This window comes from Urtica dioica, chromosome 11, assembly GCF_054948205.1.
Source record: "Urtica dioica subsp. dioica isolate 48M chromosome 11, U.dioica_male_clone48M_v1_H2, whole genome shotgun sequence".
Lineage (NCBI taxonomy): Eukaryota > Viridiplantae > Streptophyta > Magnoliopsida > Rosales > Urticaceae > Urtica > Urtica dioica.
In genome coordinates, this window is record NC_142766.1 from 4126640 (window position 1) to 4198728 (window position 72089).

Below are 72089 nucleotides of genomic sequence, written 5' to 3' on the forward strand. Positions count from 1 at the left end.
ACCCACTTGAATTTTGAATGACGTATCTGGGTTAGATTCAACGATTCAAGTTATATTTTGTATTTTTTAGAGAACAATTTAGGTAAGTATTTTTGTGTGGTGCTCAGTCAACACTATTTTAACTTCTTATCTCACTAACTGCAATTTGTCTCAATTATTTCTTGTTGATTTCTTACTCATTTATGAACTAATATCTTGTTGATCTCTTACTCTAGGTATTTCTTTTATATAGAAGAGTTGGGTATATTTTTTTTTCTTAATTTCCACGCAAACATGTTGCTGAATGCATTGATTATGCAGTTGATAACTTCACGAAGATACTAGAGTTCGGGCCAAATGAAGGGTTAGTTAACATTACAAAAGCTTTTTTTAATGTTATACACAAGGGACCCGTAATGAGGCTATTCCAGATATGAAAGTTTGATTCACTTGGTTGAAATTCATAAAAGAGAAAAACATGACACCTATTACAATATAAAATGGATGAATCAGCTGTCAACTATGATATATGGATCCTTATTAGTGATCAAGTCGATTTTAGTGGCCTGGAATTCCATCAACTTTGTAAGCATATATCTTAGTGAATTGGAATTCAATTATCTCCTTTTCAACTCTAATGGATTCCTTATCATTATGTTTATAGATTATATTGCATAAGATTTAAGGTTTTGGCAGACAAAGAATTTGTGAAAAAGATCATGATGGTGACGAAAGGCTTCAAATTGAAATTTTTGAGGAAGAACTAAATTTGATATTCTGTGTTTCAAGAGTACACTTTTTTATCTCTGAGTTTCCTTTTGTCTTGCTGTGTAAATTATAGATGCAATTGTTTTGTCAATCGTTATTGTGATGACAAATAGAAAAACCAACCCTCTTTGAACATTGTTCAACAGTTACATGCTCTTCCCATTTCACTGTCTGCTTGAGGATCGCTGCAGTAGAAAAGACACCATGAAAGATGCTAAATGATCTTTTGATGGTCGAAAAAAACCCTCTTAACTTAATTTTAAAGAACAATTTTGATATTTGACAGCTTTGTCTAGATTGAAACATTAGTATACTATTAATCAGGTTCATAAACTCGATCAACTCTTATGCATTCCCTGCATCATACAGAAGAAAATTCATCACAGCCTCACAGGAACTTTCAAAAATGACGGTAAAGAAAACTATAAGCATCAAACAAATGTGTGAAAATGTATTCTTGATTAGTGTAAAATCAATGCCACTGACAACTTTATATGAGCTGATGTAGTCAACGATATTTTTTTGGCTCTTTATTATTTATCTAATTTTGCTTTATATCACACTTTTATTTTATTTTATTGTGATGCTATAACTTGTGTCATTTTGTTTGGCTTTTTTTGACAAATTGTATAGCTCTTTTGATCGATATGTTTTTTCTTAAAATCATACTCGTTTGCAGTGAGGAACTCTAACTCTAATCTATTTTCGTTTAAATTAAAAAAAAACTAACTCAATGCATGTATTTTATCTATTTTGCAAAAAAACATATAGAATAATAATAATGTTATGAGTTTATGTAATCGTTAGATTATGTTTTCCAAGTGTTTTCTACTTACTATTATGGGGGTTTGCCAAGTACTCTGTATTCCAGTTTTGCCAATTAATTTGTAACTAATATTATACATTTGTCGAGTAATCTTTATCAAGCTTTAGATTATGTTTACTAATTAAATTTTAATTATTTACTTGCAAATCACTTGATGTAAGACCAACTCCACCCAAACGCATTCCCACTGAATAGCATAAGGGTGGAGTCCACCCGATCTGCATTTCCCACGCCATTTTGGCGTGGGTTCTTAATTGTGTTTGGTGTCTCGCCAAATATGGCGAGACACTATTCACTGTACTAAAAAAATTATCCCTGTAAAATTTATAATTTATACATTTGCACTGATTTATAAAATTATATCATATTTATCCTTAAATTATTTATATTTTATATTTTAAATTTATTTTCAAATACAACATTGACATTTGAAGTTTGGGAAAAATTAAAATGACATTAATATTAATACCGAAACGAAATAACATTATAACGACATCGAAATGAAAAAAAAGACATTAAAATAATAAAACACAAAATACAACAAAATAAAATTACAATACATAAACTAATACTCGAGAAGATTAGCGTTGGATCCTCCAAGACCGGTGAAATATTGTGAATATGAATCGGAATTGTTGTCGCACGAAAATGAACAACGATTAATTACCTCGGGCGATTCGATCCAAGGCCGGACCAAGTGATCGCACCCGGGCCAAAAATGTGAACTCGTGGACCGAGTTGCACCCTCCAGACCCTGAGGTGTGTTTTGAAGGGTGTGACCGTGCCAAAGGTTGGCTGCCTACGTACCCGTTTGTCAGGATCAGGTCAGAACGTAGTTCAATGTGAATGTGAGGGGCTATCTTGGGCTCGGAGGTTGAGAATCCAAGGCTTTAGAGAGGGACCCGGCTCGTAGCTTCTAGTGAAGACTTTAGAAGGGTCGCTTGTCTCGTAGCTCGGAGTTCTAAATCAAGGGCCAAGAAGCGGGAGTGCAGTTGGTGCACTGCAGAGGCTCGGGTCGCAGAAGATGAGCGCGCTCCCTCTCGTGGAGGAGGGTCCTTGGGTTTCTGAGCCGAGGGATGAGGAGCGCGTGCTCTCGGGATGTCACAAGAGGGCGGGCGGAGAGGAGAGCTCTTCAAAGGACGCAAGCTAGAGGTCCGAGTGAAGATGGGAGAGTGAGAGAGTTCTCGAGCAGAAGGAAGTGTTGTGTTGGGTTGATTTGGAATGCCTTTCCCTCCCCCAAGGGGGGGGGAGGTATTTATAGTTTTGGAAGAGGCCTTGGGCCGGCCCCCTTGAGGCCCGTCGGATGCCCGGACGTGGGGCGAGATGCCTGGACGGGCGCAGGACGCGCGGGGCGTGACGCCTGGACGGGCACGGGACGCGCGTGGCATGACGCTTGGCCGGGTTGGGGATGCTTGGCCAAGGCGACATGGGCGCCCGACCGGGGCAGTAGGGCACTCGGCCGAGGCGGTAGGAGCGCCCGACCGAGGCGGCAGGAGCACCCAACCGAGGCAGCATGGCACTCGACCGAGGCAGCAGGAGCACCCGGCCGAGGCAGCAAGGGCGCTCGGCCGAGGCAGCAGGGGCGCTCGGCCGAGGCAGCAGGACGCTCGACCGACGGAGCGCTGTGCGCGCTCGGGCTGGACGCCTGGGAGCACGCTGCGCGGGCCGGAGGGCCGGAGGCGTAGGAGCGCGCGCGGGCCGAAGCGACCGGGGGCGCAAGCGCCCGCGGGTGCGCGCGCGGGCCGGAGGGCCGGGGGCGCAGGTGCGCGCACGGGCTTGGGCGGCCGGGGCGCAGGTGCGCTAAGGCGTGCGCGGGTCGGGGCGCGGGTGTGCGCGCGGGCCGGGGCGGCAGGGCGGCGCAGGTGCGCGCGCAGGCCGGGGCGCAGGTGCGCTAGGGCGCGTGCGGGCCCATTGGGCCGGGGGGCGCGGGTGCGCTAGGGCGTGCGCGGGCCCTGAGGCCGGGGCTCGTTGGGTTATTTGGCCGGCGATGCCCGACCGGCTTGAATTGTTTTTAAATTTCCGATTTGCCGAAAACGACCGGTAACATTAGCCCACCAAGTTTACGGCTTGCGAGTCGCGAGTCGTGAACTTTAATTTCAGAGGGCATTGAGGTCTTTTTGCCTCTCTTGATCATGTGTGACCAAATTTTTTTTTAGTTTGGTCGGACCGGGCCGACTAGGCCGGCGGGCCAGGGCGCGCGCGTGGCCGGCGCATGGGCCGGTCCCATTATGCACGCGCGAGGGGGTGGGGAGGGAGGAAGGAGCAGGGTTTGGGGTGGGGAGGGAGGAAGGAGCAGGGTTTGCTCCTTCCTCTCCTATAAATAGAAGGGTCCCTCTCCCTTTTTCCTCAAAGTGGCAGCCTTTTGGAAATTGAGAAATTCCTTTTTGAGTTTGAAATTTCCTTTGGGCTGCCGATTTTTACCCATTAAATGGGGAGTGAACTTTTTTCCCACGTTGATAGTCCCGAGGTTGGCCCTCTCTGCCCGTCCCAAGATCTTGGGAGGGCGGCCAAGGGTCCCTTTGAGGAACTCGACAGGATTGCCATCTATGTCGAGGAAGACTCTCGCGCGGCCGATCAATGGCTCGCGGAGTTGGAGACTAACGTCGCGGCGGTAGCCGAGGTGGCGGAGCCCGAGAGCGGCCCACCCACTAAGTGTGGCTCCGAAAGGGGAGGACGAAGGGTCTAAAAACTCGCGTTCGTCGCGACTGGTAATTAATCTGGTCTCCCGCAAGGCGTCTTTTGATGCCCCCTCGCTCAAATAGCGAGGCGATGTGACCGAGTACGCAGGGCTTCCCCGGGCGTCTGACTTAGAGGCCTCGGGCGCCGAACTTGCGATAGTACCGTCCGAATCGTTCTTGGACGAGATTTACTCTGATGACCCCCTACGGTCGGGCTCGAAAGGTCTTGGAGAGGACCTGGAGGCTTCCCGTGCGATGGGTGAAGCGTAGCGGAAAAGTACTGGAGACGGTCAAGGCGGCCTTTGTATCAGTGGAGTCTTCGGGCTATACCTACGCGAAGTCTTTGGAGAGGACTCGCCTGTACGGAGTAGGCGATTCTGTTGCCCCCGACGACTTAGACTGCAAGGGGGTCGATGTTGCGAGCACGCTTACCATCCGAGTCTTTAGCACGCTCTGTGAGACGTACGACATCCCTTCCTCGGTGGGGCTGCTCAAGCCTGCCCCCGAGGACGGGCCCTCCCGCCCGAGGAACGGGTTTGCGGCCGTGACGATCGAGAGCCTTATATGTGGGCTGCGCCTCCCGTTCCCGCCGATCGCTCAGCGGATTCTGACCCGACTAGGGGTTCATGCCTGCCAAATAAGCCCGACATTCTATCACCTGTTGGCTACATGTTTCATGGAGTGGCACTGCCAGACACAGCGTGCCATAACCGTGGACGACTTTCGCAATCTGGTTACTGTCTTTCCGGCGCCGGGGTTGCCGGGCTTCCACATGGCCTGCGCTCGGGGCAATGTGAGGCTGGTTGACGACAGTGACCCGCCCAACCGTAGGTCGTGGGTGTGGGTCTTGACAGATGCCTTCGGTGACGCGCCTTTTCGCTTTGGTAATCTGGAAGACTTCTCGGCGGATGAAGGGGCGGCAGAGCTCCCTTTTGTGAAGGAGATATCGGGGATGTCGGAGGCCCACAAGGCAGGTGAGCGGTTCCGTTCCCCCGAGCTGATGGCGCTTATTGGGTGGTTCCCTCCAATCAGTCGCTCAGAAGGAGATGATTGTCTAACAGACTCATGAGTTTTTTGTTCGGACTTCGAAAAAGAATACGAACATCGAGATGTTCGTGTGGCACTTGAGGTTCCGTCTTGAAATTTTTCAAAATTCTTAATGATGTTGCACACATGATCAAACTTCCAACCTTTCTTGAATTTCTTATCATCTGCAAGAAACATTTTAGCTTGATCCATCGGCAAGTCAATATAACCAATTACAATTACGTAAAATTAAGAAAGAAGATAAAAATAACTAAAATACTCACAATATCTTCAGCTGAAGCACCACTCGGGTGTCTATTCTCAATTTTCCGAATGCATGCATGCATTTTCCTTGTAGCTTTCTCAATTAATTGGATTCGGGACTGGATTGATCGATTTGAACACATTTCCGAAGTTGGTTTTTTTTGCATTATTGTAGTTATCTTCAACACTACTCCAAGAACTATCAGATGATTGGTATATATCAAGGATAAGGTCTTGATAAATCTCCATGTAAACATGACAAAAAAGTCGGTCTTCATGAGAGTACCCAGAAGCTCGGCTAGTAATTTTCTTGTAATGTATCTTACTCATAAATTTTTTGGATGAAAACACAACTTCTGGAAGATACTATTTATAACAAATTTTCTCACTAAAAAACTCATCAAGAATCTCACGTTTCCCGACCCGGGTGTGACGTGATGTGACAACTCAATGCCATCACTCTTACAAGAATCTCACGCTTCCTGATCCGGGTTTGACGTGATGTGATCACTCCATGCCATCACTCTTACAAGATTCTTATGCTTCCCGACCTGGGTCTGACGTGATGTGACCACTTCACTCATCAATGCTCTCACGCTTCTCGAACGGGGTTTGACGTGATGTGACCACTCAATGCCATCACTCTTACAAGATTCTCACTCTTTCCGAACCGGGTCTGGCGTGATATGACCACTCAATACCATCACTCATCAAGACTCTCATGCTTCCCGAACCGGCTCTAACACTCAATACCTTATAAATAAAAAGTTCAAATGAATTTTAATTCACATTCTCTCAACACACTTAATCTCTCATCACTCATCTCTCAAAATGAATTTTAATTCATCTTCTTCCTCTGTTAACGATATTTCAAATGGCTCGAATTGATGAGCTCTTATGCTATATATCATCAAATTATCCAAAATAATCTCACGATCATGCAAATTCTTAATCAACATGCCGCCGACCAAATCATCGAGCGCAACGTAGGAGGCTCGATTCCAGGACATGCTTTCATCAATCGGGATCGAGAGAGTGCAAACCGATGACTGTTCAACGATTACTTCTCAGAAACCTTGTTGTACAATGAGACGATGTTCCGTCGGAGGTATCGAATGTCTCGCTCTTTATTCCTACGAATAGTGGATGCCATTAAAAGTCACGACAACTATTTTTTACAACGGGTGGATCGCGCTGGCAGACTTAGGTTGTCACCACTTTAAAAAATAACTGATGTATTTCGGATGTTGGCCTACGGTCTTCCAGCAGATGCCACAGATGAGTACTGCAAAATAGCAGAGTCGACGACAATTGAAAGCCTGAAGTGGTTTTGCCGAGCAATGGTGGAGGTATTTTCTGAACAATATTTAAGATCATCAACTCCTAATGACGTTGCTAGACTTCTCCATATAGGTCAACAACGTGGCTTTCCAGGAATGTTGGGCAGTTTGGATTGTCTGCATTGGAAATGGAAAAATTGTCCTACTGCGTGGGCCAGACAATATACGGGTCGTAGCGGAAAACTTACAATTATTCTAGAAGTTATGGCTGTTTATGATCTTTGGATATACACGCTTATTTTGGCTTGTCGGGAAGCAACAATAACATCAACGTGTTAGAGTCTTCTCACCTATTTTCAAATCTCACTCAAGGTATTGCTCCTCCCGCTCATTATGTCATACAGGGAAATGATTATAATATGGGTTATTATTTGGTTGATAATATATATCCAAAATGGTCTACTATTGTTCAAACTATTTGAGAACCACGTGGTTGAAAAAAACAGTTTGCAATGAGGCAAGAATCATGTAGAAAAGACGTAGAACGTGCATTTGGAGTTCTCAAAGAACGGTTTGCAATTGTGACGGGACCATCAAGATTTTGGAGAAAAGATGTCTCAAAAGATATAATGACTATGTGCATAATTATGTATAACATGATAATAGAAGATGAGCGTGATCTTAGTGTGCCCATTGAAGTTAACAAAGAAATGCCACCATTGAGGGTTAAACTAGAGGAGAATGATGATACACGATTTCAAGAGTTTTTCACTCGCTACAGAAAAATAAGAGACAGAGATGCACATATCGCGCTTCGAAATGCATTAATCGACCATTCGTGGGTGGGATATTCTGATTCGGATTGTAATTGTACTTTTTTATTATTATTTTATTTTATGTTATTTATTTTGTATTGTATTTTTGTTTAATAAATATTAAGTTTAGTTTGTGTTAATTTGTATTTTGAATTATTTTATGGAGTAATATTTTATTATTAAATAATGAATAAGTGGTATAATTGAAAGATATTAAATGAATATAAATGTATAGAAATAAATAAGGGGCTATTTTGCTAACTAACTCAATCAACCTACTAATATTAAGAGAATAGCTAAAGTTTCATTTAATTAAGGGAGCAGCCCATATTTTGTACGCTACCTAAATTACCATTGAAATCCCACTCACCCAACCCAACTTCACTCACTCTCTCTCTCTCTCTCTCACGATGTCGTCTACTTCTCCGACTATCTCTCCGCCGGCGAACGACACGTCTCCGCAGCCTCCGAAGGCTCCATCGGAGGCGCCGGCCACGTCGAACGCGACTCAGAAGATTCTGTCGCCTCCGCCGCCGCAAACGACGGTGACGGTCGACTCGCCGCCTCCACCGACTCAAACGACGATGCCGGTAGATTTTCCGCCTCAACCGCCTCGCGTTTCACGCAGCGATCGAGTCTCCGATACAGTGTCCGACGATGATTAGAGATTTTCTAGGGTTTTCTGTTTTAAATTGTGGCTCGGGTTCGCTGGTGGTGGAGAAGAAGAAGAGGATTCGCCGATTTTGTTGATTCACTGTAAATTTATGAATCAGTTAATTTAATTAACTGACTGTTGAGTTAGGTTAATTAATTACCTTATTGGTTGAATATTAGCTAAAGTCTGGATTTTTTGTGAGTAAAGTTAATTTACTAAATGATTGAATTAGGAATCAGGTTAATTAATTGAATGCTTTGAATATCAATTGACTTAAGTTCTTATTTTTGTAATTTTTTTGTGAATTTCAAATCCTTCACGAATCAGTTAATTAATTAACCTAATTCACTCAAGTACGTTAATTAATTAACTGATTCGTGAAGGAAGCGAGGGCATTATGATCTGAGCAAAAAATATGAGCTATTTGTTTAATAAAATGAAATTTGGCTAGTCTCTCAATAAGAATAGCAAACTTGGCTAGCTATAACAAATTCCACATAAATAAGAGACAGTTGAATATAAAATTAATATTTCAATTTAGTGTAAAAAATAGAATTCGATTGGAGATGATGTAGTATTTGATGTGACATGTACTGAAAAATAGAGTAAAAAATAGTGTAATCGGGTGGAGTTGGTCTAACCTAATATTTATTATAGGGTATATGAGGTTAAAATAGTAAATGTGACAGTTTTATGAATCTTTTCTCATTTCATTTCATGAAACAACACTAAATTTAAATATAGGTTACACAGAGAGATTCAAAATATGAAAGCGTGTGTTAATCCTATTAAGAATACTATTAATAACTACTTCTTAGAAATCCTATTAAAAATTAAATAATTTTTTTTTTTTAATTAGAAGTGTAAAACAAAGAAAAGGCTAACACTGTAATTTTGAAACGCTAATATTGTTGTCACATAAATCAAATGACTTATTTGGTTAAAACAATGGTTATTTAGCCATTAATAAATTTGACGTGTCTTAATTTACTCATAAATTTATACATTTTACCATATTAAAATAGTACATTAACAGTACTGACATTTTTGAAAGATTAAAAAACGGATTGGATGAACATATATGATTAAAAATATTTGTAAAAAAAAAGTAAAAAAATTAATGGCATCCGATAATATGTGAGTTTACTATGATATTGGTACACTCAACGCGATTAGTAGAATACTCTTCGTTAACCCCTTTAAAAAATAGGAGTGGTAGCTAGTTTGATTTAGCGGTAATCTCACACTCACCTTGACGGAGAGGTCATGGGTTCAAACTCCCATGGGATGCAAAAATGCATGCCCTCTAGGATTTATTCTAATAAGTATGTAATTTTGGCCGATAGTGCCACCTGCGCTTTGCACTGTTAATATATCATGTAATAATCCTGATCGACAGTGCCCTGCTCGGAAAAAAAAAACACCTTTAAAAAATTTAGAGGAAAAAAAAACGCAATTAGTAGAGAGCTATTAATTCAACAATAGAAGTGTTGAACTCATTTCTTCTTCGTCCCTCACGACAGTCACACACTCCTAATCTCTCTCTCTCTCTCTCTCTACATTTTGTTGTGGTTTCTCTCTCCAGGAATTCTGGCACTCATCACTATGCAATCGCTTCTTCCATGGCAGGGCACAAGACCTTTCACCTTTGTCTCTAGACTCTCTGCCTCCTTCCCTAATTTCTTCAACAAATACAACTCCAACCCTCTTTCGCTTCCTCGAAAATTCACAATCACTTCGTCTTCTTCTTCGTTCTCTGTTAAAACCTCGTCGGAGCTCCGAAAGAAACAAGCTGCTTCTGACTCTGACGATAAGCTTCGTGCTCTCAGACAGCTATTCTCTAAACCCGGAATTGCTATCGACGCCTATATCATTCCTTCCCAGGATGCTCATCAGGTTCATCGCTCTTTTCTATATCTATATATATATGTACACACATATTTCTCTTCCGTTTAATTGAATTCAGTGCGGCTACACAGAGCCGAGTTTAGAGCAAATTATGATTCTTTTTTTTTTTTTTTTCTTTGAGAGTTTTCAACTTGTTGGGACCATTTTTTCGATTTTCTTTGAACTTACTTGGATGAGCAAATGGATCATAGAAATAGTTGTGACCGATACATGTCAATACCTAGTTTTAACTTAAGTAATGAATAAAAAGATACCTTATATTTTTGGTTTTCATTTCAATTTTATAATTGTTGGGATTTTAACAGCGTGACTGAAGTATTTTTGGATGGCAAAACAGGAACAACACAGCAACGCTCACACACAATTAACAGCCCTAATTATTTCCGGTTCAAGATTTTAATAAAGAACCAAATAAAGACTGAAATTAACCAAACTAACAACCTATGCAGATGATTGAACCAATGAACATAAATGTGCATAAAAGTAAAGAGAACACCAAGGATTATCGTGGTTCGGCGTCCAAATGCCTACTCCACGTTGAGCTCAGAGGATAAGCTCGATTCACTAATCACAGAAGTCTTTACAAGCACACAACCACCGATTACAACCAACAAAGTACCGCTGAAACAATACACGCGAAAAACCCCCAAACCGATCCGAAACCCTAGTTCTTTTCTTGACTCAATCAAGAGTCCCGAGTTGGAGATTTCTCCACTAGATCACAGCGACCACACTCGAACAGAACACACCGGGTTACAGTAATGAGAGCCAAGAACCGAGTGTATATCAAAACCAAGAAGAACAGCGAGAGGCTGCAAGGTATTTGGTGAGAGAGAGAGAGCCGCGTAGAGAGAGAGTGTAGATCTGTATTTTCTGCTGAATTGAATCCTCTGTCTAGGGTTGTCTCCTTTTATGTGTGTTGTTGTTGTGTGGGCTTGCGAAATGGGCTTGGCCCAGAGGAAAACCTATTGGACCTCTTCTATTCCAACAATCTCCACCTAGGTCCAACACCGACCCATTCCGACCTCTGATTTAGTGAACTTCACTTATCCTCGTCATTGCTCTCATCCCGGTCCGATAATTACTCGACGTGCCACGAGTTTAAACCGAAGTTAAACTCGACGTCCGTCGCTCTTTCGGATTCATCACTCCCATAGTTTGCTTCCCAAGGAACCTGAAACAATTTAATCATATCAATAGCAAGCATATTCGAAATGAAACGAAACTTGAAATCAACAAATTTCAACAATTCACAATAGGCTAAAATGATTAGAACGATACTCCTTGACCCTTGCAAACCAATAACCTTTTTGGGTTTACCCATGACCCTGAGATCCTCCAACATGTCATGGAAAAATCTCTTCTTACCCTTACGTGGTTCTACGACCACCTTTGGCTCGGGAAGAAGAGCGGTAAAGATGAGAGCGGATGAAAGAAGTTTTACCGAAGCACTTGTAGCCTCTATTTCTCCGTCTCGGAACACTCGCTCGTCCGCCGGAACTCCTAGATCAATTCTGTCCGTTTGACCACCGCAAGCATCACGCTCCAAGTCAACGATCAGATTTGAGCCGAGGTCTTGAGAAAGCTCTAAGACATCGTTCTCCGGATTTTCAGCAATTTCTTGAGGCTCCACCTCAATCGGGACAGCCATGAATTCCTTCGGTGGCTCCACCTTAATCTCGACGCCATTGTCGATCACGGCATAAAGCACTCCACGGCTCTCTTGCCGATTTGTTTTCGCTGCATGGTTAGTATCTACAAGACAAGTGTATCTAGAAGCGGAATCAAGAGAACCATCCAAAACATACAAGTTCGAAAACTTAGTACCACTCAAAACAAGGTTCCCATTCCTAAACACATTCATCTTTCCACTAGACACTTCATATACACATCCTAGATCATCTAACACACCAAGAGAAATCAAATTCCTCTTAAGACTAGGAATGTACCTCACCCGAGTCAAAGTGACCCGCTTACCACTTTCCAATACGAACTTCACGGAACCGACACCAAGGACTTCACAAGGACGGTCATCTCCCAAGTAGACATCATCCTCTACAACTTCTTGGAAATCTTCAAACCACTCCTTATTCGGACACATGTGGAAATCGCAGCCCGAGTCGAGGATCCACTGATCGTGGCGAGAAATACGACTCACGTTCAAGACCTCACTAGTCTCAATGTCCGCTACACCCGCGGTAGCCACGTTCGTCTCGTTAGTCTCGCTCCCCTTCGACTTCTTCCAAGCATAGCAATTCTTCTTTACATGTCCTGCCTTACCACAATGGTAACACTTCCTTGGTTCTCGTTCACCTGTATCAAAATCAAACATCTTCTTTTTCTTCGAAGATTTGTTAGTACTACTCGCAGTCTTATTATTCACATATAAACCAGATCCAGAACTATACCTATTCTGATTCTTTAGCTCAAGTTCCCTAGTTTTGAGGGCAGAACAAATCTGATCAAAACTAGGCAAAGAGGTAGAGTACTGAAATATGTCCTTAACAACTTGAAAAGATTCAGGAATAGAGTTCAAAATAATCAGACATGCTGGTTTCATCTAAAGCTTGATCTGTCCCTTTCAATAATAAAGTGATTTTCAGAAATTCATCAATGTTCTCATCAATGGATTTTTTAGAATCCATTTTCCAAGAGAACAAAGAACCTTTCAGAAAAGCAAGACTAGGGGCAGATTTGTTAGAATATATCGACTCGAGTTTTACCCACAACTTGAGTGCCGTATCAGCACCATCGACCTTTCTGATAACCGTGTCGGAGAGGTTCATGAACAGCAAGTTGTACGCTTGTTCATCGACCTCCAATTTCTTTGCCTTTAATGCTTCCGGCCACTTCTCCTCTTCTTTCTCTAGAGCCCAATGCGCTTTGTAGTGAGAAAGGAGAACTTTCATCTTCTTCTTCCATATATCAAAGTCGCTCTTGCCATCGAACACTGCCACATCAAGACGTGTCGAAGACATTGTACCTTGACAAAAGAAAAGATGAAAAGAAGTGAAAAATCTTAGAGTACAAGAAACTTATAAAAGAAGTAACTTGCACAAAGATTATAAACAAGATTACAAACTGAAACACAACAAGCTATGGACAAACTTGTGGTTTCAGACTTGTAACACAACCGAGAAAGTGATCTTGAATATTATTGACCAATATAAAGATCAAACAGCAGTCAAAACAGATCTATAAAAACTTCAGAAAAGTAACAGGCACTAAACAAAAGATTTAAACAGATCGGTAAATATTGACAGTAAGAGAAACAGATCACTTATATTATTAATATCAAGATTCAACAACAAAGCTTTAAAAGACAACACTCAGGAAAAACAAACTGAGTAACAAAACGACACACGAACAGAACTGATACGCAGATTAACAGAGAAAAATAGCAACTGAAACAGTACAACAATTAAAGATGTACAACCAGAGACAAACACTAATAACAACCAAGAAAGCTTTAAACAGAGGCACAACACAGAATAACCCCGGGATTTATATATCACAACAATAAACCCCCTTTGTTATGAAATGTCCTCCGTTCTTGAAGTTATTCACAGTCTCACAGAATTTCAGTTTCCTTCTCACGTATCACCTGCCAACAGAACACAACACAACAACAACAGTATCAAAATTCTTCAGAAAAATTATTGAAAAACAATTCTGAAAACAAAAAATGTTGGGCTGTTGATTTGAGAGACCCAGAAAACTCGACTGGACTCTCACACACCGAAAGATATTACTTCGTACACAGAGAAACAAATAAAAAGGAAAAACAAACAGATATTCAACAGCTACAAATTAGATCACCGAAGGACCACAATAAACTCGAAATGCAGTCCGTCTCAGTCCAGATCCAAAAGACTTTGAATATCCTTTCAGTTTCTCAAACCTGTACGCAAGAAGAGTAAACACAGCACAACAGTATCAAATTCTTTCAAAATAAAGAAACTAACAGAGATATTTGTGAAAGATAATGTTGGGCTGTACAGATGAGATAACCAGAAACTCGACTGGTATCTCTAAACAACAACAAGAACACAAGAACTCTCAATCTAGGGTTTCCTCCACCTCGAACCGAATCACGGACCAGAAACTCAAACCGATCCGTGATTGTTCGAACAAGACAACAAAGAACAGAAACCCTAGTCTACCAGATCCAAAGATACCGAGTCACTGAGATCGCAAAACGAAGCTCTGATACCACTGTTGGGATTTTAACAGCGTGACTGAAGTATTTTTGGATGGCAAAACAGGAACAACACAGCAACGCTCACACACAATTAACAGCCCTAATTATTTCCGGTTCAAGATTTTAATAAAGAACCAAATAAAGACTGAAATTAACCAAACTAACAACCTATGCAGATGATTGAACCAATGAACATAAATGTGCATAAAAGTAAAGAGAACACCAAGGATTATCGTGGTTCGGCGTCCAAATGCCTACTCCACGTTGAGCTCAGAGGATAAGCTCGATTCACTAATCACAGAAGTCTTTACAAGCACACAACCACCGATTACAACCAACAAAGTACCGCTGAAACAATACACGCGAAAAACCCCCAAACCGATCCGAAACCCTAGTTCTTTTCTTGACTCAATCAAGAGTCCCGAGTTGGAGATTTCTCCACTAGATCACAGCGACCACACTCGAACAGAACACACCGGGTTACAGTAATGAGAGCCAAGAACCGAGTGTATATCAAAACCAAGAAGAACAGCGAGAGGCTGCAAGGTATTTGGTGAGAGAGAGAGAGCCGCGTAGAGAGAGAGTGTAGATCTGTATTTTCTGCTGAATTGAATCCTCTGTCTAGGGTTGTCTCCTTTTATGTGTGTTGTTGTTGTGTGGGCTTGCGAAATGGGCTTGGCCCAGAGGAAAACCTATTGGACCTCTTCTATTCCAACAATAATGTACATTTTGGTATTCCAGAGTGAGTTTATAGCTGAATGCTACATGAGGAGAGCCTATATATCTGGCTTCACTGGAAGCGCCGGAACTGCTGTTGTGACAAAGGATAAAGCCGCTCTCTGGACCGACGGACGCTATTTTCTTCAGGTTTGCCATTTCTCTATCTTGAGAGATTTCAGTTTCATTGTCATCGTAATATGTCTATTGTTTTCCTTCCCTTTTTTCCCTGGCTCATTATGAAGAGCTTTATGTTATCAAGAATGCAACGGCATTTGCCAATGGGGTGTTCATCTAGTCGTCTCGTCGGGTCATTGGATTACCTCCAAGACATGGCTTCAAGCCTCCTTGAAGGTCCCACCTAGCAATTGATAGTGTTTCCGGTTCCCCAAGCATTTTGGCGTCAGGCGGGGGACTTACCTAGGGACTAAACCTTAATCAAAAGAAAATAATTTTGTGACATTTTCTTTCGTGTAGTTTTTATTTCAAAAATTTAGCGATACAAGCCACATAAACATAAGTGTTTGTGTTTTAGCCAACGTTTTGTAAATTTTTTGTAAATAGCCAAAAACTGTTGGAAATATTTCGTAAATAACCATATTTACTAGAAATTTACTCTGCATTTTTTGTTATTTTTATAGCGTAAATAGATTTATGTGGCTATTTACAAAAAATTAACGAAACGTTGGCTATTTCAAAATTATAACATTTCATGTGGCTAGATAAGCCAATGGACCCTTTTTATTTTGTAGTGTTTGGCATATAGAGATTATTGAGTTTCGTTTCTATGTATTGTAATCAGGCCGAGAAGCAGCTGAGTTCAAGTTGGGTTCTGATGCGCGCTGGTAATCTCGGAGTTCCTAGTACGATCGAGTGGCTTAATGATGTTTTGCCTTCCGGAGGGAGAGTTGGTATTGACCCCGTGAGTAATACCTTGCTCGTAATCCGTGTCAGAACACATTGTTCTTTTTTCTTTTCTTTTTTTCACTCCATTGAACATAATTAGCTACAAAAAGACATCCTCATATATTTTTGTCATTTTCTTTTTCCGGTGATGCAATGTGTATTTAATGTTGTGAAGGGAGCAGTTTCTCTTCTCCGCCGATGCTGCAGAGGAACTCAGGGAGGCCATCGCTAAGAAGAATCAGGAGTTGGTTTTCTTGTACGATATAAACCTGGTTGATGAGATATGGAAAGACTCGAGACCGGAGCCTCCAAACAGCCCGATTCGAGTGCACGACTTGAAATATGCTGGATTAGACGTTGCATCAAAACTTGTAACTCTGAGATCGGAACTCGCAGAGGCCGGCTCATCTGCGATTGTTATATCAATGCTTGATGAGATTGCTTGGTTGTTGAACTTGGTATTTATTTCCCTCTTATGACATAGCTTAAGTTCTTGAATAATATCAGTGCTCTCGTATTTTATTGTGTTTACTCATAATGGGTCATCATATTTTTATTATTCCAGAGAGGAAGTGATGTCCCTCATTCTCCTGTTATGTATGCGTATTTGATTGTGGAGCTTGATAAAGCAACGCTATTTATGGATAGTTCTAAAGTCCCTATGGATGTGATGGAACACTTGAAGAGTGCCGGAATTGAGTTAAAGCCGTACGATTCCATTCTGTCAGCAGTAGAAAGGTAATCTTGAGATGTATATTTGTCTATTTAAAAGCGTTACGAATGCCTCTACTTTTGGAAATATTATATTCCCGTCCACAAAATTTCATTCAGTAAGTTTAGTTATTTGCCTATCTCCTTGTAAATTGTTATATCTATGTAGTTCCAAATTCACACAAAATCACTGGCTTTACTTGGGTAATTTCATTTCAGATTTTTAACTTTAACAGTCTTAGCAATAGTCAACTCATTTCACCGTAAAGCATAACGAAACATCAGCACAGAATGTGATAAATAGGATTTATTTATTCATATTAAAAAAATGACAGGAAATAAATAGGATTTATGAGAGCTCAAGTAGCCGAATACAGAAATCAGACATTCATAAACCGGCTCTTTGCATAGGGTAAATAATCTCATCATGTGTCTTAGACTCTTATTCACTTTCAGTTTGGCAGCACAAGGGGTTCGGCTTTGGCTCGATAGATCTTCTGTTAATGCTGCTATTGTCAAATCCTACACTGCTGCCTGTGAAACACAGTACAAATTCATTGAAGACAAAAACAAGTCTCAAAACAATGACAGCCTCAATGGTTGGTCGAGCGCTCCAGCTGGAATTTACAAAGTGTCCCCTATCTCATTGGCAAAGGCAATTAAAAATACCGCCGAGTTAGAGGGAATGCGTAATTGTCATCTGAGGTATAAGATGGTTATTCCAATGAAGCTTTTGTTCTTTTGGATTCATGTATGGGGAAAAAAATGTGAAAGCAATTTGCTTAATCCGGAAATGGAGTATATCTTAGAAGTCTAGAGAATATGAGACTTTGATATCTGATTCCAGGGATGCAGCGGCTCTAGCACAGTTTTGGGCTTGGTTGGAAGATGAAATCCAGAATGGTGTGAAAATAACCGAGGTAGAAGCTGCAGAGAAGCTTCTTGAGTTTCGTTCGAGGCAGAGTGGTTTTATCGATACAAGCTTTGATACGATTAGTGGTATGCCTCGTATCATTTTTGTGCCGATACATTTTGTTTTGGAATTGAATGGTAAATTCGTTTTTTTTTTTCCTTTTTTATATTGTTACATTTCTCTCATACCCTATATACACAATTGATGATCTCAAGGTCAAGCTAAGATTTTGGCAAACAGTAGTTTCTGTAGAAGAATAGTTATTTGATGGTCAGCTGTGATACGAGTGTTACGTTTCGTGTGGCTGGAAAGGAATCAAGAATCTTGAATTAATTGAGCTTGGATTAGTTGTAGTTTGTATGATAGAATTGAAGTCGGTGTTGCATTATGGGTCTCTAAAGAAAGAAATTGAGTGGTTATTTGATCCTCTGTTATAGACTGCTAGTTTTCTTGTAATTTAAATTTTATAAAGAAAAACATGAGCTATTTCAGTGTTTCTCATGCGCTACGACCTTGTCACTATTTGGATTATCTTCAGGGTCTGGTGCAAATGGTGCGATCATACACTACAGAGCAGAACCAGAGAGCTGTAGTGTTGTGGACAAAAACAAAGTATTCCTATTAGATAGTGGAGCTCAATATGTTGATGGTACAACAGACATAACTAGGACTGCGCATTTTAGTGAACCTAAAGCGTGGGAGAAGGAATGCTATACACGTGTTTTGCAGGTAGTGTGGTGTCTACTTTAAACTCGATAAAAAGATGCATGATCTTCAAATTTTAATTAAGGTAATTTTAATTTCAGGGTCATATAGCGCTTGACCAGGCTGTGTTCCCTGAAAATACCCCAGGTTTTGTCTTGGATGCATTTGCTCGATCGTCTCTCTGGAAGATAGGGCTCGATTACCGACATGGTATTTCAGAACTCATTTTCTATTTTTTTTGGCGTCACTGCTACGGTTTTCGATTTTAATGTTCAGTAATTGTCAGGAACTGGGCATGGCGTGGGAGCTGCGTTAAATGTTCACGAAGGCCCTCAAAGCATCAGCTTTCGATATGGAAATATGACCCCATTGCAGAAAGGCATGATTGTGAGCAATGAGCCTGGATACTATGAAGATCACTCTTTTGGCATTCGTATTGAGGTATTTATCCACCCCGGCATCTGGGAAATGTCTCTGTATACCAAACTTGCTCATATTTTTTTCGCTTTGCTCAAAGTTTGTTTGATTTTAGAAGTAATACTACCTGTCCGAGTGAGTGATCTACTCTCTTTTATCTGCCCTCAGAATCTTCTTTCTGTTAAAGAGGCAAACACTCCTACTCGATTTGGAGGAATAGACTATCTGGGTTTCGAAAAGCTCACATTTTTCCCAATTCAGGTATGAATTGGCCATTACTGTCATTTAGTAGTGTGTGTGCGCTTTGTTTTCCGTAACTGCATCTTGATAAGCTAGTTTGAGAGGTCCAATTTTTTTTTTTTTTTTTTTTTTCGTTATAGTAACTTAGCAACTGAACTTTTACCTGTGCGCAGAGCTTTTTATTTGATTCCGTTTGGACTAGTTTTTCTGATTCTTCATTTTATTTTTCTTCTTATGGACCGTCATTTGATTGATTCACCAGGCAAAAATGATTGATTTATCTTTGCTGTCTGCGGAGGAGACCACGTGGCTTAATGATTACCATTCACAAGTTTGGGAAAAGGTAAATATGGTTCAATCAGTTTTCTATTTTTTTCTTGACTGATTAATTAAAGGGGCGGCTAGGTATCTAGCCCAAATTGACCCCCTCTATTAAAATTATAGCCAAACTATCACAAAATTTAAGTAAGTAGCCCAATCCACTACCAAACAATTTAATATTCCTATATTACCCTTAGTTCAAATAATAGAGCGCAAAACACAATTCCCTCATTCGAAACAAACCTCCGCCAAACGAATTTCTTTTACCCTCATTCGCGAACACGAAACCGACGATATCTCCACTTCCGAAGCCGACGAAGAAAAAATGGTGAGTATCTCAACCTTCAGTCTCTGGTAATTTCAAATCCTTCAATCTCTCCACTTCCGGCGCCGACGAAGTAAATTGGTTAATTAATATTATTAACAATTCTTTGCGATCTCATAAAACACCCAAACTGAAACCCTAGACCTCATCCCCGCTCAATTTTGTGTTAGATTAACCATTAAATTGTAAGTAAATATTATTAACTGAACCCTAGACGTCATCTCCGAACGATTTTGGGTTAGATTATTCATAAAAATGATAAGTAAATATTATTTACATATCGGTAAATAATATTTACAAATCGCCGTTCGATAGTAAATAATATTTACAAATCGCCGTTCGATAGTAAATAATATTTACCATTTGAAAAAACCAACATCTTGAAGCGAGAAAGTCAATGTCGTTTATAGTGTGATCTCTTTTCTTCATCTTTCATAGTAAAACGTGCAAAATGAAAAATAACTGCAGTAATGTTACACATACTCGTCGGCTCGTTCCAATTTGTCCAAATCATAACCTTGATAGTAAATAATATTTACAAATCGCCGTTCGATAGTAAATAATATTTACCAAGAACAAAGTACAGCCTGCACAATTCCGAATCCGAAGGTCTCCTAGACTTCATCGTCGTCTGATAAGATCACCACAAAAATCTAAATAAATAAATAAATATTTATTGAATAAATGAAAAATCAACGACTCGAGCAATGTATAGCTAAATCTATGAGACCTTAGGTAGTAGCTGAGCCGGTACGGACGGCGTGACGGAATGCAAGAACCGCTGGAGATTGCTCATCGGCGCCGCCGATTCCAGCGAGCCGGCGAGGTCAGAGACTAGCTTAGCGGCGGAGGAAGAGGATTGCTGTTGCCGCTGCTGGTGGCTCGAAGACGCGACGCTCTGAGCCCGCCGGAGTTGGTCGGCGGCGCAGCGAGCTTTGGCCGGACTGTAGAACCGATCTTCACTGCGTCCCAGCTGCAATCCCGTTCCCAACATATCCTCTGGAAAAAAAAATTGCTCCACAAACCCTAACTTGTTACTTAAAAAATCCTAAATCAGCATCGTTTGAAGATTCTCTCGCCGTCCTTTTCCATGGACGCTGCGGCGATCGTCACCGTCATGGCCTGCGTTCGAGTGCCGTAAATGCCACCTCTTCTGCAAAATCGGAGAAGAGTCTCGGAGAAGCTGGTTCGATGGTCAAATGAGAGGGTTTGAGCTTAAAGAACGAAGCCTGGTGATGCGAATCTTGAAGCTCACGGCGAGGATGGAGAAATCGATCCTCCACTAAGCTCAACCCAAACTAAAACCCACAAAATTGATCGTCACTTCCGAACTCTATTCCAAGAAATGGGACAAGGTTCTCTGGACGCAATCAACATCGCAGATTTAAGGGTATTTTAGGCATATTAATTTTTTTTGGCTAATTGCTTAATATAACTCAAACCTTGGCTATTATTTTAATATCCCTTCTATTAAGCGGCTAGAAACTGACGTTCATTTTCGGTATGGCTTGCTTGTCATAAGATTCACAACCTTTAAATAAGAATAAGATCAGAAAAATGTCTCAGTAAAAGCATTAAAAAAAATTAAGTTATTGTACCAGTTAATCATAGTACAAAATAAGGCGTGCAACGTAATGTGTACATTGACTTAGACATTCATACTTTTTTATTTTTATTTTTTTTCTTGAAATTTAAGTTAAAATTTTAATTCTACCAGGTCTCGCCACTGCTAGATGGTTCTGCCTGTCAGTGGCTCTGGGACAACACAAGGCCTCTCATCAAGCAGTGAGACTTTTCTCATCTCTAATGTTTTCATTCTTTCGTACTTTTATGTGAAAAACGCTATCAATCGAATTAGACACAAGAAGAAAAAGGAAAATGTGGCGTGTACAGAATGTTGGTGAAATAATAAAAAAGTTGCAAGTCTTCCATGCTATGTAATGCTATGAAACTACCTACGAACCACAAAGGATGTCTAGCACTACAATTTAAGGATCACCAAGCTCAGTGGATTATATAGGAAGAAAACGATCAAGCCATTTTCTTATTTGTTTGTTTTTATAAGTATTTGATGATCAAATATCCGTTTTGGCAAAAGAAATTACAGTTGATAATTCAATTTTATCCGATGTCAGAATATACAAACCGTTTCCAATCCTGGTAAATATTTCAAATGGGTTTCTCTGGTGCCATTTAGACGTGAGTATGATACAAATACACTTTTAAATGTGCACTAATAATATTCGAATATTAGATTCGCTTTTTTTAAAAAAAAATTTAACCAAAGTTTTTATTTTACCCAACAGGCCCGCAGTAAATTTTATTAAAAAATGTCACAAAAATATTATAATAGATAACCAACGGCATGGTTGCAAAATATTTAAAAACACGGATTATGAAGATAGCATTTGACTAGAACTTATGGGACATGAATGATATTTTCCGACAGTTCCGATATTTTATTTGTATGAATTTCAATGGGACTCTAGCTTTATAGTGTTTTTCAATAAGCGTCAAAGATATTTGAACGCACACAAAGAATCAACTTTATATTCAAAACTAGATTTTGAATGTGATGATTATATTTTTGGACTTGAAAGAAAGATAGAACGAGGTAGATAGAAGAGAGAGCATCTCCCATAGTAGCTTTTAAACCCTCGTTTTAAGGGTTTATGGCCCTCGAACAGTCATTCTGAAGGTGTGCTACAATGCATCATCAAATTTGAGGTTGCACTATTACGGCCGTTAAAACTTTTGCTCTATTATTTTTGTCTTTATTTGTAAGCTGTTAAAAATTGACCACATTTTCAAAATTTAGTAAAATATCATATTTTTAGTACATAAAGATAAATATATTTTAACTAGATCCTTTTTAATTTAATAAATTGATAAATTTACTAGTGGATGAATAAAAAAATATAACACCCATGCTATCAATATTCAAATTGAAATCAAGACAAACCAAAACAAGAAGATTACAATATAAAACATATTAGCACCTAAAATAACAACATAAAATTACATTAATACTCAAACACACAAAATAAAACTATTCTAAGAAAAATTAGAACCGGCTAATATTCAAGACCTAGAAATAATAATTTATTATTTGTGAGTAATTTTATGCTTTCATGTATATTTTATTATTTACATGTAACTTTATGTTATGTATGTTTTATTATTATATATGGCAATATAACAATTTTTAATCCTATTAAAGATTAAGAGTTAATATGTAATATATATTTTTAAGAGTTAAATTTGAGAGTTTTAGCTGGAGTATAGACAAGACGAAACTACAATATAACCCGAGGGGGCTTAAGCCCAAGAACCGATTAAAAAGAATTATAATCACACTTTATATATTTGGGACATTTCCTTAACTATGACTAAATCAAGACACATTTCCATTTTCCTACTTTTTTCAAAAATTTACCAAACTAGGACTAGTAAAAAAAAAAAATTTCTTTTTTTCGACGGGCTGAGCGGGAAAATAAAAAGAAAGAGAAAAAATAAGAGATTTTATTGGGGAAGATTGTAAGTTGGTAATTAGTATGATGGTATAATAGGTAGAATTTTGTGTATCTCTCATTTGACTTTTGTTTGACCGGTCCTAGTTTGGTAAATTTTTGAAAAAAATAGGAAAATAGAAATTGACCTTAATTTAGTCCTAGTTTTGGCAATTTTCCCTATTTTTAATAAATAAGCCCATTAGCGTTGTTTAAAATTCCAATATAGCCTTTGTTTTTTGTATAAGCTTCATTCTAGCGTATACACTTTGGGGTTTTTCCACCACTAGGAGAAATTAGTACCACTTTCCACATTCCTACTTAAAAAAAAAAAAAAGAGCACATGTGAGAGTGTTCAAAAGAGAGAAATTTTAATTACCAAATCTAATCTCGTCTTTTTTTTTTTTTTTTTTTTTGTCAATTTCCTCATCCCACTACCCATCTTATTAAATACCTAAAATTTTCCACCAATCAAAACCGTACAAATTTGTTTGTTTGTTTGTTTGTTTTTTTTTTCCTCTTTTCTCAATCCCACATAACACTACTTTTTTTCTCTCTCCTCCTCCTAACACTTTTCTCTCTCATCCACTATCTTTCTCGCGTTAATTCTCTTCTTCTTCTTCTTCTTCTTCTTCTTTCTTTCTTTCTCTCTCTTCCTCCATCTTTCTCTCTATTCTTATTTACCTATTTATTTTAGTTTGTTTTTCTTACATAATTTATTTTTTCTTTCTTTTTAGTTATTGTACATAGGTTTTATGTGAGAAATACATTTAGAAAATCGTGTTTTTAAGCTTGAAATCAAAACAAGATTTTAATTTTCAAAAGAGAACATGGTTATGTTTGAAGATTTAGTGGTAAACTTGTCACTACTTAAAAAAAAAAATATTGAATTAGTGACAAACTTATCACTAAATCTTCAAACATAATATGGGTTTTTTCTTGAAGATTTAGTGACAAGTTTATCACTAATTCAAAAAACCTCCGAATTTTGACAAGTTTGCCACTAAATTTTCAAATAAAATCTGGGTTTCGATTGAAGATTTAGTGACACATTTGTAACTAATTCATACAATTTTTTATAAACGTGTCACTAATTCCAATAACTTAGTGCAAGTTTGTAACTAATTCCAGTGACATATTTAACTGCTAACTAAACACATGATGTGATTTAGAGTTAATAAACTATGTCACAACATTACAAAAAATCCCATACCAAGCACAAAGACAAATAACGCCATTTGAAGCCTAAAAAATCGAGTCCAAAGTGCTGCGATCTCGCATTTCATATTGTTCTTCTTCCTGATTAACCCTAATATGGTTTGCTTCATCAAAGAAATCTCCTCCCAGATTTGCATGTCCATGACGCCCACTCACCCAAAGGCACTCCACAATTGCAATTATACATGCTCTGCTCATCATATTCCATCATGGTTTGAACTTAATTCATGATGAGGAAAAATACGACTGAGAAGGAAGAACAAGGATTGTATTGAAGATGAAGAAAGGTTTCTATTTGAGCTTTTTTATAGAGGCCGAAAAGGTTGGTGAGGTATTTATTCTATTTATCACCCAATTTAATTTCAATCTACACGTTTGGTGGGGACATTTAAGGGCCCGATCATTTAATAGCAAATTAGTGACAAGATTGTCACTAATACACTGAATTAATTACAAGTTTGTAACTAATTATAGAGAATTAGTTACAAACATGTAACTAAATACCAAAATTATTATTGAAATGAGTCTTAAGCACCAAAGAATGTGATAGTGTTATTGATGAAATCTATATTGATGATTTATAGGTTATGGCGAGTAAATTACAGAATTTTATTGATTTGGTAACATTTTTTTATCATTTTATTTGTGTCGGTGATTAAATACAATGGGAGTGCTCTTCTATTTGGTTTGAAACGGTAAAGGAAATTGACTTTAGTGCCACTTGATATCGTTTTAGGAAAATGAATTAAATCGAGTTGTTGTTCTAGTTGGGGATCAATTTTTTTTAATGAAGTATGAAATTGAGCTCAGCTAATCTCATATTTTTGTGAGTTTTTTGACACTAAAATACTGAAATTAGTTATAAGTTTGTCACTAATTTCAGTGGTATAGTGACAAACTTGTCAGTAATTTCAGAGAATTAGTTATGAGTTTGTCACTAATTTTAGTGATTTAGCGACAAACGTGCCACTAATTCCAGAGTTTGAGAAAACATGTAACAACGTTGTCACTAATTCTAGTGATTTTGAAATTTAGTGACTAAAATTGTCAATAATTCCAATGACCTAGTGACAATATTGTCGAAACTATTAGTGATTTTGTGGCACTGTAATTGTAATTGGAAGTCGGTTTTCCTGCGAAATTTTAATACGGACACTAGATTTAGTGACAACAATTCCACTAATTCACCGGCTTGAAAGACAAAGTTGTCACTAATTCTTGTATGTTAATGCTTGAAAATTACGCAGATTTAAGACTCATTTCAACAACATATGGTATTCCAATAACTAAACACCATGGACTTGGTGTAAGAAGTTATGCAATTTTCTCGTCATAGTTAATCATCATTGATATAGATTTCATCAATACAAATATCATATTCTTTCGTATTTAAGGCTCATTTCAATAAGAATTCTAGTATTTTGTTATAATTTTATAAATAATTACTTGGAAATAGTGACAAATTTGTCACTAAAGCTTGATAATTAGTTACAAACTTGTAACTAATTCCAAAGAATTGATTACAAACTTGTCATCAATTCAAGAGAATTAGTTACAAGTTCGGCACTAATTCAAATAAATAAATACTATGGACTTAGTGATAACAAGTTTTTACTAAATCCACTTGAAGTGACAACATTGTCACCATTTCTAGTGACTAAGTGACATCTTTTAGAGATGGCAAATTCGTGTTCGTGTCGTGTTTATCGTGTTTTTGAAAATATGAGATAGAACCAAATCCGACCATTTATTAATCGTGTTTGAAACTTAGATCCGAAACGACACGATGATTCAATATCACCAAAGGTAAACGACGTCGTGCGATACCCTACAAAAAGATAAAAATGTAGAACGTTACTCGGGTCATTCCGAGACGAACAAGCAAAGATGAATGCGGTAATCTGTTAAACCGAAATAGTTCCTAACCATTTTTGCTGAAAATACTAAGAAACTGGAGGGCTGCTGTTACGGGATAAAACAGTCAGACACCGAGTAGGGTAATCGGAACCCCGAGCAGAATGCAAAACCCAGCACCGAACTCAGGTAAAATAGACCTAAGAGTTAAACACTGAAAAGGAACGACCCGTTCATAAGTTAAGAACGAAACCTACCGATCAGAACTTCGGAGAGAAGAGAAGATCGTGGACCATTTATTCTTTTACAAAACCATATCCATTTAAATTAAACCATTTATTAATCGTGTTAAATGGTTAATTTAATCGTGATTTAATCGGTTTTACTCATTTAGACATTAATTACATCTACATTAATTACATCGAAAAAATGCGTTCTTCATTCCTCAACTCGAATGAGAATCGTCACTCCTTCCATGGCATTTTGATGGAAGGGTAAACACCTACCATTGACACCATTAAAAATGCAAATTTCAACAAATATAGGCTAACAAAATAGAAAAACACAATATATATATATATATATATATATATATATATATATATATGACCATAAAAATTGAAAAATAATTCAACTATGCTTAACACACAACCTAGCACATAATTCAATTAAAAATGCCTACACATATTCTAATTTCAATGATAACCAGAAAACAAAATTCTGTTATGTCCAATTTGTTGAAAGATGTCAATTCCCACACAGAAAAAACACAACAAAAATTAAATGATATTGCTTGTTGAAGTGACCTATCTATTATGAGATACGAAATTAAGAAAGGATTAAATTCAAAACTAGAATCGATATCATAAGAAGAGAAATTTTACATTCTGTTGAAAAGTAGTCCAGTCTCTTGAAATAAGCATACGTGCAAAACACACGGTTAAGGATTGGCAATCTATCAGTTCTCAATAGCAAAATTATAAGGATCGAATATAATCAAATTGTTTTTTTAAGGATATATCACGATCTCTTTCTCGTACGTGTACTTGAAGGGTTTGCATCATGGGATCGGTCCATCTTCACCCGTTATTATTGCAGTGCACCTTCCCAATCTAAATGGGAAAGAAAAAAAACAGAGACTCAAATGTGATGTGTTTTATAAAGTAAGAACAAGTGTGAGAACGGCCACTCTCTCTCTCTCTCTCTCTCTCTCTCTCTACCCTCTCTCTCTAGCTCTTTCTTTATGGCATGGTGTACAAACGGCCACCATTGACTACCATTTAGCCATTAAGGCTTTACCACCGGCTTAATGGTAGCGGTACTACCGTGTTTTTTCTTTTGTATTTGTATTAGGCGGTGCTTAGACGAACAAGGAGGATATAAAATTTAGTTATTCTAAAATTTTAATGATTCTACCGCCCAAATGAAAAACAAGGGAAATTTCCCTCTTTTTTATATACCCACTGAAATTTTTATGCCCAAACGAAAGAGGGGGGAAATATTCCTAAATGAAATATTTAGTGACCTTTTTTTAGGTTTAAACTATTTTTTTTATTGATAGTATAGGATATAAAGTTAAAAACTACAATTTTAAATTTATATCTAATCTCAAATTAATTTAAAAATTTAATATTTATATGAAATCTAAAAACTACATTGGTAAGGTAAAGTAAATTAATGATATTCTTTTAGGAGAATCTGATAATCTTAAATTTGGTGTTTTTGTTTTTGATAAAAATTAGATATTGAATTCGAAAACAAATGGAGATAATAAGTCATTTTACTATAATTTAAATCAAATAAAATTGAATACGATACAAATAAAATTGAATATGATACGTTATTATGTGATTATTGTTATTGTGATTGTAAATTGTGAATTGTGATTGTTCGATATTAACTAAATTGAATTGAAATAAAATAAAATTACATACGATACGTTATTACGAGACTATGTTATTATGATTGTAAATTGTGAATTATGATTGTTCAATATGAATTAAATTGAAATTAAATACATTTGAATACGATACGTTATTATGAGACTATTGTCATTGTGATTGTTGGATATGATCCAATGACATAATTGGTATGAGAACACCACTAGACATACTAGTTAAATTAGTAATTGAAAACAACTAATTCAATAGATTATTATTGATCTCATGAAGTCAACTGGTATACTATTGACTATATGTTATCATACGTGAATTGATATTGAATATACCTTGTTTTCAACTTCAACATATCAAAATTGATTGAAAATTATAAGTTGTCTTACAGCAATTCAAATGTTATTATATGACATAACAATTCTTTTTATTCCATCATATTTTCTAACAGCAATTTTATGTTAATGGTTATAAATTTACAATTTTATGTTCTGTTTAAGTTTGGCTTATTGTTATAATTTTATATATTTTCCTTTATACTTTTAATTTTAGATCACTTTTATGTATATTAATAATTTTACATATATAATATTAATCGTGTTTAACTGAGTCGTAATTGTGCTATTACTCGTAATCGTATTAATTGGGTCATATTCGTGCGGGTCGTAATCGTGTTTCGTGTCGACCATTTAATAATCGTGTTAATTAGATTTTAGTCGTGTTACCGTAATCGTGTCGTTTTGATCCATTATTTAATCGTGTTAGCGTGTTCGATCCAATTAAGAACCGACTCATTTATTGAGATCCAAATCCGCTTTAAGTCGTGTCGTAACCGTTTCGTGTTTCGTGTCCGGACCAAATTGCCATCCCTAACATCTTTGCCTTTAAAATAAGTGAATTAGTGACATTGTTGTCCCTAAATTTAGTGTTCGTATTAAAATTATTAGGAAAACTGACATCCAATTACTAAAATTTTCGACAATATTATCACTAATTTGTTGGAATTGGTGATAATGTTGTCACTAAATTTTAAAATAACTGAAATTAGTGACAATGTTGTTATGCATGTTTTTTCAGATTCTGGTATTGCTCTTCAAAGAGTTAAGAAAGTAGCGAATAAAGGCATCTTCAAAATAACATTATAACTTTCATTATACAAGGATGTTACAAAAATATCAGTTAAATATGTAACACAATAAAGTAGGCCCTTGATGTCGCTGCAATGGAACACAAGAAACATATCAGTTAATTTTATTAAATTTATACCAATATTTGAATACATCAATTGATTCATCATTCAAAGGAGCGACTAAAAACTTGAACGTCCATTAAAAAAAAAAAAAAAAAAAAACCCTAAGTCAGTGTCGCACCTCTGTTGTATTGCCGTCTTTCGAGCGTCATAATCAAACTTGGTTGCTTTCAACTTTTCGGTCAGCAATGCCTCAACAAGAAGAGACAGCTTTTGCACATCTTGTGCACATCTGCGAGCTGATTGTGGGTGAAGCCCAGCGTCCTCATCGCGATCTTATTGGCTCTTCAAGTTTGTAACTAAACATGTAACTCGTCTTGATAAGAATTTTAGTATTTAGTTACAATTTTACAAATAATTATGCTACGATTAGTTACAAATTTATCACTAAAGCCCATAGTCCTCCTCGCAATGAGCTGAGCACATCCACACCAGAGAAGGCTTCAGCGATCGCCGAGGAGATCGCGGACCTAACGGAGGCGCTCCGAGAGAGGCTGGGCGTGAAGGAGATGCCGGGATGAGAATTGGAACCACAGAGGAATGGCCGGAGGCGGCGGCGATGGAGTCGAGGACGTCTGGCCTATTGGAGCTGTCGGATAAGCCGTCCATCTCGGTCAGGAGGAGCTGGTAGATGGTGTGTTGCCGCCACCCATCCCGGCACCGCATCGATGAACACGATGCACGGCGCCTTCGCTGGTTGAGGATATTATTAGACCATTTTTTCTGGATTGTTTACATCGATGCCCCCTCAACTCCTGCACAATTAACACTCCACACCCCTGATGCTGAAAATTATACAAAACTAACCCTGAAAGCCTACATTGTAACAAAATACCCATTCTGTGTCTAACGCTAGGCTGTTAAACAAATAAGGGTAAAACAAATATTTTTCATTTTCTTCTTTATTTTATTTCGTTTTTCATTATTCCTCTTTAAAAAATAAAAATAAAAAATTAAATATTGTAAACTTTTAATATTTATTATTAGTAGTATTGCTACTCTCTCTCTCTCCCCTACTCCAATTCACATAGTCATAGACGGAGAAAAACTCTCGCGAAAACGATGGCGACCGGCGGAGAGTGGGATTTCAACAGGGTTTTCGAGCGGCTGTGAAAGAGACTTTTCTCTCAATGATTCTCTGCTCAAATATTCCTTAGATTTTTCCACATATCCAATTCAATTTTCGATCTCAATCCCTAATCCAATTCCTCTTGCTCGACCAATTCGCCTTCTGTTGAAATCCAGCTCGGCAGTTCGGCCTTCTCTTGACACTTCGCCACCTCGTCCGAGCTAAGCTTCACCTCGTCCTCGTCACTTCGCCCCCTCTTCCTGACTAGTGTGCCTTTGGGAACTCACACCACTCAGCATTCATTTCACATGGGAAATTGTCGCATTTATTTCTCATGTTATTTTCTATGTCTTGTTCTCTGTGTAATATTTATTATTATCTATTTACTAGACATATTTATTACACGTCTTTATTACTTCACATGTATCTAGACTACTCTCATGTATCTACCATATGTATAAATAGGTGATACAATTTCATATCAAAATATAAGAAAAATATTCAGAGTCTCGGATCACTCTCTCTCATTTCCGATTCTCTCTTTCTTCATCTTTTCTACACCTTCTTTGCGTTCGCTTCCATGGAGAACAGCAAGAACGCGAAATCGGTCTCCGTTGGTGAGCCCAAGCCTAATTCCAACATCAACAACAACAATAGTAACAATGGTGATCTCCTCGAGAACCCTAATTCCGAGTTTTGGTGAGCATACTAGACCTAGTCGATTGACCCTCGGAGACCACTCAATCTTCCTAGCCAGCTCGCTCGTCGAGAACTCCGTTCACTAATCTCAGCCTCTCTCTCTCTCTCTCTCTCTCTCTCTGTCTCTCTCTCCCTATCTCTCTCTTCGACGGACTCGATTATAAATACGAGCAACGAAGTTGGAAATTGATGCGGCAACAGACTCCACCGGGAGCCACTGACGCTCCAAAGTTCCTCCTACGCCGCCACCATCGAGAAAATAATAGTACTCCTCTGCACCGTTCTTCGGTCTTAGATTTTTTTGGCAAACTCTTCTCTGGCTCAAACATTTGACATAGCTCCGCCAATCGTCAGCCTCTAGTTCGTGGCCGCCGATTTTGCCGTTGTCGAATCTTGCACAGAATGATAAATATTCGCCACCGGCCTTTGAATCTTCGTGTGTGTAATCAATAGTTCGTTGTTTATTTTTTTTTAATTAGAAAAAGTACCGTAAATGATGTTCGTTTGTTTTGATGACTGATGATGGCTTTTAATGATACATTTATTGGTTATTTTTTTTATTGGTTATTAATCTATTTTTTTATTTTACTTCCCCAAGCGACACACAAAACTATGCAATAAATAACCACACTAAAGAACGAATGGTAATCACAAAATTAGAAATGGTGTCAAGTATTGTGTTTAATGCCTCAACATACAAAAGTTTCCGAATCTGAGTTGCATATGAAATAAAAAAGAGTTAGATTGACTAAGTAGCCTTTGCAAAGAATAAATAGAAAGTTCGCTCACGCCCTTTAATGTCTAATGCTAAAAGAATAAATGAATTACGTGACTCAAACACCATAATGCTTTTCGCCGCTCACTCTCTACTAATGCAAGACACTTATCAAGGAAATCACATTTTTCTTCGAGGTGGAATATTTGGCTATTCACCAAATGTGAATTGGAAGGACAACATCATCCTTTCAAGATAGACTCTGATTTTAGCGGCGATGATTCTAGTTGAGTTTGAACAAGCCATTTATACTCGCAACTCAAGTAAGAACATTCATAATGGCTAATAATGGAATATTATCAAAGACGTAATCATCAGTTTGTGTGGGACGTTAGTGATATCGATGACCAATTTTAATCTATAGTTCCATTGGTGGTGCAACAGACTAACTTGAGCTTTTGCCTCAACATCACAGCTCTTACATGCGCTATTGACTTATTTTTAGCAGCAAGTTAGTGTCAGTAAGATGTCTTACAACATGCTCCATAATATATTGAGACATCTTCGCTACTTTGCGTAGATTCTGCTATTTCAGGAAGTTTCCAGTTTTACCAAGATTGTCACGGAAGAAGTTTTACGTATATTTTCTCCACGTTAATGTGCAAGGGAACTCTAGTTTGACTTCTAGAGATATTAACCACTATAAAAGAAAGCTTCTGCCCTCAGTGTTTTATGACGCATTCATTCACACAATTAGAATTTTCAGACATGCAAGACCGGGGGATTAGGAAACTGATTGTATGGTGTTTGTGGTGTAATCCTCTATATGCTATTCATCATCTTATTACACTAGGACATAAAGCACTTTTGGATGCGACTTTTTGTCGCATCCAAAAGTCAAAAAGTCACATATGATGGTCAAAATGGATGCGACTAGTCGCATCCGTTATCGCATCTAATAACATTCATATTGGCGGGATATTATACCATTGGATGCGACAAGTCGCATCCAATACTCTGCCCGTCAAAAGGCAGGAACATTGTCGCATCTAATGATATATATATATATATATATATATATATATATTATAAATTGAATTAATATTTACGAAAAAATAAGAAGATATTATCAATCGGAATAGAAATTCGAACTATAAAATAAATTTCTCACAAAACGTAATATTAAATATTTTAAATTCGAAATGTTTTGTAAAATAAAATTAAACTAACGTTTTGATCGCTAACAATAAGTAAACTACTTCTTCCGCGCTTGAAACCACTTTTCCATTGTGGTTGATCCTCTTCCTCCTCTGTCTCGGGATACGCTGCTACCTCCTATTGTGCTACTTCCGCTATGACGCTTTCACTGGAACTCTACAGAAGCTGACGTCTGGTCATCAACCTTTGTAGCTGGTGGCGGCGTAGTCTGAGGCTGCGGTGTCGAGGGTGACGGCTGAGTCTGCATGGGAGACGAATCAATCGGTCTCATGCTCTATGTGAGTTTGAAGATCTGTCGCTGCATCTGCTCCATCATGGCCTACTGGGCTTGCACCGTTGACTGCAACTTGCTAAAAGATGGATCTTGCCGAGTGCGAGAGGACAAACCTGATGACGAGCTCGTGTCCTGAGCTGCAGCGAGAAGCAAAGCTCCCATAGGGATCGAGGGACCTATCCCAGTTTCTCAATCTCGACGTTGCCCGAGAACTATACGCATCGCTGCCTGCTCTAGGTCATCGATGTCCACCTCTGCCTCTTCTTCCTCTGCTTGTTGCTGAATATCTGCCATTTGACTCTAGATTTGATGCCGGCTTTCAAGGTTAGTTTTGTACGATTTTCAACATCTGGGTGTGGAGTATTAATCATGTAACAGTTGAGGGTGTAAATAGTCCTTATTTCTCTCAAATCCAAATTTTTGGGAAGAAAAAAAATGGAAAGAGAGAATAATAGATGAGAAGAAATATATAAAGAGAGAAAGAAAAAAAAGAAAAAAAAGACATCAAAGTTTTTTTTTACTAAGTCAACATCAAGTTCAAGCTCCTAAATCAGTCTTTTTGGGAAAAAAAAATGGGAAATGGCCGGATCTAATAGTCATTTTATTGTTTTGGACCAAATATTGAGTTCATTGTTTTTGGACACTTTTAGTAGTGAGTTTGAGAGAGATAAATAATTCATACCTGGTTTGTCCTTTAATTTTTATTTTTGTTCATTCAAGCCTTGAATGTCAGAGACTTTTTCTGTTTTGGTCTGGATTTGAACCATCTCTTCTCTCAATACCTCGCACATCCTCAGCATCTTCCTCTCGTCCTAGAACTCGCTCCTCATTCCCGCCATTTCGCGTGCCAAGCCCTCGCACGCGGGCTCCACCGATTTCCTCGCGCGTCGCTCGTCGCTAGGCTCCTTTATAAGCTTCCTTCGTGCTATGCGCTCGACGTCGAGCGCGGCGTGGAGATCGGCGATTTGGGCCTGGGTTGAGTCAAGCTTCGAGGCATCCATGGCCATGTGTCTGAAGAATGTGAGCTCCCAGAATGGCCTCCTTGTCTTATCTCCGCCATCTGCCAAGCTCCGATCCAAGAACGACCTCGACGGAGCCCTAAAACCCTCCGTCCCTGCCGCTGCGTGCAATAACTCGAATCTCTTCGTGAAAGCACCCCAACTGTTCGACGAAATTCCCAAGAGGTTTGAGTTTTCCTCGGACGACATGTTGTACCAGATTCTGGTGACTTTTGCAGATTAAGAGATGTCCCTTGTTGCTGGAACAAAGTGATGAGCTCAAAAAGAAGATCAAGGAATGCCCCAACGATATATTCCTTGATTAGTATTATCCATAACCTTAAGACAAATACTTTTTTTCCAGCTATGTTATTCATATCAAGAAGAACTTTATCTCATCCAGCTCTGTTAGCCTTACTGCGTATTTATGTTATTCATATCTCATGCAGCTATGAACTTTATCTTGTTGGCTGCAAAACGAAGCTTAACGTTGATGCGATATCAAGAAGAGAAATTTCGATGCTAGTTTCCATTTCCACTTACAAATGCATCCCTCTTTATTAATCTTTTTTATTATTATTTTTGAACTCTATTGATGACTATACGTAGCAGAACCAAAAAAGAAAATGCTGATATACTTATGAATTGTTATTTTTTTTTTTTAATTTCGTTATTTGTTGTGCTCTACACATTCCTCAATATTTCATTCTTCTTTTTCTGATCTGGGATTCCTATTATGAAATTCTGAAGTTTGCGAATATTCTGGTTTAAAATATATGGCTCTTCAGAGATAAGATGTTTTTCGGAGGAATGATTACTACCCACATCCATCACTCATCTTTATATTTAGAGATTTTCATGTCTGGAGACGCTGAACATGAATGGGCTATCAAGGAAGGTCCTTTGCTGGAAAATGATGAGCTCAAGAAGCAGATCAGCGAACGGCTATTTCAATTCAAAAATTACTCATGTTGTATAAAGTTAAATACATAAAATCAACTATTTTAATTTCGTTTATTTCTCTACTGATCTTATGGAAAAGTTTAGGTACATGTGACTTTGATTGTCTATATTACTGAATTTGGATTTTTAGGCGAACCCGCATGTCAAGCCTGCATATAGCTTACTATCTTGCTCTTGATACTCTTTTCTATCTATAATTTCGATAATTGCAGATATGTATATCTACAATTTAGATAATTGTAGACATATATGTCTATAAATTTCTAATATAAATATCGATAATTGTAGACATATGTATATAATTATACAAATTATAGAAATACATGTCTACAATTATAGAAATTATAGATAACATTTCTATAATTATTTAACTTGTAGACATAAACGTTTACATTTATTATTTTAGAGGGTAACTATTTTAGATGGCTTGTTTCTTTTTCTTAATATAATTATTTTATTTTATTTTTGTCTTACTTAATCCAATTAACAGTCAAAAGATTTGTATTTTTATGAAGTCCAACTACTTCAAATTATTCAATATAGATTATCCAATACAATAACTATTTTATTACTCGCAAAAGAAAATTTTGGTGGTGACACAACAAAAAAAAAGAATATTTAACACTGACATGAACTTACAAGGACAATAATTAGTGTAAAAAGTAACTAAAGAATAAGTATTAATTTGAAATTGTGTCTGTAAGTGAGTGTAAATCCACTTATTTAGAAATTATATAGAAACGTGATCGAGTTTACAACAACTTGTTTGCCCCAATACAAGTTATAAGAGCATACATTCGACGCTAGAAACTCGAAACCAAGACAATGACAAAGGTTCACTATCTCGTCTTCAGGGACAAATCTCACAAATCCATGCATATGTCAAGAAAAAAACATGAAACTCTACACAAATAGTTCTCATATCACCAAAATTAATCTAAGATTTTATGTAATGTATAAAACAACAGTATACAATTTTTGAAATTGTTATGTCTACAATTCCTGTGACTGTAGCCACAGTTCACATAATTGTGGACTTACAAGTTTAGAATTATAGAAACTGTAGATATAAATGGTTACATTCACAAGAATTGTAGACATAAAAGTCTACAATTGAAGAAATTATAGATGTAAAAAATAAAAGTCTACAACTACACAAATGGTATGAAAAAATTCTTATGACTATGGCTTTAAATGTCTAAAAAAAAACATTAGCCGTATAAAAGGCACCAAACTCCAGAATGACAAATTACCTACGAACCTAGATACAAAAAGTGAAAAATTATTAGATGCGAAGCACTAAGAATCATCTCAACCAAAATGAGAAACATATTAACAAAACTATAGATTATTTAGTTCTTGAGAAGCAAAAGTCCGAATAATTCATCCAACATGATTAATGAGTCAAAAACAGACTTTCTTGTTTTTTTTTTCAAGTTCTCGATATCAATAATTTGCACAATTTTTGAGGTTTAATGCTTAGAAACCCGTAGAGGAAACTCCCTATGAAACAAACAGAAAAGGGACCTAAGAATGTTACCGGGGCCATTCAAGAGGTTTGTGTATAATTTAGTGATTTGTACTTATTATGCAATTAGAGTGTTTTCCACCACCTTTTCTCAGAAAATCAATTCCACACCTTCCTCAAATGTTCACTGATCATTAAACTCGGAATAACCCTAAGCAAAGAAGCTTGAAAAGGCGATCCAAACACAAAAATCATCAAAGAGTGACCGATACATTAACTGGTTCAAATTAAAGTGAAATTACCCAAATCTCTTCAAACCTAGAAAAAAAATCCCAAAGAAAAGGCGATAACGTAATTGGAAAAACCTCAATTTTCAAAATCAGTCAACAAAATATTCGCCAGTGAGGATAACATAGGGAAAACACCAAGAAAACCAAAACCACAGTGGTCACAGAGAAATTTTAAGGAAACAAAAAGATTTCGAGATAGCACGAACGAAATTGAAAGGAATTGAATTATCTGAGGGACGCGGGGCGAGAGAGAAGGTTTTGAGTTTGTTTGGGGATTCCGAAGGGTAAAGAGGAAGGCCTGGTGGTCTTGGCGGATAATCTCGGTGCCGATGCAGATCGGCCGGCGGATCTGAAGGCTGATCTGGCCCGCTAAGGGTTTTCAGGGGGTTTTGGCTTGGGCTTTGAAGACTTTCTGTAAATGAGCGCTCATATGGCTTGTGCGAGTGGGTTTTTGGCTTGGGTTATTTTCAACATAAAAAATAAAAGTAAAGGGCAACATTGTACTTGCTCACATGAGCAACTACTCAAAGTGTTCAAAACAAAGAACTCAATATTTTGGTCCAAAACAATAAAATGACTACTAGATCCGGCCATTTCTAAAAAAAAAAAGTAGTAATGTATAGCACTACTATTATTTACTCTTAGTTATGGCAATTTTTAAATTCAAAATTCCAATTTATAAATAAGCCTAGTAACGTTGTTTAAAATTCCAATATAGCCTATTTATTTATTATTATTATTAGAGAAAATGCCGGTAAAAATACCTATTGTTTTCGTTAACATCCATTTTGCTACCTAAACTTTTTTTTTCCACGGGAAAACTACCTAATCTCTTGTTTTTGTGTTGCCGTTACTACAAGCACCGTTTAGTGTAACAGAAGTCCACATGTATTCGAGTGAAATGAATTGGGATAAATTTTAAACAAAGAATTCGATTATATAATGGGAAGAAAACTAAAGAGAATATTAATCCCAAATCAAATTGTTCCCGACATTGAGAAACCCTAGGTTTTTCTCTTCTGATTCAATTTCTCTTCTGATTCAATTTTTCTTCTGATTCAATTTCTTCGCCACGATAATGAATGAGCATCAATTTTCGTCCTCGTCTGCATGTAGCAGCATAAGCTCGAATTTGTTGGAATTGATCTAGGGTTTAAGAAAAAGTTTAACGCTTCGCAAAGCGGCGGAATTTTAAAAATTTTATTTTCAAGTAAAAACGGTTTTTTACTAACCTAGACAAAGAGCAAATACATATAAATAAAAACTAATATGAGCTAAGAAGTTTACTAACCTTTCTTGAAGCTTGAACTTTGAGAAGCTTTTGGAAAGTTACGACGCTCGTCTCCCTCGCAGCACGTCTCTCTTTCTTTCCTCGGGAACTCGAGCAACCACGATAGTTTCTATCACTAAATCACTCGAAATAAAAGGAATCAGTGAGTGGGCACTTTTAAACACTACGACTTAAGAACGAGTCTTGAAGTCGCAGAGCTAAAGTCTAGGTCAAATGAGGACCTAGGTGCCAAAACAATAAAACAAAATGGACTAGAGAGAGAGAGAGGAGAGGGGCGGCCACAATGTCTAGAGAGAGAGTCTCTCAATCTCTAACTTGTGTGGAATGAATAGAATGAGAGGAATGAGGGTCCTATTTATAGGAGAAGGGTTGGCCTTGTAAATAAGTAGTTTCCTCTTATTTTTCAAGCCTTTATGAGCAATCTTTTATTACCCATTCCTATCAACATAGGCGCCCACCTCATTCAAATCCTCAAGGGATTAGTTTCCTCTTTTGTTTCTCTCTTGGTTGCCTTGGCCGAAATTTCCTATACAAGCAAGGGAAATTTGTTTCCTCTTTTTCTTTTGGCAAGTATCTTGATACATTTATGCACAAAATATTCTCTCTACCTATGGGTATGTTGGGCGCCCAAACTCATTCTAGAAGGAGCTTCTAGAAGCTTCTTCATTTGTTCATGACAACATGGGAAATGCCCATTAAGAATTTTCAATAAAATTCTTATGAAACGAAATTAACTCACAAGGCCCAATTATTTCAATATGGCCGAGTGACATTAAGTCATCAAATGAACTTGTCAAAAAATTTATTGACATCTATTTCATCCTATGTCTCAAAAGACAAAAATACCATTTTGACTATTTTCGTTCTTGTTTAGACTTAGCTTCCAGTTTAACTATTCCTAATCGATGTGATTCGTGACAGTGACCTCATGGATCCAAATGAACAAAGCTTGAGCTAAAATACTTGGACTCAAAAGTTCACAAACCTTTTTCAAGTTTAGCTTAATGTCAACTGACTCCACTAAAGAGTTGACACTGAAAATCTCTCGGTTCAAATGAATTTATTTTCTACTCAAGAATTCAACCTAATTGTAATGAGTGGATCCACAGAATATTATCAGTGTTTACCCTTCATGAATATCATCAGCTAGTCGGGATTTACAAAATTACCATTTTACCCTTCTAGCTGTTATTTCCTCAACTCCTTTGTCGCTTGTGAATAAGTTAGAAACAATGTATTGACGAGGAGCTAACAAGTCACATTGTTTCATCCAAAAGAGTCAAGACTCAATTTGGACACTGGCCAGTTCATTTATTCACACTCCAAGGAACAAAGCATGAGGTGATATACATTGCATTTCAGCAATCTTGTACATGAATTCCATATCTATGAGAACTTCACAAAGGTACTCATGACATTCTCACAACTTAGTACTTCACCAATAGGCCTTGTTTGGAATCACATAGTGAGTCCGAACTCTGACTTTCTCAAATGAGAATACTAAGGTGTGAAATGACATGTCTCATTTCAGGATTAAGGTAAGCACGATGCAATTCATACGTAGTGATTTCGAGACATAAGAGGTTAAATGGTTTGTTCTTATCTTGTCTCTAGAAGTGCACTGGTCAATTCAGTACCTTCGGAAGATACCTAGAAGAACTATAGAGTCTCCAACTCTCAATGCCTCATAACCAGACATCATAGATTCTTCTAACAATCATACTGAGGTCAATAGTCCTTTGACCCTTAGATTGCGAATATATCGTTTTAAGCAAACTACGAAGAGTTTGTTCATGCAAATCTACATTTGTCTCTTCGTAAGTTGTTTAGTTTGTTTATGGACTAAAGACTAAGGTTTTATCATAAAGCTTCAAACAAGGAAGATTGATGAACGTTTCAACTTTTTATTAATGAATAAGCAATTACAAGCAAGAGTCTTCATGAGACTTTATTACATCAAATGTAGAATATAAAGATTACAACTCTTCTTGTGGGCACCATTGACAACAGAATCGCGCATCGAGTCGACCACGAGAATTGCAGAAAAGAGGAGACCAATTTCTCACGAATACCACTTTTCCGTCCAGAGCCGAGGGGACTTGCAAGTGTGGTGTTCCATTGGTTCAGAAGACTTCATGGACTAACTTGAACCCCGGCATGAGATTCAGTAGCTGCTACAAGAAAGCTGTAAGTTTTTTTATGGTCATTTTGTGCTTGTGGTTTCTGGTTGGATTGACACTGAAGGTGGTCTAGTTTTTTGTTTGTTAGAGTGAAGGTGGGTGCACGAAGTTTTTCTGGATTGACCCTGAAATGTGCTACCGATCGAAGCAGATAATTCAGGTCTACTTAGACGTATAAATGAGTTGGAATTGGAGAATAAGCAAGCATATCAAGCGTTAGACAACCTGGAATTGGAATTGGAGAAGCACACAGAACAAGTATCGACTATGATAACATGGAAACTAGTTGGAACTAGGAAAGCATGTGTGATGATGTTTTGTATGTTTTTTGGTATCATGTGTGTGCTTCTTTTGTGAACTAAAAGCTTCAAGTATGTTTACTTAGAACTAGGATAGTATGCTCAGAATTTGTGTGTTTAATGTGTGTGCTTTTGTTTAGAACTAAAAAGCTTCAAGCTTCCCTTGTAATCAGAATTTGCTTTTTGTAATATGAATTTGCTTTTTGTAATCAGAATTGGTATTAAAGTAATCAAAATTTGTATTAAAGTAATCAGAAAATGCTTGTGTATTTTACATGTATCGTTGCTTTTTGTTTAGATATGTGTAATGAGGAAAAAAAGACAATAATATAAGAGGCATTAACAGCCACAATATTTGAACAAAAGAAGGCCTAAACAAGTATAGCTCTTAATTGTACCAAAAGAAGGCCTAAACAGAGACATTAAAAGGCATAAACAAAGCTTGAAGCTTAAAGGCATAAACTGTTTTGGTTTTAGTTGAAAAAAATGGCCTTAAATGTCAAAAGCTTAAAGTAAGCTAGGCCGTGAAGAGCTTGGTTGCGACTCTTTTGCCCTTGCGTTCTGTCTGGTCTTCCGATTCATTCTTTTCACAGTCTTGGTGGGGAGGTTATCCTTCTTTGGCCGTCCTCTCTTTCTTCCTTGTGTGATCTGTCATACTAGTGTGTCAAAAATTTAACTAGACAAAAATAAGACACAAACAAATGCACATCAAACAACTAGCTAACCTGCTTGGCTACTGAGTTCTGACAAGTGACTCGTGAATGCCCAGTTTGCCCACATTTGCTGCAATGATTCACTTGGCCTTTCCTAGAGTGCTTTTTCGGAGGAGGTGGCTTAAATCCTGGTGGAGGTTCATCATTGCTTTTATTTCTAGCCTTCTTTGGTCTGCTCGGCAGTGAAATCTCTAGTGGTGGTTCGATGGGGTTGCGTCCAGTTTCAGGCCATTTATCAGGACTCGTCATTGGTTGAATTACGCCACTGTACGCTGCCATGTAAACATCCTTCTTATACCAATCATCGATATAGTCCATTCTATTCAAACCCGATGCCCAGATACTAGTCAAAGCATGTGGGCATGGTATACCATTAAGCTCAAAAGATCGACATGTGCAAGTTTTTTTTCCTCAAATCAACCACAAAAGACTTTGTTCCAAATAAGTTAACCTTCACAGCATAGAAACAAACTAAAATCAGAATAAAACTAAAGTATCCGAGGTCCAACTGGGAAACAAACTAAAAATTATTCCCAAATAAAAGAGAAATCCAATAATGTATACTTGGAACTTTGCATTACCAGCCAATGAGCTTTGACAATACCGAGCAGTGTTCTTGTACGTCCCCATCAACTCAAGTATCCGAAGTCCAACTGGTTCAAGCCATTTCTGGACATCGCGTCTCTTTGTTTCAAATCTACACATCAACCAAAACCTGATTTTTTCCAACAGTGTGATGATCGGCTTGTCTCTTGCAGGCAATATGGCTGAATTGAAGCTTTCACAAAGGTTTTTCAAGAGCATATCACATTTTACATTGGTTCTGAAATTTGATTTGCTCCATTCCTTTGGATTCTTTTGCAATAGCCACTCATGTGCATTCACATCCTCATCTTTAAGCATTTGCATTCTTCTTTTGAATTCTGGATCTGTAGTGGCCTTTGCACACGCCCACAACAATTGCTTAAGAAACAATCCAGAATGTTTGGCCTTGAAATTAGAATGTAGATGCCTAACACAAAATCTGAATTCTGCTCCTGGAAACACATCAGCTAAAGCCTTCGCTAAACCTTTTTACCGGTCACTCATCATAGTGAATCCGGTCGAGTTCCTAATCTGAAGATCTTCGCTCAACAACAACATAAACCAGGTCCACGTTTGGGTATTTTCCTTCTCCACTATAGCAAACACAATTGGAAACTGAGAGTTATTCATATCGATGCCAACAGCAGCTAGCAACATACCCTTACAATAGCTCTTTAAAAAACACCCATCAAAATAGATCAAGGGCCTGCAACCCTTATTGAATCCGTCCATGCACGCTTTCAGGCAAATGTAAACTCTCTCAAAAACCCTTTTATCACCAACCATAGTTGTTTTCAATAGAGTAGTGGTACCTGGATTTGTTGTTGTTAGTTGCTTGTAATAATCATCCAAAATCCGGTACTGGTCACTCAGTGATCCCTCTAAAGCGTCTCTTGCTGCCTTCTTTGCTTTGTCGAACACATTGCAGTACTTTGCCGCATAAGCTAATTCCTTGAAATTCTGGTAGTCCAAATTCGGGTTGAGCCTGAATTCCTCGAAGAAGTGATTGGCAAGCCACGTACTTGTCACGTGCTTGTTATCGAAGACAATACCGCAGTCGTGCTTATCAACTAGCGTATTAATCCTCACCGTCTTCTTGTCCGAATTCATAATTCTAGCCTACAGAACCCATTTGCACCCTAGCCCTAGACATTTTGCTCTGACTCGTTTCGAGTCGTTAAAAACGTACTTCATTTCCCTATTCAATTTTATGAACTCCTCTTTCAGTATCTTCCTCAGATGGTCCATTGTGGGAAATTCCATACCTAGCATAAAGTTGAAATTGGAGAGAGAGAGAGAGAGAGAGAGAGAGAGAGAGAGAGAGAGAGAGAGAGAGAGAGAGAGAGAGAGAGAGAGAGAGAGAGAATTTGGGAACTGTTGAACAATTCGTTCTAACAGAATTTCATTTCAGATTGATTGAGTGATTACAGTCAGTTATAATTACACATATATATAGCAGCGACCTCTAACTAACAAGTTAGTTACAGCCACTGTGAGTCAGTTACACTTAAGTCTGAGCTGGCACTGATGACTAGGCCTGCTCTTATTCACACGCCCCCTTGAGCTGGACGGTCGTCCTCAACGTCTAGGTGTAGGCGAGAGCTGAGATCATGAAACCGAGTTTCAGGGAGCGCTTTGGTGAACATATCAACAAGATTATCCTCAGTGGGCACATATCGTACTTCAATTGACTTGTCAGCTACCAGATCACGAATGAAGTGAACATCTACTTCAATGTGTTTGGTGCGAGCATGGAAAACAGGGTTCGAAGCCAGTGCACCAGCACCTAAGTTGTCACACCAGATGAGCGCCGTCGACGGTGAAGGACAAACGTGCAGCTCACGCAATTAGGAGCGAAGCCAGACCAGTTCAGTTGACGGTTGAACTGATGGGTACAATTTGGAGCTGGGAGTTTGAGTCCTGAGAGTTTGAATTCCGAGGGATGGGATTGGTGGTGGTATTTGAGGGATTATTTGGGTCAACTGGATTGTTTGAAGAGGGAATGAGATCACTTGAAGTTGCTGGTGGTATATGGGTTGTAAGGTAGGGAGTGCCATTTTCAATGGGATTAGGTGTAGGTGAGGTGTTTGTGGTTTTGTCTAATATGGCATAAGGGAAATTTAACTCATCAAAGACAACACTTTTGGCTATGTATACCCTTCCTGACTTATGAAGGCACTTGTAGCCTTTGTGTTTGTCACTGTAACCAATGAAGGTGCACAATATTGCCCTGTGATCTAGCTTGTGTGCATTGTATGCACGAATGTGTGGATAGCAGGCACAGTCGAAGACCTTCAGGGCCTTGAGATCAAATGACACTTTGAAAACAATTTCAAATGGAGACTTGTAGTTGAGTGTTGATGAAGGTAACCTGTTGATCAGGAAGATAGCAGATGGGAAGGCATGCCACCAGAACGTTAAAGGCATGTGACTCTCAGCGAGCAAAGTCAAGCCTAACTCCACTATGTGGCGATGCTTGCGTTCCACGCGACCATTCTGAGCATGAGTGTGAGGGCAGGGGTGTCTGAAAATTATCCCGAGATGACTTAGTAGGGTTGCAAAAGACCTGAATTCTCCTCCCCAATCTGTCTGTAGACACTTTAGCTTGCAGTTGAAGAAACGTTCAACATGAGACTTGAATCTCACAAAGACCTGTTTTGCTTCATCTTTTGTATTCAAGGGATAAAGCCATGTGAACCTGGTATGGTCATCAAGAAATGCAATATAGTATCTATAGCCCTCACTTGTTAGTATAGGTGGTGGTCCCCACAAGTCAGCATACACAATGTCTAGATGATTTTTGGCATGAGATTCAGATCTTGGAAACACAGCATTCCTTGATTTTCCAATTTTGCAGGCAGTATAAAAATCTAAGTGTTTAACATTGCCTTTTTTGACATTGGCTTTTTCTAATGCTATAGAGAGGACTTTTGTACAAGGATGTCCTAACCTTTTGTGCCATAGGTTTAGATCACTAGACACCTTATTATTGCTAGTACAAGAATGTAAATCCTGATCTTTATCTGGACTGGTTGATGTAAGCAGAGCTGATGACCGACTTGAGGCTTGTCCTCTTGAGTCCTTGAGTCTTGAAAGATCAAGTTTGTAGAGATCATCCTTGAGCTCCCCTGTTAGAAGGACCTGCTTCGAACTCTTGTCCTTGATTTCACAGCCATTACACGAAAAATTAGCAATCACATTGTTATCTCTAGTGATTTTTGAGACACTTACTAAGTTCTTGGTGATTTTAGGCACATGTAGAATATTTTTCAGAACAATATTATTTGGCTGTGACTTAATAACAGAATTTCCTATGTTCAAGATAGGGATAGTATTACCATTACCAACAACAAGTTTCTCCTTGCCTTTATAGTTCTCTGAAACAACAAGATTGGAGAGACTTGATGTGATGTGGCTTGTTGCTCCACTGTCAACATACCAAGATGGATCATCAACCGTGTCTTGAGTTGCAATGAGTGCAGCAGTCTGAGGAGATTGATTCTGTGCTGTAGAGGAGGCATTCGGAGTCTGATACGCTTGATCAAACCTGAACCAGCACGCTGAGGCTAGATGACCTGACCTTGTGCAGATCTGACAGACTGGTCGATTTCCACGACTTCCACGTCCTCTAGCTCCACGTCCACGCCCCCTGGATTGTTGAGATCCACGTCATCTTGGCCGATTTTCAGCAACATTGGCCGAGGAGTGACTCAGATCCAGAGTTAGAGCTGAGTTTTGTTGATCAAGGCGTGTTTCATGGCACTGAAGCATAAATTGAGCTTCAGATAGCGAGAATGAGTCCGATCGAGCGGTGAGGATAGCCACAACGGAATTGAACTATTCATCGAGTCCTCCGAGCACATAGAGAAGTAGCTCATCATCGCTCACTGGTTGTCCAGCAGCAGCAAGATTGTCCGCAATCACACGTACTTTCATGATGAATTCGCTGATGCTGAGCGCGCCTTTCTTGATCGTCTGGAGTTGAACTCGGAGTTGAAGAAGCCTTGCCTTCGAACTTCCGGCGAACAGTTGGAGAAGAGCGGACCAGATCTGAGCAGAGGTTTGGCATCTCGACACGTAGCCAAGCATGGATTCCGATACTGATGACATGAGCCAGGACATAATGGCTAGATCTGTGCGATGCCAGATCGAGAACTCAGGATTTGGCCTGGTTCTGAGGACGGAGGCGTTTTCACGGACTGTGTTCTCAGTTTCGATCACCATTGATTCCGTCATTGAATTTTCTTCGAATTGAACAAACTGAGTCGGAGTTGACTTAGATCCATTGAGAAAACCTTCTAGGTCGTGCGCGCGAATCGCTGCAAGCACTTGTGACCTCCAGAAAAAGAAATTATCGCGATCGAGCTTGAGAGTCGTCAGAACTAGATGAGCAGCGATTGGAAACGCATTTCCAGGATACGCCATTGACGTTAGTCGAATTGCTCTGATACCAAGAGAAGAAATGAGGAAGACGAAGACTGAAAGAGAAAGAGAGAGAGAGAGAATTTGGGAACTGTTGAACAATTCGTTCTAACAGAATTTCATTTCAGATTGATTGAGTGATTACAGTCAGTTATAATTACACATATATATAGCAGCGACCTCTAACTAACAAGTTAGTTACAACCACTGTGAGTCGGTTACACTTAAGTCTGAGCTGACACAGATGACTAGGCCTGCTCTTATTCACATAGCATATATGTAATAATTTGAGTAAATGGTTCCTGTGACACAGGTCGTTAGTTACTTATGAAGAACAGTTTAATCAAGCAGTGAAATGGTAACAGAAATTGTGAGCAAAAAAAATGGTAACAGAAATAACTGATCTTGCTTTTCTTCGCGGTTAAAAATTAAATTAAAAAAGCCCATATGCTGAATGAAACGAGATATTTTGTCGGATGAGATTCAAATCAGACTATATTTAGTATATAAAATATGAAGATAAGAATTAGATACACTCGTGTCGTGACTCGTGACATGAAATGACTCGCGAACCAATTTAATAATAAATCTTAAATCTGTTTTTTAATTTAATAAATCGTCACTGTCTTCAACCCGGGAGTCACGTCACACGGACAGTAATAAGCTATCATTTACTCTCTCTCTTTCTCTCTCAGTTAAAGAATCGGACTGTACGAAGCTCGTTCGTTCCGCAGAGCTGGTCTGAGCTAGGGTTTTCAATGGCGGCCAAAATCGGCAAGACCAAGCTCAAATCGGACTGGCTCGCCGCTCGGTCAACCGAGGTCCGACTCACCGGAACCCAGCTCACCACCTCCCATCCTCCCTCAGTTGGCCGTGGCTCTCCTTGGATTCCCGCAGAAGTCCCCGGAACGTAATTACTTCTCTGTAAAAATCAATAAATACGAACATGCGCTAGTATATACATTGCGTGTGTTTTATGTGATTTTTCCAGGTTCAATTTTGCCCCTCTCTGCGTTTGACTATGATCTCATTGATTTTTCCTGATCATTTTTCTCTCTCGTTTATATTCTCATTTTGCGTCAACGTATTTGGCACGAATGTGTTATCTTATTTCACTTGATCTGTTTTGTCAGTTTATGTTCATATAGATTTTCGGTTTTGGTTATATCTGTTTCGTCCGAAAAGATTGAATTTTTTTAACGGTTTAAGGGGGTGGTGACTAGTGTCTATTCTGTTGTCCTTATTGTACGTAAATGCGATTATTTCCCATTTTTTTCTGACGACCTTCATATCTTTGATACAAAATCTTGGTCTAGTTTAGGAAATTGTTTTTGTATCTTAGTAGCAATATTTATTTTTTTTAATTTTTTTTAGTTACTATTTATGCTAAGAGATTTTGCTAATTTAGGAATCTGGACATTATTCATATTAGTCTACATGTGAAAAGCTAATAACTTAAACTCTATACACAGGCTAATGGTAATTTTATTGGCAGTGTTTTAGGGACCTTAGTGAAGAACAAAATTGTACCTGATCCATTTTATGGCCTCCAAAACGAGGCAATTTTAGACATTGCTGATTCCGGAAGAGAACATTACACGTTCTGGTTCTTCACAGCTTTTCAATGTAAGCTGGTATGTGATTCATTTACTCGCATTAACACTCTTCAATTTCTTTTCCTAGCTGGTTTTACAATTGAAGTTCTGCTATAAGACTGAAATATTGGCTACTGGTTAAGTTTAAGTTTCAGGTTTCAAATGTTGGCAAATAGGATCGTATTTCTGCTCATCATAATATGCAATAATAAAAAATAAATTAATCCTCACTGTTACAATAAATCTTTTGAATCTAGTGAAACATTCGTCTCTTTTATAAATAAACAAGTTATGAGATCTCTTTTTATTTTTGGTAATTTGTTTTCTCGATGCATTTAGTTATGCTTCAAGTTTTATTTATCCAATTTGTTTAATATCTCTTAATGTTTTCAACACCTCTTCCAGTCAGGTAATCAACACCTTGATTTGAACTTCCGTGCAATCAACTACTCAGCGGAGGTGTATTTAAATGGCCACAAAAAGGTTCTTCCAAAAGGGATGTTTAGAAGGCATTCTCTTGATGTTTCTGATATTGTACGCACCGATGGTCAAAATTTCGTTGCTGTGCTTGTTCATCCCCCGGATCATCCCGGGAGAATCCCTCCACAGGGTGGGCAAGGTGGTGATCATGAGGTATTTGACTGGTAGAAATATTATTGATTGATTATTGCTTAAACATTCGTCTCTTTTATAAATAAACAAGTTATGAGATCTCTTTTTATTTTTGGTAATTTGTTTTCTCGATGCATTTAGTTATGCTTCAAGTTTTATTTATCCAATTTGTTTAATATCTCTTAATGTTTTCAACACCTCTTCCAGTCAGGTAATCAACACCTTGATTTGAACTTCCGTGCAATCAACTACTCAGCGGAGGTGTATTTAAATGGCCACAAAAAGGTTCTTCCAAAAGGGATGTTTAGAAGGCATTCTCTTGATGTTTCTGATATTGTACGCACCGATGGTCAAAATTTCGTTGCTGTGCTTGTTCATCCCCCGGATCATCCCGGGAGAATCCCTCCACAGGGTGGGCAAGGTGGTGATCATGAGGTATTTGACTGGTAGAAATATTATTGATTGATTATTGCTTACCAACAATAGTAATATGATATACAAAACTGATCAATGTTAGTGGAGGATGAGAAGAGTCAATCAGTATTTTGAGCATTCTTTTTTAATTTAATTCTAATGTTAGATTGGAAAAGATGTTGCTGCACAGTACGTGGAAGGTTGGGACTGGATAGCTCCCATTAGGTAAGTTTCCATGATCATATTGTTGCTTATTTCCTTTCCGGTATAAGATTTGAGAAATGTATAATACATTGTTTCATCATATGATTTTCCTATCAGTGCATGATGCTTAAGGAGTCGATTGCACATATACCATCATGATATATATATATATATATATATATATATATATATATATATATTTATATAAATAATATTGCCAAAAATAAAGAAGCTTGATGTACTTTTTAATCCACTCTATCAGGGATAGAAACACAGGCATATGGGATGAGGTGTCAATTTATGTTACTGGGGTGAGTTTAAATTACAGCTTTTGTGTTGGAAGCACATCATTTTCCTTGTAATATCATACAGTCTATGAGTTTTTGGCAATAAAACCCGAGTGTTTGTTACTTTTATGCAGCCGGTAAAAGTTATTGATCCGCATGTGGTTTCATCGTTCTTTGATGATTATAATAGAGTGTATTTGCATACTTCAACTGAGTTGGTAAATAGAAGTTCATGGGTAGCTGAGTGCTCTTTGAACATCCAAGTGACGACAGAGCTCAAAGGTGAAATGTGCTTGGTGGAGCATCTTCACACCCAGCATGTTTCAATCCCTGCTCACTCAAAGATACAATATACTTTTCCAAAGGTTAGGAACTGATTGATGGACATGATTTTATTTATTTATTTGGGAGATATTTTCAAATCGAATGTGAAAGATGTCTGATTAGGAATCGAAGCATCTCCACAATTAAATAATCGAATCTGGTTTCATATGAAAATTTTCCACTTGTGTAATATTCTGTATACTTGGCAGCTCTTTTTCTACAAGCCTAATTTATGGTGGCCTAATGGTATGGGAAAGCAATCATTGTACAAAATTGTTATCAGTGTCGAGGTAAAGGGGTATGGCGAGTCTGATACCTGGACCAATTTACATGGATTCCGGAAAATTGAAAGCCATATTGATAGTGCCACGGGTGGGAGGTAATTCAGTTATATATTACTAGTGAATTTCACCATTCAATGCAAGCCGAACAATATTGTTATGCTATTTTTTCTGGCTTATTCTTCATATAATATCTACATTCTTGGTATGTAGGCTATTCAAGGTTAATGGGCAACCAATTTTTATACGCGGGGGTAACTGGATCGTGTCAGATGGATTACTTAGGCTTTCAAAGAAGCGTTATAGTACAGATATTAAGTTCCACGCAGACATGAATTTCAACATGATCCGTTGCTGGGCTGGTGGGTTGGCGGAGAGGCCCGAGTTTTATTATTATTGTGATCTCTATGGCCTGCTGGTAATTTTCTCTCCATCGCATGTCATTCCCTTAATGATCTTGATTTTCTGCATAAACACTTTTAGGCTGTATACTGTTAGAAGAAGTTGAATGACTTCCAGTGCTTCAAAGTACTAAGAAGTGCAGGGTTACTCAATTGAAATGTGATGAACCTGATGAAGATATACCAAAAAGTGGTCTACTTTATAATTGTTTTCTTCAGCATGATTTATTGTCTGACATGCGTCTTTATATACATTTTTTTTTTTGCTGAAACTATTACTCAGTTATCTGGTTATCTGAATCTACATCTCCTCGTGCCGAATTGATCATATCGAGTATGACTTGGATGTTGGACTAGACTGTTTCTGGTTTTCATCACACTAGATCATCGTGGGAAAACATAAGATCGTAGCTAAACTAAGGTTTTACCAATCAAATGCCTAGATGAGCTTAGTCAGGTTCTCTATGCACCTTAACGGCTTGCTGTTGTAGGTGTGGCAAGAGTTCTGGATCACCGGAGATATGGATGGACGAGGAGTCCCTGTATCGAATCCAGATGGTCCGTTGGATCACGATCTATTCATGCTATGTGCTAGGGACACCGTCAAGCTTCTAAGGAACCATCCTAGTCTCGCCCTATGGGTTGGTGGGAATGAACAAATTCCTCCACCTGACCTCAACAAAGCCCTGAAAAGCGATCTCCAGCTTCATCCCCTTTTTGAAACCACAGAGAATGTAAACGACGATTCTGCCCATCGTTTATCCCCTGTGACTAAGGATCCGAGCCAATATCTTGACGGGACACGGGTTTACATCCAAGGGTCCCTGTGGGAAGGATTTGCGGACGGAAAGGGTGGGTGGACTGATGGTCCATACGAAATCCAATACCCCGAAAGCTTCTTTAAACCCGATTTTTACAAGTATGGGTTCAACCCCGAGGTTGGGTCTGTCGGAATGCCTGTTGCGGCCACAATCAGAGCGACGATGCCTCCAGAGGGATGGAAAATTCCGTTGTTTAAGCTCTCCGACGGTTACATAGAGGAAGTCCCGAACCCCATTTGGGATTACCATAAATACATTCCCTATTCCAAACCGGGCAAAGTCCATAATCAGATTGAGCTCTATGGGTCTCCGAAGGATCTTGATGACTTCTGCTTAAAAGTAAGTAAAATCACTCGTTTTATTTGTTTATTTATTGTTCGGTTGGTGCTATCTCAATAATTTTAGAGTTGGCGTTTAAAAAAATAAAGCTTCGGTGATGCAGGCTCAACTTGTGAACTACATTCAATATAGAGCTCTGTTGGAGGGCTATACTTCGCTTATGTGGACTAAACATACCGGGGTTCTCATTTGGAAGACTCAGAATCCTTGGACAGGTCTTCGAGGTCAATTTTATGATCATCTCCTTGACCAAACAGCCGGTTTCTATGGATGCCGCTCTGCTGCAGAGCCCATCCATGTCCAGCTTAATCTGGGTTCATATCACATCGAGGTAAACTATTTAATCATAAAACTGGTTACCGATTCTTGAAGTTGACAAATATATTTACAAGCAATTTTACACTTGCAATCATTTTCTATTCTGCTTTGAACAGGTTGTCAATACCACATCAAAGGAACTATCAAATGTAGCCGTAGAAGCATCGGTGTGGGATTTGGATGGAACATGTCCATATTACAAAACCTACAAAAATCTATCAATCCATCCCAAAAATACTGTGCCAATTGTCGAGATGAAATATCCAAAGTCCAAAAACCCAAAGCCGGTCTACTTTCTCCTCCTAAAACTCTACCAAATGTCAGATAATCGCATTTTATCCAGAAACTTTTACTGGCTACACTTACCAGGTGGCAACTTCAAGCTCTTAGAACCATATAGGAAGAAGGAAATACCCCTCAAGATTATATCCAAGATTTTCATCAAAGGGTCTACTTATGAAATCCACATGAACGTCCAAAACACCTCCCAGAATCCTGATTCTCAAACCCTAACCCTCACCAACAATTTTTCCTTTCCACAAAGCGAGGATGATTATGATACGTCCTCGGTGGAAGAACCAATTATAAATGGAAAACCAGAAGACGATAACAAAAGAAGCAGTTTGCTTCAGAGGATTCTCGGGCGTTTCTCCAAGGAAAACGATGATGGTTTGAGGGTCACGGAGACAAATGGGTCTGATGTTGGAGTGGCGTTCTTTCTTCATTTTTCGGTGCATGCTTCTGCGACGACAGGCCAAAAGGAAGAAGGAAAGGATACGAGAATTCTTCCGGTTCACTACTCAGACAACTACTTTTCGCTGGTGCCGGGGGAGAGTCTGCCAATCAAGCTCACTTTCGAGGCCCCGCCTGGCGTGACTCCTAGAGTGACTCTTCAGGGCTGGAATTACCATGCCTCTCATACTCTTCACTGATCATCATCATGCCAAAACGACACACACAAGTTCTTTCATGTTTGTTTGCTTCAAAATGGATTATCACGACTCTTTGTTGCACAATTTATGTTTTTGACATCCCACGAGTATGTGTAAGCAAGAATATATAAGTGTTATTTATCACCCTTGACCATGAAGTTTATTTTTTAACCCTCCATTGCCCAGGGGAAATAAAGTTGTTACGTGTGTTGGCTTATTTTTTTATTGCAAATTTGTTTGGCAAGATGTCTGGTAACATGTTTCATGATATGTCGAGACATTTTTGTCTCTGTATGCAAAACTGTATTTTTGGCATGTTTCCAGATTTGTCAGAATGTCTAGCCGAAGATTCTTTACTTTGGTTCTCTTTGCGTGTATAGGTAAAGAAACCCTAGATCGACTTCCAGAAGTGTTGGCTACTATAGCCAATCTATTTCCCTTTAGTAGTCTAGACGCATTCATAATACTATTAGAGTTTTTAGATGTGCACAATCGGCGAACTGATAAACTAATTGTGTGATGTGTGTGGTGTTATTCTTTAAACACGTTTCCAGAAATTTGATTGTTAGAGATTTGTTGGATTTTGTGATTTCATGATTGAAGTTTTTCCGATCGTTGACATCAAAGAATACCAAACACTGGGAGTGTTTGAGAGTGAAATTGAGCAGATCTCAGGTTCAGAGGAGCCTGATTGAGAATTCAAGGGTAGTAATAGGAAAAAGGTATTGAGACAGAGATCGTTCATATTAGTTCATTGTTGAAGTATTGATAACTTATTGTTATAGTGAATTTTCTTTTCACTAGGCACACTCCATTTCAGAATAGGTGACGTTGCACCACACTAGGTTACCATTCTTTGTGGCATTTATATTTACGCACTATTTCTGTTATAAGCCATCGCTTGCATCAAAGTAGATTGTCGGACATATTAACTCTACATTGTGTGCGACATCTTGTCTATGACTAAAGAAAATTTCAATTGGTATCAAAGTGGGCACCCAGATCTTAAGGGTGTTTTTCTTGTGTTGTTGATGTTGGAATTGATCTAGGGTTTAAGAAAAAGTTGCTTAGGTAAGCGGCGGAATTTTAAAAATTTTCTTTTAACTAGTAAAACGTTTTTACTAACCTAGACAAAGAGCAAGCACATGTAAATAAAAACTAATATGAACATTAAAGATTACCAACCTTTTAGAAGCTTAAACGTTGAGAAGCTTGTGGAAAAGGTTGCAACGTTCGTATCCCCTCGCAGTACGTTTCTCTTCCTTCCTCGTTAACTCGAGCAACCACGAAAGTTTCTATCACTAAATCACTCAAGATAAAAAGGAATTAGTGTGTGGGCACTTTTTAACACTACGACTTAAGAACGAGTCTTGAAGTCGAAGAGCTAAACACTAGGTCAAATGAGGACCTAGGTGCCAAAACAAAAAACCGAAATTGAATAGAGAGAGAGAAGAGAGGGGCGGCCAAGGTTCTAGAGAGAGAGTCTCTCAAATCTCTAAAACTTGGATGAATGAAATGTGAAAAATGAGGCTCCTATTTATAGGAGAGGTCTTACCTTCAATAAGGTAGTTTGCTCTTCTATAGAATATCACATATTCATGAGCCAATTTCCCCTTTTCCCACTTGAGATACTCGGCCAAACAAGGTCTTCTAGAAGCCTTGATTTGTTTCCTATTTTGTTCCTTTCTCTAGTTGGCCGAAATTCTCTATGCCATGGATAGGAAATTTGTTTCCTCTTTTTCTTTCGGCAAGTATCTTGATACATTTATGCACAAAATATTCTCTCTTTCCCTTGGGTAGTAGGCGCCCATATTCAATCTAGAAGGGGCTTCTAGAAGCTCCTTCATTTGTTCATGACAACATGAAAAATGAGGTGCAAATGATAGATTCTGGAGAAATTTTCAATTAAATTATTATGAAATGAAATTAATCCACAAGGCCCAATAAAACTAATATTGGCCGAGTGATGTATGTCATCAAATGACCATGTCAAAAAATTTATTGACATTCATTTCATCCTATGTCTCAAAAGACAAAAATACCCTTTTGACAATTTTCGTAAAATTTGTCTCGTTTTTGTTTTGACTTAGCTTCTAGTTTAACTATTCCTACTCGATGTGTTTCGTGATAGTGACCTCATAAACACTTGGACTCAAAAGTTCACAAACCTTTTCCAAGTTTAGCTTAATGTCAACTGACTCCACTAAAGAGTTGACACTGAAAATCTCTCGGTTCAAATGAATTTATTTTCTACTCAATAATTCAACCTAATTGTAATGAGTGGATCCACAGAATATTATCTATGTTTACCCTTCATGAATATCATCAGCTAGTCGGGATTTACGAAATTACCATTTTACCCTTCTAGCTGTTATTTCCTCAACTCCTTTGTCGCTTGTGAATAAGTTAGAAACAATGTATTGACGAGGGGCTAACAAGTCACATTGTTTCATCCAAAAGAGTCAGGACTCAATTTGGACACTGGCCAATTCATTTATTCACATTCCAAGGAACAAAGCATGAGGTGATATACATTGCATTTCAGCAATCTTGTACATGAATTCCAAATCTATGAGAACTTCACAAAGTTACTCATGACATTCTCACAACTTAGTACTTCACCAATAAGCCCTGTTCGGAATCACATAGTGAGTCCGAACTCTGACTTTCTCAAATGAGAATACGTAAGTTGTGAAATGGCATGTCTCATTTCAGGATTAAGGTAAGCACGATGCAATTCATACGTAGTGACTTCGAGACATAAGAGGTTAAATGGTTTGTTCTTAATTATCTTGTCTCTAGAAGTGCACTGGTCAATTCAGTACCTTCGGAAGATACCTAGAAGAACTATAGAGTCTCCAACTCTCAATGCCCCATGATCAGACATCATAGATTCTCCTAACAATCGTACTGAGGTCAATAGTCCTTTGACCCTTAGATTGCGAATATATCGTTTTAAGCAAACTACTAAGAGTTTGTTCATGCAAATCTACATTTGTCTCTTCGTAAGTTGTTAAGTTTGTTTATGGACTAAATACTAATGTTTTATCATAAAGCTTCAAACAGACAAGGAAGAATGAATGAACGTTTCAACTTTTTATTAATGAATAAGAAATTACAAGAAAGAGTCTTCGTGAGATTTTATTACATCAAATGTACAATATAAAGACTACAACTTTTCTTGTGGGCACCATTGACAACAAACTCCCACTTGAATCAAAGAAGATGTGTGTAGTCCTTCATGCCTAATCCCTCTCGATGTTGGTCGAAGACCTTGTTCGCAAGGGCCTTGGTGAATGGATCTGCCAGAGATCTACTTCACATCCACGTCTCCGCGCTGCACGATCTCTCGGATCAAATGGTATTTCCTCTCAATATGCTTAGAGCGCTTATGGCTTCGAGGTTCCTTTGAGTTAGCGACAGTCCCACTATTATCACAATAAAGGGTCATGGGCTCGTCGACGTTTGGAACAACTTCCAAATACTTAAGGAATTTTCTAAGCCATACAGCCTCTTTGGATGTTTCACAAGCAGCCACATATTCTGCTTCAATTGTTGAGTCAGCAATGCAAGATTGCTTAATATTCCTCCACACAACAGCTCCACCATTAAGGATGAACACAGATCCCGAAGTGGATTTCATGGAATCCTTATCCGCTTGAAAATCGGAGTCGGTATATCCCGTCATAGTCAGGTCAGTACCTGAGTATGTAAGCATCAAGTTCCTAGTTCTGATGAGTTAGGTTGTGTTTCAGTTAGGGTAAGAACAGTTCTTACAGATGAGGTAGAAGCTTCCTCACCCAACTTTTCTTCAAGCACAATTTTGCTTCTAGGTTTCACGTCTTTCATAAAGTCCTCCTCAAGGAAACGAGCATTCGTGCTAACAAAAGTCTTATCGTCCTCGGGACTATAGAAAATGAAACCTTTGGTTTCCTTTGGATATCCCACAAACAGGCACAATTCTGACCTACTAGCCAACTTGCTAGTCTTTTGCCTCAGCACGTGTGCGGGGCAACCCCAAATTTTGATGCGGCCAAGATTCACTTTACGGCCAGTCCATCGTTCATAAGGAGTACCAGGAATCGTCTTGGACGGAACTTGGTTCAGAATATAAGCGGCTGTTTCGAGGGCATATCCCCAAAAGGAAAGAGGGAGTGATGAGTAACTCATCATTGATCTAACCATCTCCATAAGAGTTCGGTTTCTTCTCTCTGACACTCCGTTTTGTTGAGGTGTTCCAGGTGCGGTAAGCTGAGAAGCGATACCTTCTTCTTTAAGAAAGTCATCGAACTCTCCAGAGATATACTCACCACCTCGATCGGATGGAAGGGTTTTGATCACTTTGCCAGTTTGCTTTTCCACTAAAGCCCTAAAGACCTTAAATACGCTAAAGGTTTCGGATTTGTGTTTGAGCAAATAGACAAAACCATATCGCGAGTAATCATCGGTGAAGGTAACGAAGTATTCGTATCCTCCACGCGCCTGTTGGTTGAGCGGACCACATACATCAGAATGTACTAGTTCCGGCAACTCAGTGGCTCTTCGACCCTTATCGGAGAAAGGTCGCTTAGTCATTTTTCCTTCTATGCAGGATTCACAAGTAGGTAGTGAACCTATTGTAGAGGCTTGGAGTGGACCGTCCCTCACAAGTGTCTTAATCCTGTCTAGACTGATATGACCAAGTCTTAAGTGCCCGAGATATGTTGATTTTGTTAGATCGGAGGATTCAGAAAGTTTGATCCTCTTTGGCTCCCTAATTAGATCGTTATCTATTTCGGTGTCTAAAAGAGAAGGTTGAGTGGGATAGATGTATAAAAGAGCATTCTTCATACATGCATCAGTGACAAAAGAATTATCAGGAAACGAAATACGAATTCCATTCTTAATGAAATTTAAACAATAATCTTGCTCAAGAAGACGAGCAACGGATATTAAGTTCTTCCCAAAGATAGGAACAAAATAAACATTATTCAAGTTTAAAGTGCGGTCTTTAAAAGACAGCGTCACGGATCCCACAGCCTTCGCAGACAGCAGGCTCCCATCACCCCATTTGAAAAAGAACTCGCCTTCCTTTAAGCATTTGGTTTTCTTGAAACCATTCAAGGAACAACAAGTATGGTTAGTAGCAGCGGAGTCAAGAATCCACGTTGATACATTATCAGCTACTAATCATGCTTCGGTAACTAGTACAATACTATGTTTCTTTGTTTTGAGATAGGCAGGACAGTTCTTTTTATCGGCCTTATGAGGTCTCTTCTTAGTTCCAGAGGTGGAGGCTTTTTGCTCAGTAGCATGTGCCTCTCCTTGATTCCTCTTTCTCTTAGTGAGACCTACAGCAGTGTGAAGTTCCTTCATAAGCTTGGTAACAGTGTACTCTAGCTTGTTTATGGAGTAGTTCATCTTGGAGGTATCAAGAGATGCGGGGGGAGTTTCCAAGATCATATCTATGACATTTTTCCCATCAATCTCAGATCCTAGGATTTCCATTTTATTCAGAAAACTAATGATCAGTATCATAAAGTCTCCAATAGGAGTCCTAGCCTTCATATGACAGGTCATTAACTGTCGGACTGCTTTTTGCCTTGCTTGACGCCTTTGCCCTCCAAACATCTCATGGAGATTGTTGAGCATGTCGGCGGCAGTCTCGATGTCACGATGTTGTTGTTGCAACACATTGTTCATTGATGCTAAGATATAGCACCTCACAATCTCATCGGAGCAGAGCCAGGCCGCCAAGGCGTCTTTGTCCTCTTGAGTCGAATCATCATTCGTTTGAGGAGGACACGGGGTGGTGAGTACCCATTTGTGCTTGTTAACGGTAAGTATTATGTCGATATTATGTTTCCAATCTACGTAGTTCTTGGTTTCGAGCTTGTTCGAGGAAAGGATGATCGAGAGAGTGTTGAGAGACATGTTGCTTAATTAAGTTGAAACAAGTTTATGATTTAGTCTTTGGTTTAGGATTTAAGTTTTATTTAAGACTTGATAAAATCCAAAGGTGTTATAAACCAAACGATAATTTACTCCCTCAAGAGAAGGCCGCAAAAAATCTTCATTTATAAGTAAATGACACATCATTAATGCTTAGCCAAGATGTCAATACACCAATTTTGACTAGCCACCTTTTAAGTTGGTTTGATCACTCACATCCTTTCGCAGAGCCTCAAGGGAGGATTACTAGGGATTAAGCCTAAGTGTGCAACCAACCACTTAGTCCAAAAGGTCAACTTTGAAAAACAATCCCCCAATGGGAGGTCTTGCCTTCATCGTCTCACTCTCGGATGTAGCTCATTGAGCAATGATCGAAGCAAAAACGCCTTGGAGTACTCCCATTTAAGAGAGGGTCGCAAGAGCGGCTCTTAGTCTCACGTTAATTGCTTCTTTCATTAGTGTTGGGGATCGTGGGTTACAAACAACAAATATAACCCTCCCACTTAGTTTTTGGAGTTGGTTCATCGACTCTTATAAGTTCGGAAACAGATTTCCTAGTTAGAGAGCGACAGAGCGGACAACTAGAAGAGAATCCTAGATTTTCATGTTCAGAGGAGTGTTAGTGCATAAAGGCACAAGGGACATACTCGGATCTTTTCCTATTTTCTATTTCGGGAAAGTGCATGAGGGAAGTGTGAACTTCAACTCACTCGAACACTTGAAAGTTTGAGATTACACATCTTTTATTTTTCGGCTTGTCTACAAGGAGACCTCCCACTCAAATTTTCAAGAGCATATAGATTTTGAACATATGTGATATAGATATAGTTTTGAAAACCTTTTGAAAACTTATATGATTTGGATGACAAAATATTTTCAAGTTTGAAAATGAAAGCGGTTTTTCAAAATTCAAACTAGTTTAGTAAAAATTCAATTTCAAGTTAAATTTTCAAAAATCAAAACATTTTAATCTTACACATTATGTTTATAATCTTATAAAAAACATTTTTGCTCAATAAAATTTTCTCATTAGAGTTCTATAACTCATGGTTGTGGGGCTGAAAATCCGGATTTCTAAAAAAAAACTGGACTTTCGGAACAGCCGCGCACCTCGGAGTAAAATCGCCATAACTGGCGGTTCCGATGTCATTTTCACCCAAAACTGGTGGCATTGGAAAGAAGACAGACAGAGCTTTAATATGATTCAAAAATCATTAAATTTCAATTTCTGAGCAGAGAGTTATGCCACTTTTACTGCGGATTTTACTCCAGCTCGAAGAAAAAGAACTAATTAAAGTTCGGTCCTTTTAGGTGCGAAAAAGAATCGAGTGTAACGGAACGTTTTAGGAGGTTGTTAAAGATTTTATTTGTGTTTTATTAACATGGTATAAAAGAAATAACAACAAGCATAAAACGATTCAAGTAAATAAAAGAAACTAGCAAGACAATATAACTAGTCACAAAATTTACTCGAAATTTTCTCAAACTTAAAAACACGATTTTTAGTATAAAAAATTAAAATCTTTTAGAACTGATTCTAATGTGTTTTAATATCATCCCAAACTCATAGAAAAATAACATGATTTTTAATTTAAAGACAAGAGCAATAAATTAAAAAAAAATCTAAGAAAACAATTAGAACTTGTCACAAAATTAGTAAACTTTCGAAAACGATTTTCAAGCTCATAATTTTAAATACATGTACATGCATATCTTTGACCATAGGTCTGATACCATTTGTTGGAATTGATCTAGGGTTTAAGAAAATGTTTAACGCTTAGGTAAGCGGCGGAATGTTAAAAATTTTCTTTTAACTAGTAAAACGTTTTTACTAACCTAGACAAAGAGCAAGCACATGTAAATAAAAACTAATATGAGCATTAAAGATTACCAACCTTTTAGAAGCTTGAACGTTGAGAAGCTTGTGGAAAAGGTTGCAACGTTCGTCTCCCCTCGCAGTACGTTTCTCTTCCTTCCTCGTTAACTCGAGCAACCACGAAAGTTTCTATCACTAAATCACTCAAGATAAAAAGGAATTAGTGTGTGGGCACTTTTAAACACTACGACTGAAGAACGAGTCTTGAAGTCGAAGAGCTAAACACTAGGTCAAATGAGGACCTAGGTGCCAAAACAAAAAACCGAAATTGAATAGAGAGAGAGAGGAGAGTGGCGGCCAAGGTTCTAGAGAGAGAGTCTGTCAAATCTCTAAAACTTGGATGAATGAAATGTGAAGAATGAGGCTCCTATTTATAGGAGAGGTCTTACCTTCAATAATGTAGTTTCGTCTTCTATAGAATATCACATATTCATGAACCAATTTTCCCTTTTCCCACTTGAGATACTCGGCCAAACAAGGTCTTCTAGAAGCCTTGATTTGTTTCCTATTTTGTTCCTTTCTCTAGTTGGCCGAAATTCTCTATGCCATGCATAGGAAATTTGTTTCCTCTTTTTCTTTTGGCAAGTATCTTGATACATTTATGCACAAAATATTCTCTCTTTCCCTTGGGTAGTAGGCGCCCATATTCAATGTAGAAGGGGCTTCTAGAAGCTCCTTCATTTGTTCATGACAATATGAAAAAGGCCCATTAAGATTTTTCAATAAAATTCTTATGAAATGAATTTAATCCACAAGGCCCAATAAAACTAATATTGGCCGAGTGATGTATGTCATCAAATGACCATGTCAAAAAATTTATTGACATTCATTTCATCCTATGTCTCAAAAGACAAAAATACCCTTTTGACAATTTTCGTAAAACTTGTCTCGTTTTTTTTACTTAGCTTCTAGTTTAACTATTCCTACTCGATGTGATTCATGACAGTGACCTCATGGACCCAAATGAACAAATCTTGAGCTAAACACTTGGACTCAAAAGTTCACAAACCTTTTCCAAGTTTAGCTTAATGTCAACTGACTCCACTAAAGAGTTGACACTGAAAATCTCTCGGTTCAAATGAATTTATTTTCTACTCAATAATTCAACCTAATTGTAATGAGTGGATCCACAGAATATTATCTATGTTTACCCTTCATGAATATCATCAGCTAGTCGGGATTTACGAAATTACCATTTTACCCTTCTAGCTGTTATTTCCTCAACTCCTTTGTCGCTTGTGAATAAGTTAGAAACAATGTATTGACGAGGGGCTAACAAGTCACATTGTTTCATCCAAAAGAGTCAGGACTCAATTTGGACACTGGCCAATTCATTTATTCACATTCCAAGGAACAAAGCATGAGGTGATATACATTGCATTTCAGCAATCTTGTACATGAATTCCATATCTATGAGAACTTCACAAAGTTACTCATGACATTCTCACAACTTAGTACTTCACCAATAGGCCCTGTTCGGAATCACATAGTGAGTCCGAACTCTGACTTTCTCAAATGAGAATACGTAAGTTGTGAAATGGCATGTCTCATTTCAGGATTAAGGTAAGCACGATGCAATTCATACGTAGTGACTTCGAGACATAAGAGGTTAAATGGTTTGTTCTTAATTATCTTGTCTCTAGAAGTGCACTGGTCAATTCAGTACCTTCGGAAGATACCTAGAAGAACTATAGAGTCTCCAACTCTCAATGCTCCATAATCAGACATCATAGATTCTCCTAACAATCGTAATGAGGTCAATAGTCCTTTGACCCTTAGATTGCAAATATATCGTTTTAAGCAAACTACTAAGAGTTTGTTCATGCAAATCTACATTTGTCTCTTCGTAAGTTGTTAAGTTTGTTTATGGACTAAAGACTAATGTTTTATCATAAAGCTTCAAACAGACAAGGAAGAATGAATGGACGTTTCAACTTTTTATTAATGAATAAGAAATTACAAGCAAGAGTCTTCGTGAGACTTTATTACATCAAGTGTACAATATAAAGACTACAACTCTTCTTGTGGGCACCATTGACAAGAGTTGAGGTCTCTTTGTTTGTGATGGATAATACCAGAGAATGTGGATCTGTTAATCGTCATCCGGTTCTTGACAAAACAAATCATGAGTACTGAAAAGCTCGGATGAGTGCCTTTCTTGAGTCCATTGACAACAAGACATGGAAAGTTGTCATAATTGGCTAGTCTGCTCTCCCACTCTCAAAGATGATAAAGGTGTTGTCATATCTATAAGACCAAAAAAGGAAATGGATCCTACTGAAGATGAAGCTGCTCTTGGTAACTCTCGTGCTCTTAATGCAATCTATAATGGTGTCGAAATGAACATTTTCAGGCTCATAATAACGTGTATTAGTGTCAAGGAGGCCTGAAAGATTCTTGAAGTTGCTCATGAAGGAACTTACAAAGTGCGCAGTCAAAGACTTCAACTTCTCACCACCAAGTTCGATGGCATGAACATGCTTGAAGAAGAGACCATAACTGAATATCACGTGCGAATCTGAGATGTTGCTAATGAATCCTTTTCACTCGGTGTTCCTATGAGTGATGGGGAAACTTGTTCGAAAATTTTTGAGGTCTCTCTCTGAGAGGTTTGGAATGAAAATCACTGCCATTGAAGAAGTTCACGATCTTGCTCAAATGAAGGTTGTTGAGTTTATTGGGTTTCTCATGACATATGAACGGTCTATTTCAAAATCTAAGAAGAAGAGCAAGAGATTGGCTCTCAAAACCTCATTCACTGATCAGAAGGAGCATGTACTTTCTGAGATAGATGATGAAGTTTATGATACTATTGCTATGCTTGCTAAGAATTTCAACAGGTCCATGGGGAGACTTGACAAGCTATCCGGGAAGAAATGCTTTTCCCGTTGTCAGAGACAACATGCCGCATCAACATTATTAGAAATGAGGAAGTTCTCAAAGAAATGGAAGGGATGGTGATAGACACAATAATTCCTACAGATCTAAATGTATTCAGTGCCGTGAATGTGAAGACTTCAGACATATTAAAAAGGAATGTCCCAACTTTCTGAAAAAGCAAAAAGGGCTATAAAGCTACTCTATCTTACAATGATTCGGATGAAAGAGATTCCGATCAGATAATCAATTTTTTTGCCTTTACCGCATCTATCACTAATTATAATCCTGACGATTCCTTTAATGTTTCTAGTTCCTCTATTACTGCTGATAATTATGTTATCACTGATGATGATGATGATGAACTTTCTATTGAAGTTCTTGCTGAAGCTTACAAAGTTCTTTACTCTAAGTGGATAGAAGAATCATAGGTTTTGGAAAAGCAAAATGGATGATTAAATCTCTCACAGAGGACAAAATCAGGTTGATGAAGACTATTGCTGAACTGAAGCTTGACGTTAATCGTCTCAACTTTGAGCTTGAGAAGATGACCAAATCTGCGAGGATGCTCAACTCTGGCACAAACAATCTTGATAGGATTCTCGCAATTGGAAAACCTGCAAAGAACATGAAGGGACTGGGATACTGCTCAAATGCCTCCCAAGATGACTCAGACATCTAGTAATGACATGCGTCGTGCTCTGTTAGAAAAACAGGCTGGTATCAGACACGGACAATCGCTCTGATACCACTTGTTGATGATTATTCACCTCATCATAACCATGCGGCAAAATTTAATTGCGCTACTTAGATAATTAATTAAGGTTATTTAACAAGATCTAGGTTTATTTTATTAATATAAAACCGTGAGAGCAATTGTCAAGGAACCAAATTAAATAGACGAGTAATTAAAAAACTTACGGGTTTCTCCTTAAGCTTTTTAAATAGGTTCACCTTCTTCTTCTCGTCTTCCTCTCTAATCTTTGAGCTCTGATCTGATCTGCGGGATATCTCTGAATCTCTTGGATCTCCTTGGATGACACCGTAGTCTTCTGAAACGTAATCTCCGGACGAACAAGAATACAGTGTGGGCACACTCTATTTAATCTTACAAGATATGATTAGAGAGTTTCAAATCTACTCTTATTTTTCTAAGTATGGAATAATAAAATTCCGAGGAAGAGGGAGAGAGAAGAAAATTCATCCACCTTTATGATGTTGGGCAAATTTTTGCTTCTTCTGTTGTGTGTTCTCCTTGACCCCTATTCATAGTGGTAGAAATGAGATATTCTAGGAAGCTCTTGGAGATATTTTATTCTACTTTATTCTTTTCTATTTTGTAGTTAAACATTAGCCGTTGGATCTTGACTATAAATCCTATTTTTCTCTCATCCACAGATCAGAATTTGGGATATTATATTTCCTTATTTTTCTCATATATGTAAGGAATCTAGATATTTGAGAATTATAAGGACAATATCTTATTTCCTTATTTAACGGAGAGAATATCTGTACCATTTTTATTCTCCTAGATATTATGAAATTAATTATGAGAGAGAATAAATGAAAATATCTTATTTCCTTATTTAATGAGAAAAAATATCTAAACCATTATTATTCTCTTTCTTATTTAATTAGATACATGATTTATTTTCCATAAATCTTGCAACTAATTAAAGAGAGAATATTAGGTAATTAATAACAATAGTAGACACCCATCTTAGCTCCTATTGGGCGTAGGAATTTCGAATTTTACAGTGTGCTCAAGGCCAAACTTAAAATTCAATTAATTATTTACTTGGTCCAATAAAAAATAATTAATTCCATAATAAATATTTAATTCGGAAAATAGACAAATTTTCGAATGAATGTGCTAAACAATTTACAGCTGTGAGATTGTAATAATAATAAATAATCTTTATCGTTATTATTACTAGAGAGTTCTTATCTTCCTTAGTCACAACCGAATCGGGGAATATGGACCTAGTAACGGAAGCTCTTACAAATCCGATTAAAAGACAAAATAGTCCTTTTTCTTTTCAATCGATTCGTTCAATCTTGTTCAGTACTCCACAAAGTAATCCAAGACTACACCCTCCTTATTACTAGAATTATGTTTACTCATCATGACGAGTGGCCACTGATCTAGTTAGCTCATGATCAAGATCCTCCAGGTTCAACCCGTATCGATTAAGGTCAATTATTTTGTTATACTTTTTTCGATACATATTTACCCTAAGCACCATTGCTTCCCCAACGAAAGATTATTCCGTACGTTACTTACTATAAAAGTGCTAGTAATTTATCAGTTATGGAATCAACCATTAGGTGAGTGAACATTGACCTTCTTTCAGGCAGGCTGGATTTTATATCTGTCAACAAATTTCTTCTCTGATCATATTCCGGATTCCCAAGACATAAGTATCACAGGGTCTCAGTAGCCTTTAACGAATGAGTCAAAGAACCCAGCGATATGACCTAGAAGTCCATGATCACTTCAAGATTTAGATCAAGTCTCACTGTGACCATCATAGAGACTCTGGTTAGTGTGTCGTAACAGTACTTAAACAACACATCACCAACCAAAGTCTGTCCATACCGTACACTTACCATAAGTGTAGAATGCTCCTACAAAATGATCAACCTTCACTTGTGTTCCACATATATGATTTTAGTTATAGCTATCTAGACATGTATCAATCATTGACCATGTTTTAGCTCACCGCCCGAACTCAGATGCCCAACATGTGATTCAGTTTAATGCGGAGCCTATGGATGATAATTGTTATTGATTCTGATTAAGAAAATAACCCACTAATCATATGATGTTAATAAACCAAACTTCCAATCTAATTAAGTAATCATTCATGTTTATTTATTATCTTTAGTGGGAAATATTCCTAACATGCTCATCATCATCAACCCCAAGCTGCTCACAGATTAACGTGGTCTCTTATCAACAGACCTCGCTGGATCTGCCATCAATGTGGTCGTCGTGGTCATATACGTTTGTTTTGTTATCTTTTCTATGGGAGAAATCTTCATCGCCCCCACTTCTCCCATACACCTCCGAATGTTCAACCATCGAACATGCCCAAAGTTTGGAGAGTTAAAGCTGACTATCGTGCAAATATTGCTTACACTATTCTTCATGCTTCAAGCACTTAAGATTATTATTTTTGATAGTGGTTGCTCTCGCCACATGACAATTGTTGAAAGGCACCCGACCAACATTAAGCCCTACTCAAACTTCCATATTACTTATGTCGATGGTGTTAAGGCATAAATTATTGGTAACAGTCAACTTAACTACCATGATTTTCCTTACTTGAAAGATGCCTTATTGGTTGATGGTCTTACTGCTAATTATATATGTATTAGTCAACTATGTGATCAATACTTGCATGTTAGCTTAATTTTATCTGTATTTGTCAACTATGTGATCAATACTTGCATGTTAACTTTACTCGTGAGGAGTGTATTGTGTTTAACAAGCAATAGGTCAAGCTGATGAAGGGAGTCCGGTCCCCTGATAATTGCTACATGTGCCATGAAAGACTATCAAAGTTCAATCTTGTCTCACCACCAAGATTGATGAAGCTAAAATGTGGCATAAAAAACTTGGTCATCTCAATATGAAAAGCATGACGAAGATTATAATTGAGAAGGCAATTGTAGGCATTCCTAAGCTTAAATTTGAGGAAGGAAGAATCTGTTATGATTGCCAAGTTGGAAAACAAGTAAAGACGTCGCACAAGATGGTGCCACATCTTACCATCTCTCGCGTTTTGGAACTTCTTCACATGGATCTCATGGGTCCTATGCAAGTTTTAGAGTCTTGGAGGAAAGAGATATTTGTTTGTCTGTGTTGATGACTATTCCAAGTATATTTCGGTTAATTTTATTCGTGAAAAGTCTGACACGTTTACTGTATTTGAAGCTCTGTGTACTAAGGTCCAACGTGAAAAAGGTAAAAATATCGGGAAGGTTGTGAAGATTCGAAGTGATCATGGAAGGGAGTTTGAGAACTCTAGTTTCTCTGACTTCTGTAATTCTCAAGGGATATTAATGAATTCTCTGCTCCAATTACCCCTCAGAAAAATATGATTGTGGAAAGAAAGAATTGTACGTTGCAAGAAACGGCAAAAGTAATGATTCTTGCTAAACATCTTCCTCTTCGTTTTTGGTTGAAGCACTTAACACTACTTGTCATATTCAGAATCGAGTGACCGTTCGTCTGGGAACCACATCCACTCATTATGAAATATGGAGGGAGAGAAAGCCTAACGTTCGCTATTTTCACGTTTTTGAATCAGTTTGCTACATCCTTGCCGCTCGCGATCAAATAAGGAAGCTTGATCCTAAGAGTGACAAATGTATCTTTCTTGGTTACTCTAAAAGAAAGAAAAGGGAGATTATTTTGTGCATTAATGTATGAAGATACTTGCCAAAAGAAAAAGAGGAAACAAATTTCCTCTACATGGAAAGAGGAATTTCGGCCAAGGTAAGGAGAAGGCAAGCAATAGAGGAAAAAATTTTGCTTCTAGAAGACCTCTCTTGGCCGCCCAAACGAGAATGGGAAATAAGGCATTTTTGCTCATGAATATGTGATATTCTATAGAAGAGGAAACTATCTTGTTGAAGGTAATTCCTCTCCTATAAATAGGGGCCTTATTCCTCTCATTTCATTCATCCCAAAATTTTAGAGATTGAGAGTTTCTCTCTCTAGACTTGGCCGAACTCCTCTCTCTGTCTCTCTCTCTCTCTCTCTCTCTCTAGTTTTCTTTTCATTTTTGTTTTGGCACCTAGGTCCACAATTGACCTAGTGTTTTAGCTCTTCGACTCTAAGACTTGTTCTTGAGTCGTCGTGTTTAAAAGTGCCCACACACTAATTCCTTTCTTTCTCGAGGAATTTTAGTGATAGAAACTTTCATGGTTGCTCGAGTTGCCGAGGAAAGAAGAGAGACGTGCTGCGATGGGAGACGAACGTTTTCAACCTTCCAAAGGCTCATCAATGTTCAAGCTTCTAAAAAGGCTAGTAAATTTACAATGCTCATAATAGTTTTTATTTATGTGTACTTGCTCTTTTTCTAGGTTAGTAAAATCGTTTTACTTGTTTTAAAGAAAATTTTCAAATTCCACCGCTTTCTCGAAGCGTTAAACTTTTTCTTAACCCTAGATCAATTCCAACAACGCATTCCTGGCAAGGTGCGGGGCGCGCATGCCCGGCAGGGCGCAGGGCACGCGCGGGCCGGAGGGCAGGAGACGCTGGGGCGTGCATGGGCCGAAGCCCGGTAGGCGATCCGGCCGGCGACGTGTGTTTTTGTTTTTCCGGTTTCCCGAAACCGAGCGACAATAGTACATGTTACTGCTGGAATTGATCTAGGGTTTAAGAAAAAAATTAACGCTTCGGTAAGCGGCATAATTTTAAAAATTTTCTTTTAAGTAGTAAAACGTTTTTACTAACCTAGACAAAGAGCAAGACATGTAAATAAAAACTATTATGAGCATAAAAGATTACTAACCTTTTAGAAGCTTGAACGTTGAGAAGCTTTTGGAAAGTTGCAATGTTCGTCTCCCCCTTCGCAGCACGTCTCTCTTCTTTCCTCGGCAACTCGAGCAACCACGAAAGTTTCTATCACTAAATCACTCGAGAGAAAAGGAATTAGTGAGTGGGCACTTTTAAACACGACGACTCAAGAACAAGTCTTAGAGTCGAAGAGCTAAAACACTAGCTCAAATGTGGACCTAGGTGCCAAAACAAAAAACAAAATTGACTAGAGAGAGAGAGAGGAGTCGGCCAAGCTAGAGAGAAAAGCTCTCAAATCTCTAAAACTTGGGATGGATGAAATGTGAAGAATGGGGCTCCTATTTATAGGAGAGGTCTCACCTTCAATAAGGTAGTTTCCTCTTCTATAGAATAACACATATTCATGAGCAAATATTACCCATTGCCCGTTTAATTCACACGGCCAACAAGGCTTCTAGAAGCCCTTGGATTTGTTTCCTATTTTGTTCCTTCTCTAGGTTGGCCGAAATTCTCTATGCTTGCATAGGAAATTTGTTTTCTCTTTTTCTTTAGCCAAGTATCTTGATACATTTATGCACAAAATAATCATGGGGCTTCTAGAAGACGTTTCTAGACTTTCTTCACTTGTTCATGACAACATAAAAAAAGCCCAATTAGAATTTTCAAATAAAATTCCATGAAATGAAATTAATCCACAAGGCCCAATAAAACTAATATTGGCCGAGTGATGTATGTCATCAAATGACCATGTCAAAAAATTTATTGACAATCATTTCATCCTATGTCTCAAAAGACAAAAATACCATTTTGACAATTTTCACAAAACTTGTCTCGCTCTTGTTTTGACTTAGCTTCTAGTTTAACTATTCCTACTCGATGTGATTTGTGACAGTGACCTCATGAATCCAAATGAACAATGCTTAAGCTAAGCACTTGGACTCAAAAGTTCACAAACCTTTTCCAAGTTTAGCTTAATGTCAACTGACTCCACTAAAGAGTTGACACTAAAAATCTCTCGGTTCAAATGAATTTATTTTCTACTCAAGAATTCAACCAAATTATGATGAGCGGATCCATTGAATATTATCTATGTTTACCCTTCATGAATATCATCAGCTAGTCGGGATTTACGAAATTACCATTTTACCCTTCTAGCTGTTATTTCCTCAACTCCTTTGTCGCTTGTGAATAAGTTAGAAACAATGTATTGACGAGGAGCTAAGAAGTCACATTGTTTCATCCAAAAGAGTCAGGACTCAATTAGGACACTGGCCAGTTCATTTATTCACATTCCAATGAATAAAACATGAGGTGATATACATTGCATTTCAGCAATCTTATACATGAATTCCATATCTATGAGAACTTCACAAAGTTACTCATGACATCTTCACAACTTAGTACTTCACCAATAGGTCCTGTTCGGAATCACATAGTGAGTCCGAACTCTGACTTTCTCAAATGAGAATACGAAGCTGTGAAATGGCATGTCTCATTTCAGGATTAAGGTAAGCACGATGCAATTCATACGTAGTGACTTCGAGACATAAGAGGTTAAAGTGTTTGTTCTTATTTTGTCTCTAGAAGTGCACTGGTCAATTTAGTACCTTCAGAAGATATCTAGAAGAACTATAGAGTCTCCAACTCTCAATGCCCCATAACCAGACATCATACATTCTCCTAACAATCGTACTGATGTCAATAGTCCTTTGACCCTTAGATTGCGAATATATCGTTTTAAGCAAACTACGAAGAGTTTGTTCATGCAAATCTACATTAGTCTCTTCATAAGTTGTTAGGTTTGTTTATGGACTAAAGACTAATGTTTTATCATGAAGTTTCAAACAGGCAAGGAAGAATGAATGAACGTTTTAACTTTTTATTAATGAATAAGCAATTACAAGCAAGAGTCTTCGTGAGACTTTATTACATCAAATGTACAAAATAAAGACTACAACTCTTCTTGTGGGCACCATTGACAACAGTTACTACCTCCACCTTATGATCTAAGAAGAGACCTCGCAAGGCCGAGAAGAAGAACCAACCTAAGGTTCAAAAGAAGAAGAAGTTGTTAAAGGCTGCTAAGGTGGACAAGTCTAATGACAAGTGCCACCACTGCAATGAGCCTGATCACTGGCGTAGGAACTGTCATGCCTACCTCAAAACCAAGGAAAAAGGTATTCTACTTGTTACCGAAGCTTGCTTAGTAGCTGATAATGTATCATCGTGGATTATTGACTCCGCTGCTACTAACCATATTTGCTGCTCCTTGACTGGTTTTAGGAATATCAAAAGCTCAGAGGATGGCGACTTCTTCTTCAAGTGGTGTTGTCGCTCGTTTTCGGAAAACGATTTAGGAACCGGAAGCGGTTAGGCCCAAGGCCGTACCAAGTGGTCTCGCTTCGGTTCGAGCATGTCGGACTCGGTATCCCGAGTCTTCCCTTAGCTGTGAATGTCCCTTGAATTCGTCCAAGCACCTGAAAAGGAAGAAAGAACGCGTGAACTATAAAGGGGAAACATAGGGGGTGCCTCTGTTTACCTCTCTGAAGCTCAACATTAGTGGGATTAAGGTGGAGTATAGAGGTTTTAGAGGGTGAGAGGCCAAAGATGAGCGAAACGAGTGAAGTATGAGTTCGACAGCGTTTCAGGACTAAAAAATGGATTACCTGGGTCAAGGGAGGGACCCTTGTATTTATAGGCGACCAAGGGGTGCTTGGGGAACCCCTTCGCCGAGTGAGCCTCTTGGGTCGGCCATTGGCTGACTGAAAGCTTGGGCCGGCCAATGG

The 72089-nt window shown here is 38.2% G+C and overlaps 2 protein-coding genes across 2 annotated transcripts; both read left to right on the forward strand.

Moving 5' to 3' along the window:
- The first annotated feature begins 9791 nt into the window (after positions 1-9791).
- Positions 9792-21776, forward strand: LOC149380741 (Metallopeptidase M24 family protein). The gene is made up of 13 exons (XM_089601541.1): positions 9792-10187; positions 15142-15267; positions 15920-16039; positions 16206-16481; positions 16589-16761; positions 17191-17439; positions 17582-17733; positions 18186-18376; positions 18454-18562; positions 18639-18793; positions 18938-19030; positions 19272-19352; positions 21373-21776. Exons 1-13 carry the CDS (start codon positions 9897-9899, stop codon positions 21442-21444), a joined length of 2088 nt encoding a protein of 695 aa, XP_089457667.1. The 5' UTR covers positions 9792-9896; the 3' UTR covers positions 21445-21776.
- Positions 21777-47180: 25404 nt separating this feature from the next.
- LOC149380742 (glycoside hydrolase family 2 protein) lies at positions 47181-53321 on the forward strand. The gene is made up of 11 exons (XM_089630193.1): positions 47181-47471; positions 48057-48195; positions 48562-48789; positions 49349-49407; positions 49649-49697; positions 49808-50038; positions 50207-50376; positions 50492-50696; positions 51171-51839; positions 51943-52170; positions 52274-53321. The coding sequence occupies exons 1-11, from the start codon at positions 47320-47322 to the stop codon at positions 53087-53089; spliced, it is 2946 nt and encodes a 981-aa protein (XP_089486319.1). The 5' UTR covers positions 47181-47319; the 3' UTR covers positions 53090-53321.
- Positions 53322-72089: the final 18768 nt, after the last annotated feature.

Bases quoted from the DNA above. Each gene is read 5' to 3' on its own strand.
- LOC149380742 (XM_089630193.1), top strand. From the start codon at position 47,320: ATGGCGGCCAAAATCGGCAAGACCAAGCTCAAATCGGACTGGCTCGCC. The intron at 49,408-49,648 runs GTAAGTTTCCAT...CCACTCTATCAG, and splicing joins GACTGGATAGCTCCCATTAG to GGATAGAAACACAGGCATAT. The intron at 50,377-50,491 runs GTAATTCAGTTA...CTTGGTATGTAG, and splicing joins GATAGTGCCACGGGTGGGAG to GCTATTCAAGGTTAATGGGC.
- LOC149380741 (XM_089601541.1), top strand. From the start codon at position 9,897: ATGCAATCGCTTCTTCCATGGCAGGGCACAAGACCTTTCACCTTTGTC. The intron at 16,762-17,190 runs GTAATCTTGAGA...ATTCACTTTCAG, and splicing joins ATTCTGTCAGCAGTAGAAAG to TTTGGCAGCACAAGGGGTTC. The intron at 19,353-21,372 runs GTAAATATGGTT...TAATTCTACCAG, and splicing joins ATTCACAAGTTTGGGAAAAG to GTCTCGCCACTGCTAGATGG.